General features: G+C 41.3%; 4 protein-coding genes across 9 annotated transcripts in view; all 4 read right to left on the bottom strand.

Annotated features, from left to right (window-relative positions):
- Positions 1 to 1850, bottom strand: part of ATF6 (activating transcription factor 6) — a 220362-nt gene extending 218512 nt beyond the window's left edge. Inside the window, exon 1 of one of the 2 annotated variants that reach the window (XM_027099238.1) lies at positions 1724 to 1850. In XM_027099238.1, coding sequence (XP_026955039.1) covers positions 1724 to 1775 — 52 coding nt within the window. In that variant the 5' untranslated portion in view covers positions 1776 to 1850. Of the gene's footprint in view, positions 1 to 1479; positions 1499 to 1723 lie in introns of those variants that run through there. The other variant, XM_027099237.1, reaches the window with a different exon arrangement.
- A 7444-nt stretch (positions 1851 to 9294) lies between these two features.
- On the bottom strand, positions 9295 to 15411 carry DUSP12 (dual specificity phosphatase 12). Its single transcript, XM_027099199.1, has 6 exons — positions 14922 to 15411; positions 13854 to 13967; positions 13645 to 13763; positions 13157 to 13253; positions 12659 to 12845; positions 9295 to 9690 (listed from the first exon to the last, which is right to left on the bottom strand). Exons 1-6 carry the CDS (start codon positions 15302 to 15304, stop codon positions 9529 to 9531), a joined length of 1062 nt encoding a protein of 353 aa, XP_026955000.1. The 5' UTR covers positions 15305 to 15411; the 3' UTR covers positions 9295 to 9528.
- Positions 15412 to 31577: 16166 nt separating this feature from the next.
- FCRLB (Fc receptor like B) lies at positions 31578 to 36043 on the bottom strand. Of its 4 annotated transcripts, none has more exons than XM_027099231.1 (6): positions 36013 to 36043; positions 35686 to 35706; positions 35094 to 35348; positions 33249 to 33515; positions 32301 to 32487; positions 31578 to 31995 (listed from the first exon to the last, which is right to left on the bottom strand). In XM_027099231.1, exons 1-6 carry the CDS (start codon positions 36041 to 36043, stop codon positions 31929 to 31931), a joined length of 828 nt encoding a protein of 275 aa, XP_026955032.1. In that variant the 3' UTR covers positions 31578 to 31928. The 4 variants fall into 4 exon arrangements, with proteins under 4 accessions (XP_026955032.1, XP_026955033.1, XP_026955030.1 ...); XM_027099229.1 differs by having other exon boundaries at positions 31677 to 31995; positions 32301 to 32446; XM_027099232.1 differs by lacking the exon at positions 35686 to 35706.
- A 5755-nt stretch (positions 36044 to 41798) lies between these two features.
- Positions 41799 to 51262, bottom strand: FCRLA (Fc receptor like A). 2 transcript variants are annotated; one of them, XM_027099233.1, is made up of 6 exons: positions 51142 to 51262; positions 47486 to 47500; positions 47063 to 47254; positions 46476 to 46742; positions 45718 to 46002; positions 41799 to 44878 (listed from the first exon to the last, which is right to left on the bottom strand). In XM_027099233.1, exons 1-6 carry the CDS (start codon positions 51218 to 51220, stop codon positions 44580 to 44582), a joined length of 1137 nt encoding a protein of 378 aa, XP_026955034.1. In that variant the 5' UTR covers positions 51221 to 51262; the 3' UTR covers positions 41799 to 44579. The 2 variants fall into 2 exon arrangements, with proteins under 2 accessions (XP_026955034.1, XP_026955035.1); XM_027099234.1 differs by having other exon boundaries at positions 47063 to 47215.
- Between the last annotated feature and the right edge of the window lie 20014 nt (positions 51263 to 71276).

Genomic DNA, 71276 nt, shown 5'->3' with positions numbered 1-71276 from the left:
AACCTACTACAAAGAACTGAATGCTCTGTTAAAGAACATTAAGACTAGGAGTCAACTGGTCAGATTAGTCAGGAAAATGCAGCCTGGGTATCAGAAGACATAATAATGCTATCAGGAAGTGCCTCACAGTTATAGTTTAAGAAACATCATGAAAATATAATAGTTGACTAGCTGAGAAAACAGATCATAACAACCGAGTATACTGAAGTAGATTTGTTAATAACTGGGGGGATCTTGGTAAAAATCAAATCTGTAGAAATAACTTAGGAAAGCAATATAGAATAGTGACTAAGTGCACAGGCTTTGGAGGTAGACAAACCTGGTACTGATCCTGTTTCTGACACTCACTAGCTATAAGACTCTGAGCGTTCGTTCTCTCTCAGCCTCAGCTTCCTCATCTGTAAAATAACAATACCTCACTGGACTGTTGGGAGGATTAAATAAGATAATGCATGTAAGAGCTAAGCAGGGCACCTGACACAAATAAAGTGCTTACCGGCAATTGTTCCTATTACTACGACTACACTTGGCTTGGGATGTAAGAGCTAAGCAGGGCACCTGACACAAATAAAGTGCTTACCGGCAATTGTTCCTATTACTACGACTACACTTGGCTTGGGATGTAAGAGCTAAGCAGGGCACCTGACACAAATAAAGTGCTTAACGGCAACTGTTCCTATTACTACGACTACATTTGGCTTGGGAAAATACATTTGGAAGAGATAGTCTAACGTTTTTCCTACAACTCATAGAAAACCTATCCAAGGACTGAAATAAATCTCTAACACTATATAATTTAAGAGAAGTTCTGCCCTTGGAAAATCAAATGAGGACTTCAGTTCAACAAAGAGAATTGAGATTACACTCTTGCTACTGAGAACGATGGTCCAAGGGGGAAAAAATGAAGGTCAGTCTGGGTTTCCCCCAAATTTTAAAGCTAGTGAAGGGTGTAGGTTCACCGCAGGACACATTCAGGGACGTATACAACCCCAAATTCATACTGAAGCCCAAGAAGAGTATTAGTACTATGTCTGGCAAACAAGGGAGGAATATAAGTTTCTTCTAAACACTTAGATGATAAAGCTTCTCCACTCTCATTTCCACTACATTCCATTCCACTCTTCCTGACCACAAAACCAAACAAAATATCCATAACAAGAAAATTCAGAGTTGTATTCGGAGAGCAATCAGGATTATATCCGTTTATAAGCGTTAGGTCTACGTAATCAGGGACCTGGGGTCAGGTGCTGGGGTGCTTTGCTTCTCTGCCAAGATGGGCATCAGCCTCGATCAATAGTGGAAGCTTCGAGATGAGGATTCACATTCTCTCACACAAACCAAACACGTACACGTACACTCCATGGCAAGCATCTCCCACATCCCGCACTCTGAGAAAATAGCTTGCAGCCTTTTTGATGGTCACAGCCGTCCTGCCCTAAGCTTCCTAATGACGTCGTTTTCACCCCACAAAATCATCACCTGGTACTTTCCCAGAGGAAGCGGTGAAACACGGTAGTAATTCCAATCAGGCAACATTTTACGCTCGCTGTCCCCAGGGCAGAAACCGACAGGTTCTGCTAGACTCTACTAGGACCACGAACGGAAGCAACGAGTGGCCCTCGCTCCCTCGGCAGGGTGCGTCCACACCTGTCACCACAAATGCGCAGAAGTAAGGGGGAAGAAACCTGGAGCCACCCCTGGTACAGTCTCATATCCCACTCACCCCACTCTTCATCCGGCCGGTGAGGGAGTCCCGGACTAAAAGGGGACTCCATGGTGCCGGCAACGCCAGCCGGCTCCCCCGAAACACACGTTCGCCTGCCCTGGAACTCGGCAACTAATATCTGGGACGGTGGCGGCAGATGGACAAAATACCCCGTAACGCTGACGCGACGGTGGCCGAATGAAGACAAATTACTTCTGCGCGAGTGACGTCAGAGACTAAGCTAATTTTAAGCAAATCTCTGAGTAAATATTTCCCTTTTGGAGGTTTCGGCATTTTCTGTCCCGCTGTTTTAGGGAAAAAAGAAAGAGACGTAATCACTACTTCGGTTAAATAAGATATATTGATAACATAAAAAATGGGGAAGAAAATCCTTTCTGAACATACTGGCTCGTCCCCTGAGTATCATTCTCAATACCACAGTGTAGATATATCAGAACAAAACTAGAGATTAAGAAAGTAAAGTTGGTTTAATTTTTACGAAAAACTCACTATCAATGTAAAAGTTCTCCGTATACACAAGTGTGTGGAAGGAAAACACACAACTATTTTTTCCAAATTCGTTGGAGCTGCCTCTCCACTGGCACAGTACCTGAGATAAGCAAAAATACTATGAATCGTACTTCTAGAAAGACTACGTTTATTTAAACAAATTTTAAAACGTAAATATAAAAGATAAACTCCCCCAAATCAAACTCACCTCCTCAAACATACATTTCTAAAGCATAGTACCTAGTAGTGAAAGTCCAAGCGACCCTACCCTAAGACCTACAATAAGGTAAATTCCCAGTCTTTTTATTACTAAAACTTAAGAAACGGTTTTGTTTAGAAAAATCCATCTACGTCACAAACTCTAACTGAAAATTTTAACTAAGTTTGACGAAGCAGTTTCAAGAATGCTACTTAATGGAATTTCTTTTTAAAGCATTTCAGCAGTTGAATATTTAAAATACTCTACCTTAAGAACACATATCCCCAATGGAGAAAAGACAGTCTCTTCAATAACTGGTGCTGGGAAAACTGGACAGCTACATGTAAAAGAATGAAATTAGAAAACTCCCTTACACCATACACAAAAATAAACTCAAAATGGATTAAAGACCTAAATGTAAGGCCAGACACTATCAAACTCTTAGAGGAAAACATAGGCAGAACACTCTATGACATAAATCACAGCAAGATCCTTTTTGACCCACCTCCTAGAGAAATGGAAATAAAAACAAAAATAAACAAATGGAACATAATGAAACTTAAAAGCTTTTGCACAGCAAAGGAAACCATAGACAAGATGAAAAGACAACCCTCAGAATGGAAGAAAATACTTGCAAACGAAGCAAATTTTAACAAAGGATCAATCTCCAAAATATACAAGCAGCTCACGCAGCTCAATATCAAAAAAACAACCCAATACAAAAATGGGCAGAAGACCTAAATAGACATTTCTCCAAAGAGGATATACTGATTTGCCACAAACACATGAAAGGATGCCCAACATCGCTAATCATTAGAGAAATGCAAATCAAAACTACAGTGAGGTATCACCTCACACTGGTCAGAATAGCCATCATCAAAAATCTACAAACAATAAATGCTGGAGAGAGTGTGGAGAAAAGGGTACCCTCTTGCACTGTTGGTGGGAATGTAAATTGATACAGCCACTATGGAGAACAGTATGGAGGTTCCTTAACAAACTAAAATAGAACTACCATATGACACAGCAATCCCACTACTGGGCATATACCTTGAGAAAACCATAATTCAAAGAGTCATGTACCACAATATTCATTGCAGCTCTGTTTACAATAGCCAGGACATGGAAGCAACCTAAGTGTCCATCGACAGATGAACAGATAAAGATGTGGCACTTATATACAATGGAATATTACTCAGCCATAAAAAGAAACGAAACTGAGTTATTTGTAGAGAGGTGGATGGACCTAGAGTCTGTCATACAGAGTGAAGTAAGTCAGAAAGAGAAAAACAAATACCATATGCTAACGCATATATATGGAATCTAAAAAAAAAAAATGGTTCTGAAGAACCTAAGGGCAGGACAGGAATAAAGACACTGAGGTAGAGAATGGATGTGAGGACACAGGGAGGGGGAAGGGTAATCTGGGACGAAGTGAGAGAGAGACATGGACATATATACACTACCAAATGTAAAATAGATAGCTAGTGGGAAGCAGCCGCATAGCACAGGGAGATCAGCTCAGTGCTTTGTGTCCAGCTAGAGGGGTGGGATAGGGAGGGTGGGAGGGAGACGCAAGAGGGAAGAGATATGGTGATATATGTATACATGTAGCTGATTCACTTTGTTATACGGCAGCAACTAGCACAACATTGTAAAGCAATTATACTCCAATAAAGATGTTAAAAAAAGAACACGTATCCCTCTAGGACTAAGTGGAATCTTTCCCTCGGTTACTAAACAAAACAAATGCTTCCCAGAATCCTCCAAACTCCTCGTGGCTGGATGATTACTACAGATTACACAATCCCCAATGTACAAAATAGCCCTGGGACCCAAACCCCGAAAAAAAATCACGAAATTCCCTTACGTTAAAGGTGATTCCTTCTGTCATCAGCTAACTAATCAGTTTTCATTTCAGGTGCAATTTATAAGATTTTTATTCTTACCCAACTGCAAATTCAAAAATTGGCATAAAACCTAAAATAAAACCAGCAAGTCTTCTGTATCCACCAGATAATTTAGCCTTTTTTTTAAGAAAATCACCATGACTGAACTCCAATAAATTTTCGATTTTTTAATTTTCAAAATTTTAATTTTTTATTCAAGTGCAGATAATTACAAAACAAGCACGTGTGTACTTATTGCCAAGAATTAACAAATATTAACTTTTCCATTTTCGTTTCAGATTTTTCATAAGAAATTAAACATCGTAGATAAAGTTGAGGTCTGCGTTTTCCTCTGCTTCATTTCCCTCCCTCCACATAGACAACTTCCATTATAAATTTTATGGTAATCATTCAAAGCCATTTTTTATTTTGATCATGTTTAAATATGTGTATAGATACATACATTTAGTGCTGTTTGGGGGTATTTTAATTTACATAAACTTATAGCACTAATGTTCTCCAAGTCACTTTTCTCATTCAACATTACTTTTTGATGATCTGTTTTAACTGTTCTATAGTATTTCCTTGAATATATACATTATTAATATACAATATAGACTTTTTTTCATTTCCCTACTGGTGAACATTTGGATTGTTTCAATTTTTTACTGTTACATAAAATATATCCTTCTATGGGTATCCTTGTGCATATATGCAAGAATGTCTTTAAGATATATGCTGGATCATGCAGTAGGAGTACTACTATTTGCCAAATTATACCAATTTACACTCTCGTTAGCAGTGATGAATTCTCACCAACACTAGATGTAGTCAGACTTTTATTTTTTGCCTGTGAAGGGTGTGACTATAATTTACATTTAAATTAAATGTAAATTAAAGAGGTGGTGCATCTTTTCATGTTCATTAAACCTTATTTCCTCTTCTGTGAATTGCCCATTCTTACCTTTTATAAAATTTCCTATTGGATTTTCTTTCTCTCAATGATGTGTACACCTTTAAATAGTCTATTCATTTAACCCGTATGTATATAGCAAATACCTTCTCTTAGGTTGACACTTGTCTTTGTTTATGGGGTTTTTGTCCTCTAGGTTTTAATTTTAACATAGTCAAGTGTATCAAATTTTGTTAATGATCTGTTATTTGTATATTGCATAAGAAATCCTTCCCCCTACTGAGGGAAGTTTTCTTTTCATAGTTTTAGTTTCATTTTACACATCCTTTTCTTTAAAAAAAATTTTTTTTTAATTCAGTTATTGCTGGGGTATAGTAACACTATTGACTTTTATAGAGCAATTTTGTATTCAAAAACCGTATTGAATTACATCATTCTAATATTTTGTCTGTAAATCCTCTAGAATTTTCTGTGTAGACTTACTGTACACAAACACTAGCATTTAAAAATCTATTTTATTTAACATCAACGTTTTAAAACTTAACCTTTAATATGGAAAATTTCAAACAAACAAGAGATAAGAATCTGTCACTTGCAGGAATTCCCTGGTGGTCCAGTGGTTAGGACTCTGCCCTTTCAGGGCTGAGCACTTTCACTGCCTCACTGCTGATGTCCGAGTTCAATCCCTGGTTAGGCAACTAAGATCCTGCTGTGCGGTGCGGCCAAAAAAAAAGAATTTTTCATTTGTCCTGTATAATTTCTCACTTTGTGATTCTGCTGATTGTAATATCTAGGGGCTTGATTGGTTTTGTTTTTTTGTTTCCTCATTTGTTTTTGCAAAATTTTTTTCTGGAGATTTTTTTTAAATACAAGGAAACATTTTCGATTATCATTAAGAAATGTGCTGTTTGTAGTTTTCTTTTTTTATATGCACATTAAGGAAGCTTCCTTCCATTCTAGTTACCTTTTTTTTTGTCATAAATGTTGAATGTTATCAAATACTTTTTCTTTCATTTATTCATTTGCTTTCAACTTAAACCCTTGGCAGAGAAATAAAATTTGAAAGAATTTTATGTCTAGATCCATACCTAGGACTTTACTCTGGCATCTGGTAATGTCTCTTCCCACAGGTTAAGAATCCACGATGCCAAAGTGATGTGCTCAGCCAGGACACGTGGTCCCTTTCTAGACACACTTCTGACAACCAACTAGCCCAAATAGCTCCAAGCCTTGCTCAGGCCTCTGACAGAACTGTGCCAATACTGTATGCCAGGAGTGTAGACAGAGCTTAGAAATGTGAGGTGGGGAGTCCACATATACATATACACCAGGGTCCGCATGAACAAATCCAGGGGTGGGAAAAGGGGGGCAGTCTGTAGGTCAGGGGCCAACTCTCAGTGCATTGCCACATTTTGTCATGAAACTCCATGAAGTCAGAGAATTCTAAATTCAAACCTTGTCTTCCAGGTCATTATGAAGATATATTTGTCAAGAGAACAAAACATTTTAATAGTTTGGTAGCTTTATTTATAACTTTGAAGAGAAATAGAATATAGGCCTCAATTTGTACCCTGCAAATGTTGGTGGGATGCCTGACTAGTGAATTTATAGCTTAGTTAAAAACTGCATTTCATCAGTACTATTAGATTTTACAATCTGATTGACATTTTTAGTATGACATCTTTAAGACAAATACCACCCTGAACAGTGAGCCCAAATATTAGAATATAGAGGTTAAAAGCTCAAATTTTGGAGTAAGCCAAATCTTGCTTCTAATCTAGGTTCATTTGCTATGTAACTTTGAGGAAGTGACTTAATCTTTCTGAGCCTCAATTTCACCTGTAAAATGGGAATAATAGGATCTATCTCATGGCTGTTTTGAGGATTAAATCAAATACACATTAAGTGTTTAGGATTGTGACTGGCAGGTAAGTGCTCAATAAACTGCAGCTATTTTAAGGGAAAGGTTTTTTCTTAAGAATGCTAATTTTTTAAAAATATTTATTTATTTGGCTGCGTCGGGTCTTAGGTGCAGCACGCAGGATCCTCTCTAGTTGTGGCGCACGGGCTCTAGAGTGCATGAGCTCAGTAGTTGTGGCATGTGGGCTCCAGGGCCTGCGGGCTTTGTTGCTCCGCAGCACGTGGGATCTTAGTTCCCCATTCAGAGACTGAACCCACACCCCCTGCATTGGAAGGTGGATTCTTAACCACTGGACCACCAGGGAAGTCCCTTTAAGGGAAAATGTTGACTGCTACTAGCTAGGCACTATACTAAGTTCTTTATCTGCAGTGTATCACAAAAATCCTTGTAATAACCCAGATACTACTGTTATCTCCATTTTATGTAAAAAGAAATTAAAGCTAATGCAAATGACCTTTCAAACAACCCTGTCAGGACAGCAGAACATATATTAATCCCATTTTGTGAAGATGAGAAATGACTCCCAATTTTCAAAAGACCTGCTCCCTTCCAGGAAGATGGTGATCAGTAGAGCCAGAATTATTAGAGCCGCTCTCTGACCTCTACTTCAGTACTGTTTTCACTGTACCACACTGCCTCTGAAGTAAGGTTAATATTGCTATTTTCAACAAATGTGTAAATTCAAATGTTTTACATTGATATTCCTAAATATTAAAAAGAAAGGATTCCTTTTTTATTTTGAGAACAAAGGCATAACGGATTTACCCCACCCCCAAAATAAAACATTAAAAGACTTCAAATCTGAAAATCTTGCTTAGTGGATGTTTCACAAAAGTTCAAAATTTACATAAAGAAAAGTCAGGTATCCCAAAATCATTCCTCATTGGCAAATACCAATTATCTTTCAAAAAAAGAGACTATTTTGTCAATGTCTCCTGGCTAGCATATAAATTACAAGGCAGAGATTTTATCTCGTTTGTTCAATATATCACCTAGAATCGCGTACATAAAAGGTGCTTAGTAAATATTTACTGAATTAACAATTATAAATTCAAATAAAATCTATGTCATTTTCTCTGTGATAGATGCCACAGTGTTATACATAGGTATTAGCTTGAACCATATACAAAACTGCTGCTACTCAATTACTTTTCACCTACAAAGAGGCAATTTCATATGGTTCAACCTAATTGTTTTTACAAAGCTTTCTGGAGTATAACATTACAAAGTAAAGAAGTAAACAGGTATTGTGAAAGCTAAGACAGAAGTGGAAAAATTTTTTCTCCTAAGAAAAATTTATTATACGAAAGCTGCCAAAGGCTTCAGGTCCTATGCTGAGATATTCTCAAGAATCACCTATAACACTCCCACACTTTTAAAGAGGATCATGATTCACATTTTTTTGCATTTAAAATAACTCCCATTTTGGTGTTTATGTACATATACACTCACATGTGTAAATATGAAAAACATATTAAGAACATGGACTATATTTCTCTTTATTAGCTAATTCTGATTTAATGTAAATGTTCAAGTAACTAATTAGGTATAATTCTAACTATTATCAATGAGTAAAATAAATTCCAGTCTCCAGAGATCACATTAAAAACCTAATCTGGGGGCTTCCCTGGTGGCGCAGTGGTTGAGAGTCTGCCTGCTGATGCAGGGGACACGGGTTCATGCCCCAAGAGGCCTGCGTACCGCAAAAAAAAAAAAAACTAATCCGGACATATTACCTTTTCCAATACACTAACACATCAGGCTAAAAAAGGTGATTGATATGTAGTTACTCCACATTTAATTTTCTTCATCATTAGAAATATACCTAACATTAATACCTTTCTTTAAGTAGATTACTTCAAAAAGTATCATAGGAAAACCACACTTTAGTCAGTGTTTTACTGATGTCCTTTTCTTCTACATTTCCAAGAAAAACCCAGACTAATGTAGCTTTACTAATGTCCCTTAAAAGAGAGAAAGAGAAATGTCAAAATATGTCCAAACAAATCTGCTTTACATTTCTAGAAATAAAAGAATGTCACTTAAACATGACAGTTTCTAATTTTTATACATAATTTTGTCCATCTAGACCTTAAGATTACATAACTAACATTCCAAAAATCACAACTTTTAAATATATATGAAATAAAGAAAGTATCTGGGTTATAAAAGATTTTAATATCAAATAAAGTATAATTTACATGATTAAAAGGTTTTGATTTCCATTCTACTTAGTGTAAGAAGCTGACAAAGTATAGTTTCTAAGTCAAATGATTTTTATCTTCTTATATTTCAAATGAAATGTTAATGGCCTAAAACTAAACAATCTGCCATGAATGACAATAAGCAAGGGTAGCACATATCATCAGCAAGTTATCAAATGTCACAAGTTCATATTTTTCTTGTTTGTGATCCCCAAACTGGCAGCATTTTCATTTCATCCACTCTGTTCTTATGTATTTGAAAAGCAGGTGTTATCCATCTACCACATGAGCACTGTTCACCATACCAGTTGAAAGAACCCAACTTGGCATTGCATTTGGGGCAAAGAAGCTGAAATAAAATAAATGTGTTACTTCATTCATTCACTTTTATACAAAACAAATAATTATCTTTGGTAATATATGATATAAAAACAGGTAAGACATGGCTCATACCTTCAAGGAGTTGATGGTCTAATCAGTGAGATGTAATGGCAATTTACTGTAATAGATAGTAGACTACAATAATTGTGTAAGAAGTATGTTGTACTCTGGGAGTTTAAAGGAGGAATAGATTAATTCCAGCATTAAGGGAGAAAGGTGAAGGTTGAGATGTGAAACAGAAGGTTTTGTGACTGTTTTGTGACTGTGGCACATGTGTTGACTTTTAAATCATCGACAAGCTATATAGAAAGTCTGGGCATAAAACTCAGAAACTAGAATTGATTACATAAATATCTTAAATTTTAGTTTGACAAAATATACCACATTCCTCAAAACAATTAAACATAGAGTTACTATATGATCCAGTAATTCCACTTCTAGGTATATACCCCAAAGAGATAAAAGCAGGAACTCAAACAGATATTTGTATACCCATGTTCATAGCAGCATTATTCACAATACTCAAAGGGAGGAAGCAACCCAAATGTCCATGGATAGATGAACGGATAAACAAAATGTGGGGCTTCCCTGGTGGTGCAGTGGTTGACAGTCCGCCTGCCGATGCAGGGAACATGGGTTTGTGCCCCGGTCCGGGAAGATCCCACATGCCGCGGAGCAGCTAGGCCCGTGAGCCATGTCCACTGAGCCTGCGCGTCCGGAGCCTGTGCTCCGCAACGGGAGAGGCCACAACAGTGAGAGGCCCGCGTACCGCAAAAAAAAAAAAAAAATGTGGTAGCCTATACATAAAATGGAATATTATTCAGCATTAAAAAGGAAGGAAACTCTGATACATGCTATAACATGGATGAACCTTGAGGACATTATGCCAAGTGCAATAAGCCAGTCACAAAAGGACAAATATATGTGTAATTCCACTTTATGAGGCACCTGGAGTACTCAAATTCATAAAGACAGAAAGTAGAATGGTGGTTGCCAGGGCCTGGTGGGGGTGGTATGGGGAATTAGTGTTTAATGGGTATGGCATTTCAGTTGGGGAAGATGGTGGTGACGGTTGCACAACAATGTGAATGTTCTCAAGGCTACTGTTAAAATGGTAAATTTATGTTATGAATATTTTACCACAATTTAAAAAACCCACATTCACAATATATGTATGTCATTTATGCTGTATACCTTCAACTTATACACTGCTGTATGTCAATTATATCTCAAAAAGCTGAAGAAAAAAATGTATCACAAAGCTGAGATAAAAGCAACAGACTGGAGAAAATATCTGCAACATATTACACGAAACATTAACTCTAGACTATATAAAGAACTCCTACAAATCCATTAGAAAAAGACAAAACCCACAGAAAAATGGGCCAAGGACCTGAAGGAAATTTACTGTAAAAGAAAATATAAATGGCTCATAAGTATATAAAGATGTTGGTCTCAGTAGTAGTCATGGAGATTCAAATTAAAACATTTTACGATTAACATTTTTCATCTCACAGACTGACAGACTGACAAAACCTTACCAATTTTACAATATCCATTATGTCAAGGGTATGGGGAAATGAGTATATGCATTCAACATTAGTGAAAGGCAAATTTGTATGGGCATTGTTAATGTCAGCCCAGACTATCAGTAATATTTAAAATGTACACACTCCTCAAGCCAGGATTTCCACTTTTAGGTATATATTCTATAAGAAAATTCAAATAAGTGTACAAAGAAGTATGCACAAATGTGATCTAGAATATTTCACAAAAACGCCTTTATCTTGTGTTTTCCGGGTTAAATAAAAGCAGCAAGGGAATTCCCTGGCAGTCCAGTGGTTAAGATTCCACACTGCCACTGCTGAGGGCCCAGGTTCAATCCCTGGTTGGGGAACTAAGATCCCACAAGCTGCAAGGCACGCCCCAAAAAACAATAAACAAAAGCAGCAAGGCAAAAGCACAAGCCACAAAAGAAAAAAACAGATAAAGTGGACTTCAACAAATAATATCATCAAGAATGGGAAGTGACTGCTGTACAAGGTTTATTTGGTAGCGATAAAAATGGTGATAGCTGCAAAAACCTCCGTGAATATACTAAAAACCACTGAACTGTACATTTTCAATGGGTACATTATATGGTAAGTGAATTATACCTCAATAAAGCAGCATTATCTGAAACCATGGGTTTGAATATAGGGTACCTCTTTCTAGGCAAGACACTAACTAATGCAAACTAAGTTTCCTCACATATAAAATGTGAATAGATATGTGCTCGATTTTATAAAGTTATTGTATTCTTCAAATGAAATAATACAGTGAAAAGGTTTCATAAAATACTCACCATACAAACTTATACAAACTTTAAACATCATTATATCTTAGATTTAGAATATCTTTAGATTAATATCATGTAAACCTAAAGGAGAATTGTGGCTGTCACAGGATGCTCATATGAGCTGCATTCTTTAGAATTAACAGGAAATGAAAAAAAATCTCACAACAAACATACAAAACTGAAAAACCAAGAAAACAAATATACAAAGCCAAAAGAGAAAAAAAGGAAGATTAAGAAGAAATCTAAAATCTAATTTTAAAATCCTTGATTTGCCCTACTTCTTACAAAGTTCAAGTTTTAAATATATTCTAATTAGTTTGTTAGTCTTAATTTGAAAAAATACAAACAATACCCTTAAAAGGAATTAATTAACTTAGACCAACAGCTTTCCACCAAAAGTCGTTCACTATTTTACATCAGCTCGTTTTTATTTGACTAATTTATCTTTGATAAAGTCTTATCTATATTAGAAAGATATTAAACTTTAGAAAGAAAGCAGTTAAGATGGAGTAAAATGCTAGTTAAAATATGGTTTAAAATGAAAGGAACAAAATATAGATGACATAATAAAACCGTAGAAAGTAAAACGTGTTCTCACCTGTCCATCCATCACTCCCAACAAACTGGATTCCATCCACTGCACAGGTTCAATGAAATAAGATGTACACTGAGCCTGACTCCCTGTAGTAAGCATGAAGGATGGTGTCATTCTCTTATGGGCAAAGGCTATAGGACCACTTCCTTCATTATGATCCAAAATGCTAGAACTTCGAAATATAGATCGCCTGCAACCCCCAAACAAACAAAAACATTAATGACTTGCAAAAGGATGAAAAAATAGATTAAATGTGCAGTTATTTCTTAGGGGGCAAATTAATATAACATTGATTATGCTACTTTAATTTTCAATAACTTCTACAAGTAACTGCATTACTTTTAAGAATTCATATTCTTCTTGAAACCAGATTTGAATATGAAATTTCTGTATTATTCAATTAAACAAATTCCTCCTACTAGATTTTAAGAAACTGAAACTTTCAGTACTTTTCAGCTACTGAGACAAAATAAAATCTCCAGAAGATACAAAATATTTTACCTGCACTTTCTACATTTGTAGAGAACCCCATCTTTCAATCCTTGTGTAATGGCGGATGGGTCAACAGCAAAGAGTTCTTGAGGTAAGTTCTGCAATTCTACATGACACAAAATGTATCCATTTGTCAAAATCAACTCTGCATTTTCAGACAAAATTCAGCTAATGTCAAATTGAGGCAAGTAGTGCTAACTTCAGAAATTAAAATATATATATATTCTCCATTGTTGAGAAATCAGGATGAGGTAGGAGGGCACAGTGATCAAGCCCTTGGGTTTCAGGTACAGACTGCCTGAGTTCAAATTCAAGCCAGCCACTTACAAACCTTGTGACCCTGAACAAGCTATTTCTTGCTAAACCATGGTTTCAAAAGGAAATAAATACCTATCTCAAGGGGTCGCTGGAAAAAGGGATAATGCACCTGAAACATTTGGTGTCAGAGTAAACAGCATCTAGAAAGGACCAAACACATACTACCAATTATTACTCACCTGGATACTTCTCTGTAACCTTTTGTAAACGATACTGTTTATAAATTGCACTAGAGGTATCTACTTCACATCCCATTGCCTGGTATAATTTCAGTTGCCACTCAAACCCCTCATTCACCCTGCAAGGACAAACAAACATAGTTAATTTTTCTTTAAATAAATAAAATCACATCACAAAAGCAGAATTATTACTACGACAAAGAACTCACTTAGCCTCTGGTTTGATAGTCTTAAGGTTTTCATAGGCTTTTTCAAAGGTAAGTTGGTCAGTCTTCATCATAAAAGCAGTCATTACAGCCACACTTCGACTGACCCCTGCGTGACTGAAAAAGAAACCTTTAAAATATCAAATAGCAACAATTAAAAAAACCCAGCCCCCCACTAATGGTAAAGTTCAGGTCCACTTCTTGTCTGCTTCTTCTACTCAAACGCTTTGCCTCTGAATTACTACTGCTGTACAAAAGAATTATTCCCTTATTTCCTTATTCATTTTGAATTCTGAACCATATGAAGGTATTACCTATTCAAAAATAATTACACTAATTTTTTTTAACATTTTATAATGGCTTCAGAAAAAATCTAAACTCCTTTGCTGGCTTTAAGAGCCCTGGAGATCTGATCCCAGACTTCTTTCCCTTTTATCACTTCCTTATGTCCTTTATGTAATATTTAGAACAAATGCTGGCAGTAAAAGTGCTGGCTCAATAAATGTAAACTATCGTTATTACACTCTTTTTGCCATTGCTATCACCTACTCCATCTTTCCCCTAGGAATGGCTTAGGGATCCTTTACATCCTAACCAATTTTTCTCTCCCCAAATTTCCCCTACATCAGCCACCCCGCCTCAAACAAAAGCAATGAAAATAATTTCCTCTGAAGTTTGAATAACCTTAACCTTTGTTAATCTCTTACTACACACCTCGCATCCTAGTCTGCATTACAATAATCTGGGTATGTGTGTGGCCTCTCGTGGACAGATTTAAACTCTGTAAGTGCAGGGACTTTGTCATTTACCTGAAGATTCCTCCTACCTCCGAAACAAAACTCAGCGGCTGCAGGATGAACCAACACAAACTGAATGAATGAAAGCCTGCACGCCATCAGGGGCCCGCCTCCTGCCCGATCCTCTCTCAGACACAAGCCTGTGCGAGAGGGAGGAGGAGAAGGTTCTAGTGGCCGACAGCCCCTTCGTCCTCTTCTGGGGCCTGGGAGAAGGGTGAGGGGGGCAGGCTGGAAGCGTGGCGGGGTTGCTCTCCCCACGGACCCGGCCACTCACCAATGCACCAGCACCGCGCGGCCCTCGGCGCGGGCCTGGCCGATGAAGGCCACGCACCGGTCCAGATGGCTAAGCAGGTCGGTCTCGGGTTTGTCCAGCGCTGGCACGAAGAGACTCCGTAGATCCTCGACCCCAGCCGCCGTGTTGAAGTCGGTCTCCTCCGAGTCGACCGTCAGCACGGCCGTGATGCCCGCCTCCCTCAGGTAGTCCGGCTCCGCGACTGCCGCAGCTCCACCCAGGAACAGCCCCGGCCGCACCTCCAGCATGTGCTCAGCGGAGCTGGCCCGGGTCCGGCTGCCGGCCGTGCGCTCGCACCCTTGGCTCCCGTACTGAGGCTCCAACATGGCGGCGCCCGGAGGCCGGACTGAGGAGGGCCCTACCATCGAGTAGGGGGTCGGCTAGAACGTCCCTCAACTAGGACCGGCCGGCCTGAGTTGCGCTGCCGCTCCCTCGTGGGACCACGTCGACCGCGGGAATGTGGATTTACTGGGGGAAGGTGACGTTACTGCGGCTGGGGCGGAGCTAAACCCCGTTCAAAACAGCTTCTGGAGCCTTGTCTCTACCCGGCTCCTCCAACTTGGTGGGATAGGATAAACTAACGCTAATACAGGGCTTCTCAGGCTCTTAGTGTTGAGATTTTCTGGATTTTCTGCAGGAGCAGAAAATGGACTCAAACTGAAATGATGGTCCCACCAACTGAATCAGCAGCATAATTGTATGCATTTGAAATAAAACATTTTTTCAATGCTTATGAAGCCATTTGTTTGTAGTTCTTCTCTTGGGACTATTTTTCCTTTTTCTTTTCCTTTTTGTCCCGTTTTTTATTGGTATGTGAATCCTTTTCTTGTTGATGTATACTGTTCTATATATTTGAAGATATTAATCCCATGGTTTTGTGTGTCAGTGCCCTCCAGCCAAAGACCACCAAGAATCCACCTGTAGTTAAGTAAATTGGGTTTATTACTCAACCATGAACTGGAGAATTTCGGGAAATCTAGGTAAGAGAGTGTTAGGAAGATCCTATTACAGGATTTGAGCTTGTATTAGATGAGTTTGGGCTAAGGGTCTAAGGGACTAAGCATCTAAAGAAGCAGGACTTTGCTCTGGATTGGATGCTGTCAGGAAGTGGGGGTGATTCTATCACTGGGTATCTTAATAAATCTTACCTAAGGGAGGAAAGGCTAGAGAGACACTAAAGCTGTAATTGGTCAAGAAGTAGCAGTCAGTCATGGTCCTGGCATAAAGACCAAAACATGTTTGGCATTTTGAAGTTGGACAATGTTCCTGTTTTATTTGTGTTCAGACATGATTACGGTGGTCTTGCTTTTGTTTTAAGGGCATAAAAAGATTTATTACTCACATAATGAGGCTTTCTGGAGATAGCAGGGTGACTCACCAGTAGGTCCAAAAATGAATTGAGAAAGCAGAGACAGAAAACTGGCTTGGGGTTTTTATTGCTGTTAGAGTATGGGCCCAGAGTGAGGATTCCCACATGAGCAGGGAATTTCATGGTGGTCTTGTTTTTGTCTTTCTTCATCATGAGCTCAGTGTTGCCTTGTCTGGGGTTGATGTCCTGTGAAATTGTTTATATTCAACAGGAGGGGAAAAACACCTAACTGTGAGTGCCCAGCCAGCTGTAGCAACACTAAGGAAGATCTACCTCGTAGTTCCAGGCCAGTTCCTGGATACCAGGGCTTGCTTTTGTCTTTCTCATATATAACTTTATAATTTTCAGAGAGATTGAGATTCGGGGCAGGGACACTTGAGCCCCATCCAAGTCAGATGGAGGAAGCAGCAAATGCTTCTGCTTGGGAACACTTAAGTGGGCAGCCTGCAGGGATAGAGGAAGAGTGCTAACTTCCCTTACTCCCACCACAGGCTGTGAACCTCTTCAGGGTTAGGACTTTGCTTTTTCATCTTTGTATCCCCCACAGAATTTAGGCTAATGGTGCTGGTTACTCCATCTTTTGAATGTTAGAAATGGAAGGGAAAGGAGTACCAGAAGAGACACTCCTTCCCTCTCAATGCCATTTCCTTCCCCATCCCAAAGGGTTTACCTCAAGGGCTCACTTAGCGTTTTTGCCTGGAGAGTCATGTTAGCGGTCTTCTGAGCCCCCAGTTGAATCAACTCAACCTTTCTCACTTTACAATCCTGGAAACATCTACTATGTGTCGGGCACTACAGTAGATGCTGAGGCTACAAAATGAATAAGAGTCTTTGCCCTCGAGGAACTTAGAGAAAAAGCTGGAATAAAAGATAAGTAAATAGCCCAATTATTGTTCTGATAGAAGTAAGGGCAAATTACTAAGGAAGCATGTGGGAGCTGGGCATCTAACCCTAATGGAAGGGGAGTAATCAAGGATAGCTTCCCAGAGGAAATGATGCTTGATCTAAGTCTTGTAGGATAAATGGGAATTTGTCGGGCAAAAAAGGAGGGAGGTGAGGCACTTGCTTAATTCTCCCAGCACATTCCAAAGAGAAGTCTGTCTTCAGGAGGACTGCCCTTGACCAGCTCCTGGGAGACAATCTCTGAGCCCTCAGAATAGCCTGCCTGATAAAATTGTTTTTGAATGCCTGAAGCCCTGGGCCATGCTGTATCAGTTTGACCTCTGGGAGGCTGGAGATGGAGTAGTTATGCTCAGTCGTGCAGGAGCTGCATGCCTATGTGACTGGCCCCCAATAAAAACCCCAGATACCAAGTTTGGGTAAGCTTCCTGTTTGGCCATACTTCAAGTGTGTTGTTACACGTCATCACTGGGAGAAAGAAGCAAGTGCCTCTGTGACTCCACTAGGAGGGGGTATCTGGAAGCTTTCACCTGGCTTCTCTTGGACTTCACCAATGCACCTTTTCTCTTTGCTGATCTGAATCTGTATTCTTTCACTGGAATAAGCCATAACTTTGTATAATTGCTCTTCTGAGTTCTGCAAATCCTTCCAGTGACTCAGCAAGCCTGAAGGAGCCTGGTGACCCCTGACACAGCATCCATTGTCTAGTATAGTGAAAACTAGAAACATCTAAATAAATGCAAGTAATGGAGTGGTTAAAGAAGTTGTTTTATCCATTCAATAAAATACTAGGCAACTATTTAAAAAGATAACAAAGGAAGTGGTTGATGCTAGCTATATTATAAAATTTTTAAAGATGGTTTACAAATAGAAAGCATGTCTGAGCATATATATGTGTGTATATATATATATGTATGTATGTATAGGAATATATACATATGAACTGTTAACAGTGGTTATTTCTGGGAGCTGGCATGAGGAGACTTACATGATAGGCTTTATACACTTCTTTCTATATAGTTTTAATCTTTTTTCAACAGGTATTATTAAAATTATTCACTGTTAACAATCATAGGTATTGACATTCTGGAAAAATGGGGGAAAAAAGAATTAAGGGTTAATTTCCTGGACATTTTATTAAGATATCCTAATCATTCCCTCAGCTTTATTAGTTTTCTGTTGGGAATGAGCTTTTCTTCCTCAACGCCCAAAAATGAATATAGTTTCCTTCAAGGATGGAAGTAAGAGACACTTCTGAATTGTTGTTGAATACCAACAAAGCCCGGCTCAGTGAATATCTGTATCTGGGGGAATAATAACGCCTCAATTCCTGAGGCTGAAGTGTATTTACCAGCTTCTGTATTTTTCTTCCTAGCCACTAGTTGGCACCATGTACCCTTTGGCAAGATACATTTTCTGTACCTCCCTTGAAAAAGGAGAAAATGAATATGGCGACATGCAAAAAAGCAGGATGTTAGGCCCAGGGAAGTAAATTCGTCTTTAGAGGGGCAGCTGGGTTGCTTCCTGTCAAGGAGAAGAGAAGAGGCTCTATGTCCTAGCACTGGTAGGTGCACGTGTGCGCGCACACACACATGCACGATGTATCTGTTCATTTTATTACGAGCAAGCCTACATCATTGATAAGCATGAATTAGGCAAGAATTCTAAGAGATAGTCTAGTATGCTGTGGTTTGCATTTTAAGAAGACACCCACGCATTCTATATAACATGGCCTAATCACACGAGAATACACATCACCCAGCCTTCCTGTTCTTTGGTTTTCTTCTAGAGCACAGTCACAAGTATGATTCATCACTTTCATCTTTAAAAATATTTGCTGTAAGTGCATATCTGTGCTGAGCAATGAGCAGGGAAACTTCCCCTCTTCTGCCCCATTGCCTCCCCATCATGGTCCAAAGACAAGTTCCTCTTTCTATCTCCAACATGTTGCCTAGGCCCTCCTACACCCAATGAATTATCAGTAAATGTTTGCCAATTATGTTCTTAATGGGGCTTAAGATCTGGGACAGTTATGAAGGTACACATGAAATGTACTTTAAGATCCCCAAATCAAAATGTTGACGAAAAATATAAATGGGTGATAATAACATAATTCTATTACTTTTTCTGTGTTCATGAGTAGGAGGTGTATACTTACAAAATGGTGAGTTCAGATTTGGTACTGTCTTTGAGGGGCACAGTCTGAAGACAGAGAAAACCCAAGTCTGAATCCCAAACTGCTTCTGACCCTATTACCTATTAATATGTGATTGTATGCCTGTAGAAAATTATATGATTTCTCTAAGCCTCAGTTTCTTCACCTGCAAAATAGGAGTAATTATAGCCATATTACAGAGTTCTAACACGAATTAACTTATCAACATGTATTATTAGTGGGAGAAAGAAATCCCAAGCTGAACCATTGCATCAGAAGCAGCTTGGAGAGGATTCCATGCAGGAGAGGCTGAGCTGTGGTGAGGGAGATATGGCTGCAGATGGCTTGTCTTGAGGAAGCTGTTGAGCAGAGATAAATTGCTGAGCGTGATCAGTCCAGGAATTCAATGGTCATGAGATTTAACAGAAAGTGAATCCTAACTACCCATCCAGCTACAACCACACCCTGAAGTCCACTTATTTTTTTTTTTTTGCGGTACACGGGCCTCTCACTGTTGTGGCCTCTCCCGCTGCGGAGCACAGGCTCTGGACGCGCAGGCTCAGCGGCCATGGCTCACGGGCCCAACCGCTCCGCAGCATGTGTGATCTCCCCGGACCGGGGCACGAACCTGTGTCCCCTGCATCGGCAGGCGGACTCTCAACCACTGTGCCACCAGGGAAGCCCCCTGAAGTCCACTTATTAATGTAGAGTCTGTGTCTTGGTAAAGATGTGTCCTCCTTCCCTAGAAGGGCGTCTATTGTCAAGATTCTGAGGGAATAATTTCAGCTCCACAAACCCTGGGACCAGAGATGACTGAATAAAGTTGAAGCCCCCTCGTTATGTAAGGACAACTTGGTCAGCTGATCCAACAACTCCTCCTGCCTTATTCCCAACTGCGTCCCCCACTCACCCCCAGTATTTACAAACTCATCACATTGTAGGACTATCCATTTGAGGAATACTAGGGCAGGAACTGGCTGATGATATCTGGGTCGTGCTCTCAGTTCCTTTTTTGACTCAAGGAGAAAGTGGTAAACAAAGAGTCAGATGAGTAGAGCAAAGGAGATCACAGATGTTCCCTGTTGCGTGTCAGAGGTTGGTTGGGTTACATTTTGCAGAACTCCTCTCCCTTCATTCTTCCCCAAACAAAATACAGAGAATGGCCACAGTTGCCCCTTCCCAACGTCACAACCTTTGGAGCTCTCTTGCAGTCTAAATGTAGTCAAGTGTGTTGTAATGGAAAGAGCTCTGGACTTGTATGCACAAGTCCTAGACTTAAGTTTTGGTTCCATCATGTATTAATTATATAACGTGGCCAAGCCAGTTAAGCCCTCTGAGTTTCAATGGCCCCACCCCAAAAAGGCAAGGCTAATAATGCCTGCTCTAACATTCCCTAAATGATTTTAAACTATAAAAATCGGAAATCCTATAAACTTTTGGTCAGTCCACAGAATATTTCTAAATCCTTTAAAATGTTGTTCCTTGCCCCCCCTTACTACCAAATATACTCTGCTGCTGCTTCTAAGTGTGTTTCATATGCACTGACTCATATCTTTCAAGATGTATTTCTTTGCCCACACCTTCCAATAATTACTCATCACCAGCCATGAGAACTGAAAACAGAGAGGCCATTTATAAATGTTCAAGCTGGCAGGAGGAAACTGCCCAAATAAAGGGAAAAAAACTAGATTTGGATGTTCAATAGAAGCATTTTTATATGATCCCAAAGTGGGAATAAGATGAAGCCCTTAGACTCACGTTTCCACTATGCAGACAGGGGTGCGAATACCCAAATCATGTGTTAAACTGACAGTACAAACAAAACGCTTGGGGGCTCAGACAGAAAAAAAAAATAGTAACTTATTTTGTCTGGAGGAAACTGGGAAAAATTCTCTGGGAAGGTGGCATTTGAGTTGGGTCTTTCCCACAGGTGAAGGAGAGAGAGACGAGGGAGAAAGGAATGGAAAGGTGCTGGAAAGACAGAGAGCACTGAGGGGGAAGGCGCAGGGATATGAGGGCTAAGACACTTGAGAATGTTTCATTAAGTATATGCCCAATATGTCTGAAAATGAACGATTTGTTTTGAGACTTCACAAGCGATCCTGGGACATGTGTTCAGTCCCACTGGCCACATCCAGTCCTAATAGCGGCCATGCAGAGTTGCAGCCCTTTTGGAGGGAAGGGGCTACTACATGTCCAGCATAGGCCTCATCTTTCCACAGCCCCTTTCACAAAGGGTCTCAGAATCCTTTAGTGGGGTCACTAAATGGAAAATGGATATTGGATGAGCCCCATCTGCTTCTATACCTTATACCTTTAGGCTATCAAAGCATTACTGGTTGCCTCTAATCCAAAATGATGCAGGTTAATGCAGGAATGTCTTGTAAGTACTTATAAAAAGAAGCAGCTATATTAGCTCTAATATTATCAACTATAGAAAGTATGGTGACTTAGTTAATAAAACTGTTTGAAAGTTGCTAAGAGAAATCTTAAAAGTTCTCATCACCAAAAATAAATTGTGTAACTATGTATGGCGAAGGATTTTAACTAGACTTATTGTGATGATCATTTTGCAACATATACAAATACTGAATCATTACTTACAGACCTGAAACTAGTGTAATGTTATATGTCAATTATCTTACCTCAACTGAAGAAGGAGAGGAGGGAGAGGGGAAAGGGAAGAAGAAGAGGAAGAAGGAGCGGGGGTGAAGGAGGAGGTGTGAGGAGGTGGAAGAGAAGAGAAGAAGCACCCACTAGGGGCCAGCATGAGCTTACCAAGAACAGTCTTGCCCTGACAGCCTGTTCTTTTTCTGACAATGACTAGACAGGCAGATTAGGGGAAATGCTCACCCACTGAATCTGTACTTCTCCAGTCTTTTAGACAGATCTCCTTGTAGATAAGGGTGAGATATATAGACTGAATATTAGAGCAATTGAATAGGTTGGTAATTGGTTAAACAATTGTACCCAAAGAGAGAAAAATGGATCCATGGCAATCATGAGAGAAATTTCTAGTGAGATAGAGCCATCATCTAAATTTCTTTAATCTGTTTGATTCAACTTTTTTTTTTATAGTGATTTGGATTACGGTGCAGAAGACATGCTTACTAATCTGCATGTGTTACAGCTGAGAGGGACTACATTGGGATCCAAAATTGTCTTATTAAGCTAACAAAGACAAAATTCAAAAAAAGATAAATGTAAGATTCTGTACTTTGGTCCCCCAAATGAACTACATAAATACAAATTGGGGGTTGAAGAGGTATGCCTTAGATGAAAACAGCATCTTGGGTGGGTTTGCAAGCAATAAGCTTAATGAGGCTGGACAATATCACTTGCCTCCTGGGAGAGAGGCTATCCTTTAGGTTACACTGAACTCCTTGTCAAAAGACCTGAGCTCTATTTCTACCCCCACCACTAACAAGTTATTTAGTCTCTGCGTCTCCATCACCTGATCTCTAAAATTAACAAGTTGGACTAAATCTCTAGGTCTTTTACAGCAGTAAAAGCCTAGGTAGGACTCAGCCCTTTATTGTCTGAGGAGGTGGGGTGAACATCCACTTCATTACCTTCTCAAGTGTCTTCCCGAACTGCAGAGCCTGGAAAGCTAAAAGGGACTGAGACTCCCTTGCAGCTAGGTACGGGGTGTAACTTAGGTCTGGCCACTCAGAAGCCCTTGGACAACATATGGAAGGTACAAGTGAGGCAGAGGCTATACTGGTGCAGCTTCTGTTGCTTCCGGAACCAGTTTGAGGAAGCTGTTGGTTTTTTCTGCAGTAGCAATAGCAGCGATCCCAGTGTTCAGGCACTAGCTCTGTGGTGCTGAGGTGAGAGGCAGGACCCTGAGCATCCATTCCTTGGACTATAGCAGACAGGATATGTTGAAAGCACAGTTCATGGCATGATCAAAATGCACCTTTTTTTTTTTAACATCTCTATTGGAGTATAACTGCTTTACAGTGTTGTGTTAGTTTCTGCTTTATAACAAAGTGAATCAGCTATACATATACATATATCCCCATATCCCCTCCCTCTTGCGTCTCCCTCCCTCCCACCCTCCCTATCCCACCCCTCTAGGTGGTCACAAAGCACCAAGCTGATCTCCCTGTGCTATGCAGCTGCTTCCCGCTAGCTATCTATTTTATGTTTGGTAGTGTATATATGTCAATGCCACTCTCTCACTTCGTCCCAGCTTCCCCTCCACACCTCCCCATGTCTTCAAGACCATTCTGTATGTCTGCATCTTTATTCCTTTCCTGCCCCTAGTTTCTTCAGAACCATTTATTTAAAAATTCCATATATATGTGTTAGCATACGGTATTTGTTTTTCTCTTTCTGACTTACTTCACTCTGTATGACAGACTCTAGGTACATCCACCTCTCTACAAATAACTCAATTTCGTTTCTTTTTATGGCTGAGTAACATTCCATTGTATATATGTGCCACATCTTCTTTATCCATTCATCTGTCGATGGACACTTAGGTTGTTTCCATGTCCTGGCTATTGTAAATAGTGCTGAAATGAACATTGAAAATGCACCTTTTTTAAAAAAAATTTTTGGCCTTGCCACGTGACACCTTAGTTCCCTGACCAGGGACTGAACATGGGCCCCCTGCAGTGGAAGTCCTAACCACTGGACCACCAGAGAATTCCCCCAAATGTAGCTTTTTTAATATTTTATAATCCATTTAAAATTCATTCAGTGGGGTAATCCCCTGCTCCCCTTGCTTCTCAAAGTGTGACCCAAAATGCCAGCACTGGCATCAGTTGGGAACTTGTTGGAAATGCAGATTCTCAGGCCCCACCCCAGACCCACTGAATCACAATCTGCATTTGCAGAAGAGCCCGGGGTGATTCATGTGTACATTAAATTCTGAGCCAGTCCCTGCTTGTTGTGCTTCTCTTGATAATGGATAGTCTTTTAACAACTTTAGGTCACAAGCATAGTTTCAATTTATGAATTAGAGTGCCCAGTCCTAGATGTTAATCAGCCCTTCAATCTTAATTCAGAGATAACTCTTTGTTCTCCTACTTACTCAGTTTAGGTCCTGACTTGGGAAAGGAACTTGACTGGTTTCTCTCTCTCTCTCTTTCTCTCTCCATACCTCCTCCCTCTCTCCTCAGTGTCTGTTTCCTTTTCACCTCACCTAGGCCAAAGTAGGAGAGAATAGGGAAGGGAGGGAGGATAGATAAAGAAGTAGAAAGTTCTTTGGCTGGGCAGCTTCCTGCTGTCTCAGCTTGGAAGTGACTGTCCAATTCTTTCTCCCATGGGCACTTCTGTGGACTTTTTAGAGGTGTTTGTTTGGGGGGACTGCTCTCCTCCATTCAAGGCAGATGCATCTTTCTTCCAGGAGAGCACTTGCACCTCCTTCCTCAACCCCTAAGAATCTAGATTCATCTCCAGCTTTTTAGTGCTTTATTCAACCCCTCCTTATTGTACCGGAACCCATGCCAGCTCTCTGTCTTTCATGGACTATGGAAATACATACACACATGGCTTTGCCCCAGCAACTTCTGTAGTGCAGAATCCCAAAACAGGCTCTTCCATCCTACAGCCACAATTCACCTTAGCTTTCTCACGTGTGAGTCAGGCCTAGTTCCCTGTGTCTCCCTACTGTGGGCAACACATTTCAGACCTCTCTGGGTGAGTTCATGGGCATCTCCCTTATTAGGCTTGAGGAGGAGAGGGTAAACTTTCCAAAACTCCCCACTGTAAGTAAGAATTGTGATGGCGACTATTCACATGGCAAAGAAACCTTCACAGACCTTCTCTCTTCTCCATACTCTGACCCCTTTTTATCTCCTTGATGTGATTTCAGAGTCCAAAAGTCAGGGAGCAGATCCTTAACCATTTCCTTTGTAAATTCTGGGTATGATGATCCGGCTTCAGAATTCCATGTCTCTTGTATCATGAAATATCACTCCTGACATCCTGTCACAAGTGCAATTGCTTAATTGTAAAAAATAAAAATAAAATTCTGCCTTCCTGCCTCATTCTCCCTGGACACACCCACCTGAGAAACGGCATTCTGTTGTGGGTCCCACATTTTAATCCTAATATAGAGCAATTGGAGATGTGCTCAGAAAAGCTAGGATGGAGACTTCCTGGTGGCACAGTGGTTGGGAATCTGCCCGCCAATGCATGGAACACGGGTTCGAGCCCTGGTCTGGGAAGATCCCACATGCCGCGGAGCAACTAAGCCCATGCGCCACAACTACTGAGCCTGTGTGCCTAGAGCCCGTGTTCCACAACAAGAGAAGCCACTGCAATGAGAATCCCACGCACCCACGCACCGCAACGAAGAGCAGCCCCCACTCGCCACAACTAGAGAAAGCCGCGCAGCAACGAAGACCCAACGCAGCCAAAAATAAATAAACAAATAAATGTTAAAAGAAAAAAAAGAACTCTGAATATTAAAAAAAAGAAAGGGCTTCCCTGGTGGTGCAGTGGTTGCGAGTCCGCCTGCCGATGCAGGGGACATGGGTTCGTGTCCCGGTCCGGGAAGATCCCACATGCCGCGGAGCGGCTGGGCCCATGAGCCATGGCCGCTGAGCCTGTGCGTCCGGAGCCTGTGCTCCGCAACGGGAGAGGCCACAACAGTGAGAGGCCCGCGTACTGCCAAAAAAAGAAAGAAAGAAAGAAAAGTCAGGATGGAGAAGGAACCCAAAATTAGGAACAGTTGAAAACACTGAAACAAAGCTTATCTTTAAGAAAACTAAGCATAACCTAAGCAATGTCTTTAAACATCTAAAGCCCTGACAAGAGGACCAGGAATTAGATCTGCTCTGTGTAACCCTAGGAGGCACAGTGAGTAGAAGCTATAGCAAAATCATTTTGCTCATTAACCATAGGAAGAATTTTCTAATTACCAGAGCTATCCTGAGAGAGTGGGCTGTCCTTGGGAGGTAATAAGGACCACATCCTCACAAAAAGTCAAGCGTGGCCACATGGCAGGAGAAGTTTAGAAGGTCTCAATAAGTGGTTTCTTGGTTGAACTAAACAGGCTTTAAATTCCTTTCAGATTTTTGAGAACCTCCACTTCAACTCAAAAGAAGTCCACCTTTAGTCTCAGGCTACATGTAGTGTCATATGTAACTTTTTTTCTAGACATTTTAAAATTTGCTTTCCTAGATTTGCTTTTAGGGTGCATTTTGTATTTTATTAATCCTAAGAAATAATTTTTTTCAAACTACATTTAACATCTTTGAAACCACGATGCATCTTATAATTGTTGTCTTGTCATCATTTTCATTGCTTAAAGCAAGCATGTACATTGAAGTACTGGCATCAAAATTTAAGAATGGGTGGGAGCATATTGGGAGAAATTTCTAGAGATGAAGGTGAAATATTCATAGGTTGTGAGGAGAAGTGGAGTGAGTGGTGAAGCAGACATGTTTAGCAACATTCCTGAAGTAGAAGTCAAAAGTAAGCTAACTCCAGATAATTGCAAAGCCAGCCTAAAAGTCTGGCAACGATAACTGTTACTCTTGTTATGGCTTCTTTTAAGAAATGCTGCGTTACTAATGCTCTTCACAGGAAAGGGTATGTTACAAGAATGGGAAAACACAGACTTGGCTAAATCTGAGTGGAAAAGTGTTTCAGAAAAGTCAGACTCTGAAAGTGAAATAGTTTTAGGAATACCTTACCCAATTTATTTCCCTTATAGTGTCCTTTTTTATGAATATTTAGAGTGATTCTGATTTTTTAATTTTCTGTTTCTAATTAAGCCTAAAAGACATCGTGTGGCTGCTTGGCCACAATTTTCTTTCTTACTCTTCTCTTTAATGGTGCAACCTACAGTCAACGTCATTTTAGATTCAGTGAATTACAGTCATAATAACAATTTACTGCTTCTACCAAGTATGTTACTTGCATAATCTCTTTTAATCCTTCTAGCAGTTCTGTAAGGAAGATACTATTATAATTATGTCTTGCAGATGAGGAAACCCAACTTCAGAGACAGAGTATCTCGTCCAAGGCTACACAGCTGGTAAGTAGTAAAAGTGATGTTTGAACCCAAGTCTATTAACTGCTTAGCCAGGGTTCTTAATTTCTATACTCTGTCACCACTAGGTCCAAAGCTAATTAGCTTGGCTATTACAACTTAACACGCTACATTAAGAGCATATTAACTGTAAAGAAACGGGGGAGAGGTCATTTCCCACATCACTGTAATGAGATTGGCTCCTTTGAACTGAAAAAGACTAACATGTACTATACCAATTCTTCAGCCTCAGATGTTAGCTGAATCAGGGATGTACAGTTACATGAGTCCTCATTATAATTAGAATGTCAAGCATTGAAACAAATTACCTTTGCAGGTGTAATGACTGGGGAATAAACTAAACCAATATGGGCAAACTGTAGTACATGTTGGGAATTTGGTGAAGAACCAGGATGACCTGGCTGGGAATAAGAGCTCTACTTGGCAGAAAGTTCTCATTTAATAAGGAAATATAGACAGGAGTACATTTCTCTTAGTTAATTGCAGACCAGCTAACAAGAATTCAGAAGAGGGATGGATTAGGATTACAAGCAGGGATATTGACTCTGGAAGGACTGTACTGCTGGGCTGTTGCACAACACAAGGTTAGTAACGTTACCAAGATCCAACTGGGGGAATTCAATAGCAGATAAAGAGTCAAGAGGTTCTCTGGGTCTAATTAAGAAATATATAAGTATGATGATATGCTATCCTGACTAGGGTAAGAGAAACAAGCTCTCTCATGCATAATCTGAAAATATCTGTTAAAATTTAAAAAGACTCACATTCTTTGATTCAGCAACTCTACTTAAGTCTAGGAGTTTATCCCACAGATATGTTCAAATATGTGCATAAAGATATAGGTGTAGGGCTTCCCTGGTGGCGCAGTGGTTGAGAGTCCGCCTGCCGACTGGGGACACGGGTTCGTGCCCCGGTCCGAGAAGATCCCACATGCCACGGAGCGGCTGGGCCCGTGAGCCATGGCCGCTGAACCTGCGCATCCGGAGCCTGTGCTCCGCAACGGGAGAGGCCACAACAGTGAGAGGCCCGCGTACTGCAAAAAAAAAAAAAAAAAAAAAAGATACAGTGTAAGAACATTAATTGCAACATAATTTAAAACAGCAAAAGTTTAAAAATAATCTAAGAGCTCATCACTAGGGACTGGCAAATGTCATCTCTCTGGTAAGTGATTTGTGAACCTCCACACCGAGCTTAGTGCTCCTCCTCTGTGCTTTTAAGCACCTTAGCATCCCATGTCTTAAAACCTCTAGTAATGAAAAAGTCTGTTTATTTGTCTGTCTCTCTCTGTAAGGGTACTCTTATTTCCCTCTTTAGACAATGAGAGATCTTGAGCTCAGAAGGCGTGTGCAGTCCACTCCCCACCAATAAAGGTTGAGGACAAAGTATACGTAAAGGCACAGAGGTGTGAAAGAGGCTGGTGTGCTGGGGAAAGAGCAAGTGGTCAGTGTGACCTCTATATATGTCATGATAGGGAGTTTGGACTTTAACCTAGAGGATTTGATTCACTCTTTTACGGAAAAAGTCATAAGTGTAGAACCCAAAGAGTTGAGTTCTTTCTTTCTATAGAGTGAAGTCCAGATAAGAAACTTAGACTCAGGGAGGACAGAATGAGAGAGTAAAGCTGAGATCCAAATGAAACTTGCCAGAACCCTTTCTGCTCTCTGGTGGAGGACATTTGGGTTCCTTGCCTGGTATCTGGTATGGACTCCCACAGGTTTAGGGTCAAGGTCTGAGTCTGAGACACAGAAGTGATCAGGGAACCAGAGAGAAGCAGCTTCCTCCCCAGGCTTCTCCAGCATTTTGTTGCTACACTTGCTGCTTGGGAATGAGCCTGAGATTCTCCTTAGGTGGCCTGGGCTAGCCCAAAGTTTCCCTAAATGCATGCTGGAACCTTAAACAGAAGCTGGATGAGGACTTTTTTTTTCCCCAGAGGAGCATGGCCAGTAAGCTGCCTGTCTGATATCTCTTGATATTTCCTTAGTGCAGGTCTTCCCGGGAGATCATTAACAGGTATTGTAGGGGAAGATCAACGAGAGCTGGGGAGCTTAAAGACAGTGGAGACTAGAGGGCATAAAACTCACTCTTTCCCCCCCCCCCCCCCCCCCGCCACACACACATCATTCTAACCCATAAGTTCTTGTTCTTCCCCACTCCCCATATCCCTAACCCTAAATGGAGGTATGTGTCAGGACAGGAAGAAAGATATTGTAGCTGCTAACAAGGTGTGAATGAGGAGATACTGAAGAGATAAAACTCCCTTTTGAATGGCTATTTCACCCTTTTGCTCTCTTAAAAAGTGATCAGCTGAGTTTTTAAATTAATTTTTATTGGAGTATAGTTCCTTTACAATGTTGTGTTAATTTCTGCCGTGCAGCAAAGTGAATCAGTTATACGTATCAACTGATTTTTTTTAATGACTCGATTCTTTGATTACCTAGACTCTTGATACTAATGCTAGTCACTTCCTGTCTAGATCAGGGATGGCAGAAACTTCAGGCGACACGGGAGTAGAGTGGGGTTAGCCAGGGAAGGCTTGCTGGGGGAGAGTTCTGAGAAGTGAGCTAAGCCTGCATTAGAAAGGTGGAAATCAGAACCACAAAGACCCTTGTAAACCAGAACCCCAGTACTGGATCATAGGGCCTGGACATAACTCCTCAGGGTTAAGCAAGTGTCCACTGAGGTCAGTTTATTTGATTGCTCTTTTGTAATTTCAAATTAGCTTCTCCTCCAGTAAGGCTTACTGATGCCCTCAGTAAGGAATGCTTCCAAATATCCAACAGGTTAAAGAACCTCTTAACAAGACTTCCATGTTCTGATCCCTTCCTACTTCCCCATGTTCATCTCCTGCCACCTTCTCCCTAAAACACCCCCCCCACACACACACACATGCATAAATACGCATAATTCTCCAACCACTTTCAATTATTTGCAGCTCTACAAACACACCACGGTCTTTTATGTCTCTTTGCCTTTGCACCCTCAGCCTGCATGCCCTACCCCTCAATCTTTTCACATCTCTTCTTGGTGAAATCTTGCTCTTCCTTCAAGATTCAATTTCCTCCTCTGAATTCCCAGTGTTTCATAGAGCACTTATCACATTGCACTGTAATTTGTGTGTGTACCCACCTGCCTCTCTCATTTTTATAATTTCAGTGACTTTGCAGTAATAACACAGTGAAGATAATACTAAGAAGAAAAGGATGAAGTATGTTGATGTTATTCTGGTTAATTGTTCAAAAAGAAATGGGAAATTGCATTGTGACTGAATATGTGTCAAGTAGAAGGATGGGAGGGTAGAGTTGTTATCAGTTCTAAGCCTTAGCAGTAAACGTTAACTGATGAAGGATAAGGACCCAATGAGAAATAAACCTCCTGGGAATAATTCACACCAGACTTGCAGAAAACCAATAGTTTTAGTAGGCAGATGAGGGACTTATAAAAATTGAATTGTATGTTAGTGTTGGAATGGCTCTTCGGGAGGTAAGAACATGGTAAAAACTAGAATTCAGCAATTTTGAGAATTTGTCTTAATCTTTCTTCAAAGAGATTTCTTGATGCTAATAGTACCACTTGTTTAGTTAGGCTAAAGTGAGCATGGCCTGCCTGCTGCCACCAGAGCCCATCAGCCTGTCTAGCTATGTTGGTGCAGGAGGTGCATCTGGGTGAGTCTAACAGTATGCTGACCCTTCTAACCTGGAATGGAGGCCCACACAAGTCCCTTTCCCTCTCTAAAACTAGCCCAGGACTTTGAGGGTATACACTCATCAGAAACAGAACTGAAAGTCTTTTAAAATTTAACATTAAAGTCATGATGAATAATTACAACTTGACCCTTAAATGCTCCAAAGAGCTTAGTACCAAATAACCTTAAGTACCAAAAAACTGCCTGTGCTGAAATACATGTTGGGTGGATTTATATGAAAAGCTAAGGATGACTAAATTCAACTTCCAAACGTATACCTCAAAGTAGTAAATAACAGGTTTCTCCTTCCTTACTGAAATCTGTGAGGGGAAGGGAGCCATCAGAGGGAAGGCCTTGTGGTTACGAGGATGTGCTGTGTTAGACTGACATGGCAGCCACGACACTTGATAAGCCACAGTAAGACAGGGATGCAGAGATGGCTTTGTAGCGTCTCCACGTGACGGGAAGCAGGAGAGACCAGGGATGGATACGCCTGGAGAGGGGGCAGTAACCATCCCCTCCCTCAGCTCTCCACAGCAGTGGTCTCAGGGGTTCCCTGACTCACAGCAAAGTGGGAAGCGGGGGTCTCGAGTGTGTCCCTGTGCTCTGGGAAGGCCTGTGCCTCCTTTAATTCCAGGACCACCCGGCTGAGAAGGTCTTTGAGCAGCTGCATTTCTCGGAGCAGAAGGTCCATGTCGGGTTTTAGGGCTCCAGTGGTTTGTTCCAAGGGGGTCAGCGGAGCGCAGGCCGGTGGCCCAGCAGTGGGGGCTCCGCCCGCGGGGAACAGCAGCCCGGCTGAGGTGGTGTTAGGGACGGAGGTGACCGACGGGACCGATATGGACAGCGGGGGCTTTCTGAAGGAAAGCGGCTTGTTACCGGGCGCCAAAGCCGCAGCCTGTGGGACCGGGACGGTGGTGGACGCCACGTCCAGGGGAGAACCTGTGAACGCAACACACAGAGAACCGCACGGCTGAAATCCTTCTCGCAAGGGCTGCGGAGTAAGAAGGGGGCAAGGGATGGGGGTGGTGGGGGTGGGAGAGAAGCGCCGGGCCGGGGAGGAGAGTAAGGGGAGTGAGGAGGGTGGGAACAGAGGTGGAGAGGAGGGAAGGAAGGGGGAGGCGGGCGGAGATGGGGGATGGAGATGGAAGCGCGGGGAGAAGAGGGGGGCCGGCGAGACAGGCATTCCAGAGGGGCGGACGCAGGGCTCCCCGCCCGGGTGGGCTTCCCGAAGGACAGTCACTCACCCCGCCCCGGAAGCTGCAGCCAAGGGCTGCGTTTCCGGACGCTGCGGCTGGCGGTAGCAACCTCGCACCAGTGCGATTCCAGCTCCTCGACCTCGGGCTCGGGGACGGTGTACTCGGCGCCCCAGTCGAAGCGGCGCACGGCGCGACTGTACTTGTAGAAGGCGAACTGCAGCGGCGTGTCGCGCTTCTGAGGGTGCAGGAGCGTCTCGCACCGCAAGACCACTCCGCCGAGGGCCGCGCCGCGAGCCTCCACCCGGCCCTTCACCTTCAGCACCGGCGCCTGGAACAGCTCTGCGGAGAGGAGGCCCAGTGGCTAAGGATGCACTTTAGGCCGGCGCAAGGGTCCCAGGGAACCAGGTCCGGCTGGTTCACGGTCCCACGACCCCTCTCCCGGTTTCCCACAAGGGCCCGTAGCCGACCAGGGAGGAGGCTCTGTGTACACGTGGAGGGAGGAAAGTCTTTTGAAATGTGGGGAACGAGTCCACGAGGGAGGGGAGATCTTGAAAGGAGGCGGGACCAGGTATGAAGCTTCGTGTCACCTCCCGACTGACACCCAGCTCGGGTTCTCCAGCCTAGAAGGGAGTCGCTGCGCCTGCTTCACAAGACGCTCAGGAGCAGTTCCCTCGCCCCAGTCCCACAGTGATCCCATCTACTGCCGCTGTCTTTCTGGCTGGGGCTGCGGAGAGAGCTGCCCCCAATATGGGGGTCTCTACCCGGAGTAAGAAGCTGGATGTGTATCGGGGAGAAGGGACACCTGCCCCCACGCAGGCTACAGATCAAGGACGACTTCACTGAGGAGGAGGAGAGGAGAACGTGTACTTGGTCCCGCAGAGAAATCCGCCATGTGCCAGCTAATGTAACCTCCGCCCCTCCTTTCCCCGCCTGGTTTCTGTCCCAGAATTTCCCAGGGCTCGTTTGCCTCCCTCCCTGGCCCCTAGTCTCCCCCACCTTGCACGGTCACGGCCACCTTGGCGGAGAACATGGGCGCGCTCTCCACCGGGATGCGCATGGTGCCGGAGCACTGGTAGCGCCCGCTATCGCTGGCGCGCGCCTGGGGCACCGTGTAGTTGGCGCTGGAGTGGAAGTAGCGCACGGGTTGGCCATCGTGGTAGTAGTGAAGTTTGTAGACGACCTTGTCATACCAACCGCGGCAGCGCATGACCAGCGGCTCGCCCTCGAACACCGCAGCATAGGGTACTTGCAGGATCAGCCAGTCTACGACAGTCAGCACAAACAGACTCCAAGAGAAAGTCCAGCCCTGGGTCTCCCATACTTCTCCGCCTCCCTGCTCCCCCGTCCTCCCCCTTTCTCCTCACCAACTCCCTCCCCCCTTACTGGGCACCCCAGGAGCCTCAGAACAAGAAGCATCAGAAGGTGAGTGGGAAGGAAAGGGGAAGACCAGCCTTTTATTAGGTACTGAGAAGACAAAGATGCCTGAGACTTGGTTCCAGCCTCAAAGAGCCATGCCCATCAGAATCCAGTTTAAACTCCTTAGGATGGTATCAGGGCCTTCCTGACCTGGCCTCTGCCTACCTTTTCAGCACCATCTCAGGATTCTCCCCTGCCCCATGTCTCCTTTTCTCTCTCCACCTTCCATTCCTAATGCAGGCTAAGTCCATGCATACTGGACTGCTGGGAGAACTGGCCCTGCTCTGAGCCCAGAGGCTTTGTACCTGCCAAGAAGACCCCTTCACCTGCTGTAGTTGAGGCCTGCTTATCCTGCAGATCTGGGCTTAGATCCTGTCTCCTTGAGAAAACTTACCTGACCCCACCCCCAGACTTAGGCACCTCCCCCAGCACCCTTATGTACCTGATCACCATCATCATCATAGCCAACACTTACATAGCCCTAGTGTCTGCTAGATGCCACTTTAGGTGTTTTCCATCGAGAAAGAATTCCGCAAGTGATAGCCACAATCTCTGTGCTACTCACAGTTCCGCAAGCAGTGACTACCGTCTATCATATTCAATATCTTATCTGTACTCGCTATCAATTTCCAAACAAGAAACCACAGAGTATGGATGTGAAGTATAAGTGCTAATCTGAGCACTGAGTGATGATCTTTAAATTCTGAATACAAAATATAGCCTACCAGGCTAAAATGACATAACATTCCCTACAAAGTAGCCAATCCTGTGCCCTAATGAACAAATTACTGTTATTTCTCTTATCCTGTTTGGAAATCCTTTATCCCCCAGGGAATTGGTTTCTTAATTGACTCTTATGTACGCATGTGTACGTGTCTATAATAAAATTTTGCTGAAGTGCTTTCTTCATCTGCTTTTTTCTTTGAAAACCTATCAATTCATTTTTAATCTTCACAACAACCAAAGAAATAGATGCTATCATTGGCCGTATTTTAGTGATGGGAGGCACAGAGAAGCGTCACACTGTTCAAGCGGGAGTAATTCCCCCAGCTGCACGCAGCCTGCCCAGGGACCCTCACTTTTCCTGCTTTGCTTTGCCCTTTCTCTCCCTACCCAACCCCCCTCCTCAGAAGTTCTCTATTCAGTATACCAGGTCCTTGGAGTCTCTTCTCTTCTGAGCTACTAAATGAACAGAAATGTTTATTTAGTGTCCATTGTGGCAGGATGGTAAGGGGACCTTTGGGGCCACACAAGGCTTACTGCATCTCTCACATAGTGCCAAGCAGGTCCCTGCCTGCCCCCATAGACTCAATATAAACCCCTCCTTACTGCCCCAATGGGAGTGGCCCAGTGTCCTCCCCCACAGGAGGGCCATCACTACCAGAGGACATGTGTGCTACCCCTCCCCCGTGCTCGAACACTCACCATTGGATACAGAGAGGTGGATGGGGTCACTGACAGGTGCTCCCCGTGTCTGGCATCGATACACCCCTGGTGTCTGCACCTCGATGCTCTTCTTGTGAGAGGGCAGGAGTAGGTGGCCCAAATACCAGAGAGTGCTGATGGGTCGGAGCTCCAGGAGCAGAGGGTGGTACCCATCACACCGCAAGGTTACCCTTTCCCCCTTGAAGATTGTGGTCCAGGGTGGGTGTAGAGACAATATGGGCTTCTCCAGAGTAGCTGGGAGGGTGGGGTATGGGAGGGTGCAATGTGAAAAAGAGAGTCAAGGTGAGGTGGCCAAAGATGAGGTCTGAGGTTGGGAAATCTCAGAAAATGCTAGCTTCCAGGACCCATCCCTGCGAGAGGAGAGACCACATTGGGCTACAAACTAGTCTCCTGCTCAGCACCATTTCTAAGTGCCAGTGCCTACAGGCAAACTGAGTCACTGGGATTGAGGAGCCATGAGAAGAGTCACTACCCCAGAACAGCTAAGAAGTGGGGAGTACCCAAGCAGGTCACTTAGGATGGTTGGAGTGGAAGTTGTAGAAAATCTGGATGAGGGATGTGTAAGACTCACCAGCTTGCCCACTGCTTGGAACTGCAAAACAAGAAATAAAGAAGCAAGAAGAAGGAGAATGTTGGAGATGAGAGGAAAGAAAGGGACTCACTTGACCATAGGAAGGATTCAACAAGTCTCAAGACCTGTTTTTCTTCTGCCTTTATTTCTCTCAGCTCTCAGAAATCCCCTTCCTCTTTTCCTCTCCAAAGATAGATAACGAATCGAGGATTGAATATTCCCGCAACACACACACACACACACACACACACACACAGAAATACCCTGGCCCCCACTCTTCCCCACACCCAAAGTCCTTATGCCGCTGTTACCTCATTGAGGACTCACCCAGGAGCAGGAGGGCTGTCAGTTCCCACATGATGGATGGAGATGCACTGGCATGGGATGGGGGAAGGGAGAGAGAGAAGATGGCCAGTGCTGACCACTGAGTACTCGGAGACACTGCTGCTTCTCCCACCCATTTCTAATTCCTGAAGACGGTGGACTGGAGAGAGCAGGAGACAGGCTGGGTACGTGTCAACTCTCAGGTGTCCCAAGCACCAAACATTGTCCCACCTACACCCCCTGAAGCCACCTCACATCTCAGGCCAGCCCCAGCTCCTCCTGAGCAGAGTCTGTGCCCTTTTCAGCCCACGAAAGCCACACAGAACCCCAGACTCTGGCAGGTGACCCTGCCACCTTCAGGCTCCCAAAAACAGCCCACTCCCATCCCACCTCCTCCCCATCCTCCAGCAGGCTCCATAAGCCTCAATTGAGAAAGACATCTTCATGTGCTTGAGGTCCACCCAGGATGTTTATTCTGCTCACTTCCTGCTGACAGACATTGGTGTGAGGCCTAGTGAGGTTGACACTGCATTGCGTTCACCTAGGGTTCACATCCTCCCATGGGTGAATAGAAAAGCATGACTCACCAACCACCTTCTCTGTCACTGTCTTACAGTGTCACAGTCAAGAATAGAAATGTTATGTTTCCCCTTTCTCCCTTCCTGAAACCTTAAACCTTCAGAAATTAGAAAACACTTCTTTCCTACCCATCCCAATGCTCTCACCCTATAGCATCTCCACTCACTTGTGCCTTCCTTCCTTTCATCTGTCCCCAACCATGCCCCAGTTCTAATAGTCCTTACCTGTGTTAGAGAAGTCACTGCATCAGCCCCTTAGAAGCTTCTCAGAACTGTCCTCCCAACTCTACTGCTTGTGCTTTCCAAGCCATGTGATCATACCCTGAGCAATGGGGAACCTGAATTCTCCTGTAAATACTTAATGAATTTTCCAACCTGATAGTATGTCTCCTTGGGCCATCTTCTGTCCTCACCCGTGGCTGTTTAATACTGGGGCATCTCCTTCCCTTGGAGCTCTGGCAGGGAGGAGATCCATTATCAGACCCTGTCAACTCTCTTAAAGACAGCCCCTTCCCCTCTTCCTTGCTGATGCCCAAAACTTCCATCGGAGAATTCCCTCATAGTTTCTCTTAATGTGCTAGTCCTTGTTAAAATGCAGGTGGCCCTTAGGGAAATGTGATTGGTCCTTTAAATTAAGCTGGTCACTTCAGATCCTGTTTTGAGAGCATGTGTTGATAAAAGAGAGATAGAGTCATATGGGTCTGAACAGTAGGGAGGTAATTGATAAGGTGCTCAGGAGTGGGGGAGGGAGGGAACTAGATACCAGGAACAGAGATTATAACTTGCCTGCTTTGGGAGGGGCCAGGTTAGGCAGTGCCCCCAGCTTCCCCACCTCCCGCCTGATGCCTCATCTGGGGCCTGTGTGGGCCTTCCCACATCATTCACAACCTGCCCCCAAGGTCTAACCTCTGCACCAGGTCACCACCTCTATGATATGAATGTAATGCACCCATCAGCTGTGCCTTAGTCTACACAAGCCGACACCATTTTGGCTTCTTATCACTCAGAAGATGGATCTCAGCCTCTTCACCTGATTCCATAAGAAACTTTTTTGTTTTTAAAGTCATTGGAGGTGATTCATGTATTTAGGCAGTTGAGTTGTTTTTTTTTTTTTTTAATATTTATTTGGCTGAGCCGGGTCTTAGTTGCAGCACGCAGGATCTTTTTTTTTTTGAGTTGCAGTTTGCAGGATCTTTTTAGTTGCAGCATGTGGGATCTAGTTCCCTGACCAGGGATCAACCCGGGCCCTCAGCATTGGGAGCACAGAGTCCTAACCACTGGACCACCAGGGAAGTCCCTCCATAAGAAACTTGTTTGCACTCAAAATTCGTGAGGTGTCCGATCTTCCCTGCAAATCTCTAGCATCACCCATAGGGTTCATATCATACAGTGCTCAAATTTTGGCTTGAAGAATGTCCCACCCACACTTCTTTATTCTAGGCTTTCTTCTGAATTCTTCCCAAATTGTATCTTTTTCTCCATTCAGGACTTTTCCCTGCAGAATTTCTAATTCTTCACGCCTTTACTATGCAAGAAATTTAACAGTTATCATTTGTTACCTGAGCAATTGTTTGAAGCCTATCACGACATAATTTCTGGACAAGATATGCCGTCATCTGATAAGAATTCTGAGGAACAAGACGTTTTCAGTGATGATAATGGAATATTGCTGCTGTTGCTATTGATGATGACGCCAGCTTACTTTCAGTGAGTACTGCAGCCGTGAGCATGTCACCTGCACCAGGCCAAGTGCTTCACAGATGTTACTTTATTTAATCCCCTCGAGAGCCCTTTAAGGAAGGATTATTATTATCTCCATTTTACATGTGTGGAAACTGTGGTGATAGAACTGGAATTTGAATAGAAATCTGTCTCACTCTAAAATCTGCTCTCTCATGCTCACGGCAGACTGTCATCACTAGTCTTTTCAAGTCTCCTCTCTTGTTTTATTATTTTTTACCTTCATTCACATTACCATTCTCTCCCCCACATGAGTACCCACTATATAATGTTTACAATCCTTTATACATGCACATACTTTCGCTTGAGAAATATTTTGTATTATTAATTTACATAAATGGTATTGTGTTTTAGATATTATTTTCTCTTTTAGAACAAAAGCCAGGGTTTAGAGGAATTTGCCTCTTTTTTTTTTTTTTTTTCCTCCCTCAATGATTGAGCTGAGACATCTCACCTCATCTTCTCCGGCCCTTGAACTGGGATTTACATCATTGACTCCCCTGGTTCTCAGGCCTTTGGATTCAGACTAAATTATCCTCTCCCCTGATCTGCAGACGGCAGATCATGGGACTTCTCAGCTTCCATAATCTCGTGAGCCAATTCCTCATACTCAACTTTCTCTCTCTCTCTCTCTCTCCCCCAGCCCCTGACAACCACCATTCTACTCTTTGCTTCTACAAGTTTGGCTATTTCAGATCCCACACATAAATGAGATCATGCAATATTTGTCTTTCTGTGTCTGGCTTATTTCACTTGGCATAATGTCTTCCAAGTTCATCCATATTGTTGTGAATGGCAGGATTGTCTTTTTTTTAATGGCTGAATAATATTCCATTGTGTGTATAATATATATATAATACATACAATATATAGTGTATATAATATAGTATATATACACATATATCACATTTTCTTTATCCATTCATTTGTTGACATTTAGGTTGTGTTCGCATCTTGGCTGTTGTAAATAATGCTGCAATGAACATGGGAATGCAGATGTCTCTTTGAGATACTGACTTCACATCCTTTAGATATATATCCAGAAGTGGGATTACTGTTCATTAGGCAGTTCTATTTTTAATTTTTTGAGTAATCTCCATACTGTTTTCCATAGTGGCTGCACCAATTTGCATTCCCACCAACAGTGCACAAGTGTTCCGTTTTCTCCACAGCCTTGCCAACACTTGCTATCTTTTGTATTTTTGATAAGAGCCATTTTGACAGGTGTGGGGTGATATCCTATTGTGGTTTTAATTTGCATTTCCCTGATGATTAGTGACATAGAGCACCTTTTTATAATATCTACCCATTGGCAATCTGTATGTCATTTTTTGAGAAATGTCTATTCAGATTCTTTGCCCATTTTTTAATCCAGTTATTGGTTTTTTTGCTATTAAGTTGTTTGAGTTTCTCATATATTTTGGATGTTAACCCCTTATCAGATACAGGGTTTGCAAATATTTTCTCCCATTTCACTCTGTTGATTATTTCCATTGCTGTGCAGAAGCTGTCGCTTCTTCTCATAGATGTACAAAGGAATAAAGAAACATGTAATATAGCCAACTTAGACTTTTAAAAAGCATCCAATTAAAAGCATTAAAATGGTTGACCTGAAGTTGAGGTCAAAATTATTTTATTATACCTAGAGAACTGACTTAGGAATAGAAAAGTAAATGGGTTCTTCTCTTCAGAAATGCATAAATATTGGGATCTCTGAGAGTAGTGTCAGGCTGGACTTTAAGAATGATCTAGTTCAATAATTCTCACTTTGGTCTGTAGATACCTGGGGGTTCTAATGACCCTTTAAGGGGCCTGCAAAGTCAAAACTATGTTTATAATAATACTAAGAGGTTACTTGCCTTTTTCACTAGGTTGACACTTGCACTGATGGCATAAAGCAACAGGGGATAAAACTGCTAACTCCAAAGCACAATTTAAGGCAGTGGCACCAAACTGTATGTTTCACCGTTATGTTATGCACTCGCAGTAAGAAATCAAAACCAAAACAAAACCTTGATGAAATAATTTAAAAAATTAATTTTATTAAATTTTGAGCTCAAAATATACATATTTTTAATATTCTGTGTGATGAAATAGGAAGTATGCACTTCTGTACTGAAGTACAAAGGCTGTCTTCATTGAAAGCTGTTACACAATTGAGTTCTGAGCTGAACCAGAACAAGCTACTCTTTTTCTCGGAATACCATTTTTAATTGAAAGAATGACTAAAACATTGGTCATTCAGACTTGGGTATTTCTCAGACATTTTCTCAAGAGTGAACAAAATGAGTCTGTCACTTCAAGGAAAACATCTGACAGTAATTATTGCCAATGATGAAACTCAAGCTTTCAAATGAAAATTAGAATTTTGGGAAAATTTGTATTCATGATCATGATCTTGACAGCTTCCCAGTAAGTGAAGACTTTTCTGAAGATATCGGTGGTGATATTACATTCGATTTTTAAAATATTGTATATACTGAGATGGTATCAACGTTTGAAAGATCTGTATAACTTTGTGAACAAATATTTTCAACCGACCAATGCATGGGTGAAAGATCTGTTTAAAGTACAAGAAGGACCAATGAATTTTAATGTAACAGAGTAAGAAACACTTGTTGCTATGGTTTCAGATTCCATAATGCAACTCCTGTTTAAGAAACTACCCCTTGTCGAGTTTTCAGGAAGCATCAAAGAAGAATATCTACAATTATATAAAAAGGCTCTTAAAATGCAACTACAAATCTATGAGGCGGGGTTTTCTTCATAAGCTTCCATTGAACTCTCCTTGGAGAGCAGAGATCATGTTAAATTTGTCTTCTTTTTTTCTTATAGAACCTTGCACAGTACTTTGCACATAAATGTCAAATTAAATGAAGGTGCTTCTGTACTGACAAAAATTAGCTGTCTTGTCTGGCTGGGAAAATGTGTGAAACATCTACAGTCATGTCTTTAAGGTTAACAAAAAAATGTTCACCAAATCCAAAAATAGTAAGGGTATACTGGGGGCAATCTTTAGTAAGTTAGGGTTACTTGGGGATCAGTAAAGGAAAGAACTACTTCATACTGTAGGTAATAAACTTGGCTTCTTATTACCGCTAAGAAAAGACAATGGCAGAAAACAAAAAGGAATTTGAAGATGATTTAGAGAAATATATATATATATATATATTTAAGGAGGCCTAAATTCCTACTCTGAGAAGATTTTAAAAATTAATAATTTAGGGCTTCCCTGGTGGGGCAGTGGTTAAGAATCCGCCTGACAATTCAGGGAACACGGGTTCGAGCCCGGGTCCGGGAAGATCTCACATGCCACAGAGCAACTAAGCCCGTGAGCCACAACTACGCTCTGAGCCTACATACCACAACTACTGCAGCCCACACGCCTAAAGCCCATGCTCCACAACAAGAGAAGCCCGTGCACTGCAATGAAGAGTAGCCTCCTGCTCGCCGCAACTTAAAAAACCCGCGCGCAGCAACGAAAACCCAATGCAGCCAAAAATAAATAAATAAAATACATTTTTAAAATTAAAAAAAGTAATAATTATATCTACCTGTGTGCTCCTCCCCGATGGTTTCTCCCATTAGCCCCTCAGAGGTAACTACTATCCTGACCTTGGTGTTTCCATTTTTGTGCCTTTTTAAAAAGGTTTATCGTAGGTATGAGTGAATGGTTAAGCAATATATTCCTTTGTATAAAGGGCATCACACCATATGGTATCTTCTGGGACTTGCTTTTTTCACTGAATGTTAATATTCCTGATATTCTTTTATGTTGCTGCATTGTAGCTAGGGTTCATTTATTCTACTGTGGTATAGTATTCTGTTCTGTGAAGCTAGCACAACTTATCCATTTTTTCATTGGACAACTGAATTGACTCCAAAGTTTTGATTTTACAAATAGTGCTATTATGAACATTATTGTATTTGTCTTCTGGTGTACATGTACTCGGCATATATATCCGGGCATGGAATTCTGGGTTATAGGGTATGCAAGTATTCGCCTTTACAAGATAATAGATGTGCTTTGTATCTAATGTTTATTTCAGAGATAACATCCAGTGTAGCTGCATTAGGACCTCTGTGGGTTACAGAATCCTAAACTGCACAGGTCATAAACCCAATCTAGTATAACAATTCCTCTTTCCCACCCCCTCTCCAACTTCCCCAGGACAGGTAGAGACAGATAAAAGCTCTCTCTCTCTGCCTCTCTGTCTCTCTCTCTTCATTCTTTCAGTTATGTTCTTGCCTTCCTCATCCCTGATGATAACAGATTCTCTCCCTGAGGCTTCCAAGCTCCTGGCCAAATCTGGGCCCCCTGGGGAGAATCTGGAGATTTTGCTGATGCCAGACATACCACTCGTCCTTTAAGGTTCAGCTTAATTCCCATCTTCTTCAGGATGCCTTCCCTTATTATGCTGACCCAATTCAATTCAATGAAACAAAATTTACAAGAGTTTAAATATGCCTCATTAAACTAGACACCAATGAGTCAATGTAGATCAGAGAGCTCAAGGAGCTCTCAAAGTGTTCACCCTCTAGTGAACAGAAATAAGATAGTAAAAAATTAAAATGCAGTGTGACGATAGAGGTCCACACAGACACATGGATGACGAGTACAGAAGTGAGACACTTAGTCAGCTGCACCCACTTCTTCCTTTCTTGATCTAGGTTAGCTTTTATTGTCTGGACATGACTTCCTTATTTAGCATGAGCTTGCAGGATGCATTCATGAACATGGTACCATTAGCTGAAATCAATTCCATGTAGAATGGTTATAACATAGTATCTTTGGAGATCCAACATAGTCCACTGGCAGTTAAGCTTCCACTTTGGTCACCCACCAAATGACGTATCTCTGGTCATCATTTCTTGCAACTCCCATTCATACAGTTGTTAATCGATCCTCTCACGCTGCAGTGATATTTGTGGACTTTTACCAATTTCCAGTTTCTTTCTCATCTTTCCACTTGAAGGTGTTAGGAGCCACCATAAAACTGGCATTTTAGAGGGAGCATTTAGAGGAACCACCATAAAACTCAAGTTTTAACATCCAGCATGATTCTGTTCCTTTATTTCTTTGTGGCATGTCTGGACCGATCACAGGTACATATTTTGTAAATAACTGTGGGTCCAAACTATACACAGAATAAATGGCACAAAGAAAAAGTACACTGGATAACCTCATACCACATGATTTAGGAGAAACGTGGTAGAACGCTCTTTGGCTGAGGTCATGAAATGGTGTGCTAATTCACTGACCAAAACTTCCTGTAGAATCTGGCAGGCTCGCTCTCATTGGCTGAGAATATACAATAGCAGTCCAAGCATAGAAAATAAAGTATTACTATGGTACCAAAATAGATTTATGTATATTTTTAAAGAAAACTATTTCAGAGATGGATTAAAACAAATAATTGCTGCTCTGGCATTGTTCTACTCGATCACATGTTTCTGAGTCCACTAGGATCCTATGGGAAATTTTTCTATACCCTGCTTTAATTGTTTAATGGGTAGGAGTATTACTGCCCCTCCATCCCAAATTGTAAACTTTCTATAGACAGAGACACTGTCTTATGGGTATACTTAACATAGCATCAACTTGGGCATGTAGCAGAGGCCAACAAAATACCAGCACGTAATTAATATTTGCTGAATAAGGCTAGGAGGAGAGAATAAGTAGAAGAAGCAAAGGTCCACCCCAGAGTCCAACACCTCCATTAGGCTGGGGTTTCCCAACCTCAGCACTATTGACATTTTGGACCAGATAATCCTTTGTTGTGGAAGGCTGTTCTGTGTATTATAGGATGTTTAGCAGCATCCCCAGCTTCTACTCACTAGACACCAGGAGCACACGCTCCCTGCAATGTAACAATCAAAAATTTCTCCAGACATTGCCAAATGTCCCCTAGGGTGGGGAGGGATTGCCCTTGGTTGAGATTGCTGCATTAAATCTATCATCTCATTGCTTCTCTTTCAATCACCAGATTCTGGTCTGGGCAACAGAAGGCAACTCCTGGTCTAGATAGAGCAGGAATATGTTGTCATGTTCAGGGAGAATATACAATTATAGCTAAACTCTAATTACCACTTTGTACACGTTTATTTATACTCACCTATCCCTGTTAACTCTAGCGAAACACTGGGCAGCTTGTAAAACTACTTATGCTTAAGTATGGAACAGAAAGAGGACAACTAGAAAGAGTTGGATTTATTGGGGGTAGTTGAGCAACACGGCAGGTGAATTATTTACTAATATTTGGCAGGATCCTTTGTGGCCTGAAGCTTCAGGTGGCTGGACAAGTCCCTCAGCTCCATGACCAGGTGACCAAGGATGACCCTCATATCCTGTATTTGTTTGAGGAGAACACGCATCTGGTGATGCAGATGGGGATCTGGGAAGTGCAGAGGAGAAGAGGAGCCCAGATCCTTAGAAGAAGGGGTGGGCAGTGGAGGCAGAGGCCCAGGGGGCTCCGTAGAAGTAGTTTCTGGAGCAGCTGATTTCTGAGGAGCTGGATTCAAGGTGGGGGGTGCAGCAGAGCTGGAGGGACCTGGATTATGGGATAGGAGACACAGACAAGAGTGAAGTCTGACTCTGGCCCTACCCTCATATTCCTGGTCAGTCTTTCTTATTCTCTGAAAATAGCTGTGGGGCCCAATGGCAACAAAATCTTGAGGACTCTGGTCCAAATTTGAATGTGAAGCATAGTTACTTCTGCTTGAAAATCTTGCACAATGAAGCCTCATCATTAGAGGACTATGGATATTAGCCAGTTCTTCCCCTTTCAGTCTAATTCCTTACAACATGCATGTGGTAACTGGTCCTAGGTCAACCTCTTATTGTATATGCCATTAGTGTAATTCCTTACCCTTGTGCCAGCCTTCAGTGTTTTGAGGACACCTCTGCTGGCCCCTCGAGTCACCTCCTCTTCAGAATGAGCATCTCCCATTCCTCCCATTATTTTCCTTCTGACATGACCCAAGCGCCCTCACTACCCTGGACACCTCCTCTGGGTATATTTCAGGTCAAATGCAGCCTTCTTAATGGGGACTCCCAGAATTGAATAAGAACTCCAGACTACTTCGTCCTCACAGTAGATACTATATTCCTACAAATGCCCAGAGGTCGTGTAGGGAGTGTAAAGTCTATGGGGAAGCAGCTGTGGAGTTGGCTCAGGTCTTCGTTTGATGAGGTATACGCCACAGTCTGAGGGAGAAGTTTCCTATTTGTGCTTTCTTCCATCACTAGGGACTCTGGCTTATGGTTCCTGCCTCCCATGTGTCCTTTCTTAACCTGCTTACAGTGAACCTTAGCTCAAAAACCCAGTTGTCCTATTCCCCCCCTACCCCTGCCTTTTCACACACACCAGACATATACACACTAACTCACCCTGCACCCTGATCTCCAGCTTGGGGCTCTGTTTCCAAACTTGGTTGTCCTCAGTGGCTGCTTCACACCAGTAGGACCCAGAGTGTGCCTCTGAAGCAGTAGGGATCTGGAATTCTGAGGAAGGGCCCCTGCTACGCACTGTCCTGCTGTCCTTGTAGAAGGAGAAGAGGAGGTGGGCAGCTGACCTCTGCAGGGGCAGCTTTGTCTGACAGCTCAGGGTTACCGGGCTTCCCTCTTGGGGCTCAGCTGAAGGTGTGGCTCTGAGAACCGGGGCTCGAAACAGTTCTGGGGGAGAGATAGGTGAGGAAGAAGAGCTCAGCCATCCTACATTCAGGTGGACCCATGACAGGCAAAGACCCCCAGTCACACTTTCCTTCCCCTATTTCTATCGGGAAGGAGTTCTCTTAGAGAAGTTCCCATTTGAAACTTTCAAGTCCTATCTCTCTTCAATAGACAGGACTAGAAAAGATCTAGAGATGGGCACATCTGACCGTAATCCAGACGCCTAGTCAGTGAACATTGGGAAGCATAGAACTGTAGGACAAAGCAGCAGGAAACATGCTGAACTTGGAGTTGGGCTAAATGACTTGAAAAGGCGATGCTAAGATGCTGCCCCTTTTGAAGCCCAACTTGGACATTTGTCAGCAACCTACTCCTTAACCCTTCAGTGACCTTACCATCTCCAGTGAAAGACATTTCTGGTCCCTCTGTCTCTCCCCACCTGCCTCTGCCACAATGACACGGCCTCTAGCTCTTACCTTGAACTGTGATAGCCACGGGAGATGCCGTTTCTGGGCTCCCAGGACCAGGGCTCCTGAAGATAGCACTGCAGTGGTAGTGCCCGCTGTCTGCCTTTCGCGCCACGGCGATGGAGAATTCCTTGTTAGGTCCAGGGGGACCCAGGGCTGAGCCATCTTGGTAAAAGGTGACCTGGGTCAGTGGCCAGTCTTGCCAGGCCTGGCAGCGCAGAACCAGAGGGTCTCCCTCAAATATAGGCCAGGTTGGACTTTGGAGGATCAGCCAGTCTGCGGTCCAAAGCAAGAGCTGAGTGTGACCCACTGCCTTCCTTGGGAGCTCCCTCAGTGCTGCCCACAACAGACCACTCTAATCTTTCTCTGAGGGGCCAGGTAACTTTCACCACTGGTTGGGAGTATGGAACAATTTCTCTAGGGCCTAGCACAGAGGGCACCCTGGCTTCTTGGGCTGAAGATGGGGCAGATGATATCTCATCCCCTGGCCAGTTTCAGGGGGCACCTTCCTGAGTGGGCTGTGGGGCTGAAAGGAGAACTTTGGCAAATGGGAGAAAGACCTGGCCTGCACTGGTCAGTCCTTCCTGGGACCTCACCGTAGGACACAATCAGATGGAAGGGTTCACTGAAAGTGTAGCCCTTGACCTGGAAGTCGACTTCCCTTGGGTCCGTCAAGTCATCCTCAGTGTGGCAGCTGCCCTCCTGGGTGCTGACAGGTCCTTCGCACTGGAGCGCCTCAAAACCGGCAGCTGGGGAGGGCATGGTCCGAGAAGAACCAGAAAATGATGCTGTGATTGGAGAAAGAGGACAGGAAATTGCTTTCCGCAAGAGTTCCTCCCTCTCCTCAGGGAATTATATTTTTTAGAGTGGAATAGGAAGACATCAAAACATTTTTTCCAAGAGACCCATATGGATCTCTCGGAGGGGTACAGCTGACTTGATTCACTGGCTTCCAGGTGCTGTCAGTGAACGGACTGTGGTTTGAAGAAGGGGTGCGGGGGAGAGAATGGTGAACTCACCAGCATGACATCCAGCTGCAGGGCAGGAAGCCAGAGGCCAAAGACAACGAGGACCCCAGAGCCGGCAGACACAGGACAGGAGGGAAAGGGAGATGATCAGATTCTAACATTTGTTGGGTGTTTACCACATACCAGACACTGCCAGCCATGTTCACACCTTATCACACAAATCTTGCAAGATTTCTAGGTATGTGATTTCACTCCCATTTTATAAATCTTAAATGAAACAGGTTTAGAAAAGTCAATTCGTTGACCCCCAGTTTAAAAAGAGAGTAGGGAGTGGAGCAAGAAACTCAGGTATGTCTGAGTCCAAAATCAGTGTTCTTTTTACTTCATTGTTCAGACATGATCTACTTTAGTCTTCAGACCTTCCTTGGGGACTTTCTTCCAAATTTTCAATTCCCCAAATTCACTTGGTTCTTCATCCTTGAACATGTTATCTACAAACTAGCTTTTAGTATCTTCTTCCTTGCTCCCCCTTTCAGGTCTTCCTTTTTCAGCCATCTCTAACTTAATGTCCTCTGTCCCTTGAACTTTCCCTGGCAACAGTAGAGTCCATCCCGTGTCTTTCTCTCTACACCTGAACCTCTACTCTCAGTCTGTACTGGTAACTATGGAACAATTCTTTCTTTGCTTGGGGTTGAATAGAGTTACAGATTTCTCACCACATGTCTCCTCAACCTATCTCTTAGTTCCATGGTTGACCAAGGCAAGGTAAATTTCTCCCATCTCCACGACTGCTTCTTGTCCCTTATAATGCCTCTCTTCCTCTTCTGGCTCCATGGTCATTAACATGTACTCAGTTATTCACTCTGTCCTTTCCTATCCTACTTGCTTTTGTTCCCTTCCACTTCCAAAGGCCCAGGACTCTTCTTTGACCTTGTAACCTCCCTTAGCAAGGCCCCTCTCTACTTCCTAATTCTCATTAAATAGTACCAAGTACTTTCTTTAGATCCTCTCTCAGCTCCCTTCACCACTCTGCTACCCATTTTCAGTTCCTCCACTGTCACTCAACTAGACTCAGCCTCCTGTCTTTTTCTAAAATAAAATACTGTTGGGCTATCAGGCACTTTCACTCAATAAACTATGTAGTAGTTGTTATTATTCTCATTTTATGGATAGGAAAACCAAATTCAGAAATATGAAAAGTGACTTTTTCAAAGTGGCATAGAGCTGGTAACTAAAAGAAGAGGGGCTTGAAAACAGAGCATCTGATTCCATGTCTAGAGTTCTCACAACAATACCACTGCTGTATCTTAATACAGTCACCCAGTCCTGTCTCTATGAGTTCAATAAAACAACTCTTGTGCAGGGATAAAGCAGGTGCTGAGAATTCAAAGATAAATAAGAGAAAGTTAAAAAACAAACAAAAAGGCATTGTCCCTGCCTACAAATAACTCTCAGTTCAGTGGATGCACAGGCATGGGAAGAGATTGTTTCAGCACAAGGAAGAAAGTAATATGAAAGAATTATCACAGGTAGCCATCAAAGCAGAGAGGAGGGTTCAAGGAAGATTTCCCGGTAAAGATGCCACCTAAGCTGAGTCTTTAGGGATGCCAAGAGTCTGTAAGTGAGAGAGGAATAGGGAGCGATGGGGAGAGCTCATTTCAGGCAGAGGTAGCAGTATGAGCAAAACTTTGGAGATAGGTAAGGGTCTGGTGTGTGAATATAAGCAAGTTGGGATTTATTAGAGAATAAATTGCAAGGCTCAAAGGGTGAGAGAAGAAGCTGAAAGGTTTTAAAAGATGCCAAGTTACGGTGGACCCTTAATGCCATGATAAGTATCTTAGGCTAGCAGACTTGGATTTTAGAAATCACTCTGGCTGCAGAGTGCAGAATGTATTTCAAGGACACAAGGCTGAGATATGAAGATTAGTTAGGAAGCTGTTGGTCTAGCCCAAGACAGAAATGATGAGGGCTTGTCCTAGGATACCGTTAGTTATGTTTCAGGGAAGAGACGGGCTCTAAGACCAACTTAGAAGGTAGACATTGCCAAACTTGATAATTGATCATGTGTAGAGGATGAAGGAGAAGGAGGAATCTAGGTTGTCTCCCAAGTTTTTGACCAGGATATCAGGGTGGATACCATTAACTGAGATCAGAAATAGTGAAAGATGAAATTAGGAGAATTCCCTTGTGGCCTAGTGGTTAGGATTCTGGGCTTTCACTGCCATGGCCTGGAGTTCAATCCCTGGTCAGGGAACTGAGATCCCACAAGCCCGCAAGCAGTGTGGCACAGCCAAAAAGAAGATGAAATTAGGAGAGGGAGGGACCAAGAGGACAGAGCTCTGGTCATATTGTGCTGAGATACCTTGAAACATACAGGTAGCTATGTCTTGTGCAAAGCTTGATGTTTGAATGTGAAACTCAAAAGCATGATTAGGGTTGGAGATATGACTTAGACCTCTTAATTATAGAGTTGTAGTGGTAAAAATTATACAGACAAATAGCTTACTAAGGAGACTGTAAATTAAAAAGTAGGGAGGCAAGGATACAACTGTAGAAAACACCAGTCTTTAAGAGAAAGAGGGACTTCCCTGGTGGCGCAGCAGTTAAGAATCCGCCTGCCAATTCAGGCGACATGTGTTCAAGCCCTGGTCCGGGAAGATCCCACATGCCGCGGAGCAACGAAGCCTGTGCGCCACAACTACTGAGCCTGCATGCCACAACTACTGAAGCCCATGCACCTAGAGCCCACACTTCACAACAAGAGAAACCACCGCAATGAGAAGCCCGTGCGCCAGAATGAGGAGTAGCCCTCGCTCGCCACAACTAGAGAAAGCCCATGCACAACAACGAAGACCCAATGCAGCCAAAAAAAAAAAAAATTTAATTAATTAATTAATTAAAATAAATAAATAAAATAAAAATTTTTTTAAAAAAAGAGAAAGAGAAGCCACCAAAGGGACCAAGCGAGATACATGGAGTACAGGGAGAAGCCAGGGGAGTAGAGATTGCCGAGGAAGAATAACTGATCAACAGTGCCCAATACAGAGAAGCCCAGCAGGATAAGATTTTAAAAATGTGCAGTGTTGGGCTTCCCTGGTGGCGCAGTGGTTGAGAGTCTGCCTGCCAATGCAGGGGACACAGGTTTGTGCCCCGGCCCGGGAAGATCCCACATGCTGTGGAGCAGCTGGGCCCGTGAGCCATGGCCACTGAGCCTGAGCGTCCAGAGCCTGTGCTCCACAATGGGAGAGGCCACAACAGTGAGAGGCCCGCGTACCGCAAAAAAAAAAAAAAAAAGTGCAGTGTCAGTATAAAGGTCATAGCACCCTGACCAAAACTTCCAGTGGAAGTTTCCAGTGGAAGCCAGACTGCAAGCATTGAGGAGTGAGTGAAAAGTGGGGAAGTGGAGAAAGCAAGTTCAGACTACTCTTTCAAGAAATTTATCTGAGAAAAGGAAGAAAAGAACTGAGATAGTAGCTAAAGAAGACATCATAGTCAAGGGGACTTTTAGGATGGAAAAACTTTGAAGATTTTTATATTCAGAAAGAGCCATTCAGTCCTGCACACCAAACTTGCTTATACTATCCTTCTTATCCCACCTGAACACGGCTTCTTTGGAGGGCTGAAGTTAGTCCCTGCTTCTTTCCTTTGGGTCTTTTCCCCAAAGTCAGGAATATCTCCATTTCCACACATTCAAAGATTTTACTTACCCAGTAGCATCTGGGCTGCCCAGAGCATAGCAGGAGAAAAGTAGAAGACCCCAGCCATGAGGACACAGCCCAGCTTCATGGTGACTGTGTTTAGGTCCCCTGCAGCTTCTAACACACTGATTTTCTTCAACACGATACCTCTCAAATTAGAAAAGAGGAAGTAAATCTAACTGTCTGATCTCCTTTCATATGGGACCTATTTTAAAATTTTATTTATTTATTTGTTTATTTATTTATTTATTTTTGGCTCTGCCAGGTCTTAGTTGTGGTGCGCGGGCTTCTCTCTAGTTGTAGCGCGCAGTCTCCAGAGTGCGTGGGCTCGATAGTTGCGACGCACGGGCTTAGTTGCCCCGAGGCATGGGGGATCTTAGTTCCCCAACCAGGGAACAGACCCTGCATCCCCTGCATTAGAAGGTGGATTCTTAACCACTGGACCACCAGGGAAGTCCCTGCGGCCTATTTTCAACTTTGCAATCAGCTTTCATCCTTCAGATTAACCAGGTGGGTTCCAGCATCAATAGCACACTTAGGGTTGTGGATGAAATGATAGCCCTCTCAATTGTTCAAAAATTCCCCCATAGAGTTCAGAGACCTTCCAAAGCACACAATTGTCTGATACCCACCAGCCTTCACAAACTCTGGAAAAGGTCAGTACAACAATCATCCATTTCACTGATGAAATAACTGGGGACAGGAGGCAGGAAATTGCTTGAAAGCTACCCAGAAAGTCACAGGGAGAGCAATGGTGAGAATTCAAGTGTCCTACCCTGTCCTGCTCCAAGCCTTACATGTTTCTAGTAACCAGACTACAGCAGGACAGAACAGGGAGGAAGATTGGTAATGGCACCAAATTAGATATCAGATTAGTCCCCTGGTATGATCCTACCATCCAAAGCCCACACAAATTTGTACATAAATTTTTCTAGACTCATACCTCAACTCTCTGTTTCTACAGTATGACTAAGGCTATTCAGTCTCAGTGGAAATCTGAGTACAAGGCAGAGAGAGTCCCCTGGGAAAGAGCAGAGGGAAAAAGAAAGTCGATTTCCAGAGGACCTAGCAGTAAGCCCAGGCCTCAGGCGCATGACCAAAGTACAAACCACTGATCCTGAAGAAATTAGAGACAGAAGGCATCCGATAGCTTGAGAAACCTGAGGAGGGTCAGGAATAGGGGCAATATGGAGGCCACAGCATCTCTCTTCAGTTCCAGGGTGCCTTATGGGAATCATTGTCCCTGCCTCCGAACGTTTGCTGTTTGACTGAGGTCTCCTCAACGGCAGGGCCCATGCATTTTTTCACAGGGACCACACTCCTCTCCCCTCCCCATCATAATACCCACCAGGCCCTCAGATGGTTACTTGGGGATGAAATGAGCCATCATAAATGGGGGAAGGCAGTCCTGCCTGAAGGCAGAAGGAGGGCCAGCGTGACCCTTCAACCGTGCAAAAACCACACGTCAGAACAGACATATTAGCAACGGAGGCATCAGAGAGTGGATACTTCTCGATCTAAAATAAGAATTTAGAATAAATTTTCCATTATCTGAGAGACAAATGTTTTTTTGCAGGTGGCCCCGGGGAATCTGGTGAGAGTAGGGGTTGAATATGGGTGTGAGGGAAGGCAGTGAGGCAGTAAGCCTTGCAGGTGATGTGATGTGATGTGAAAGAACCAGCAGCCTCAGAAGAGGAAGAGAAGTCTGGGCCAGACCTAATGAAAATGAAGAAAATGAAATGTGTTTAGATGGACCTCCACCCCCAGCACTCCCTAAAATATAGACTCTCAGAATTAGGTCTTTAAGGGGCTTGCAAACTAACCCCAGAAATCTTTTCCTTCTCATGCCACCCCTTCTCCTTAGCTGTCCCTACCATTGAGTCGTACCTGAATAGAGGCTCTCATGTCTACATACTGTCCTGCATCAACTCTCACAGGATCCTACTCTCAAAATGGAAAGCAAGAAGGTCTCTGAACATACGGAATGAAACTCTCATGTTCTTTACACTGCAATTTCTCCTAAGCTTCTAGAAAATTTTACTCACTTGAAGCTTGATCCATGAGCTATTTAGAACAGATGTGATTCACTTGGAAAAGAGCAACACTGGGTCTGTTACATGCTTATGGAGTCCAACCTCAGTTTCTTGAGTTAGTTCTGGCATCAAGATCACCCCAGAATTTTCACAGGGCAATGGGGCAAGTCCCCGTCCTCATCCCATCCCAATACCAATTAGACCTTTGATATCATCCCCAACTGCTCCTGGCTTGTCACAAGTGGGCTGATGTTTATTTTTTCTTTATTTTTTTTTTTTAATTTTTTATTTTTTTTGCGGTACACTGGCCTCACTGCTGTGGCCTCTCCCGTTGCGGAGCACAGGCTCCAGACACGCAGGCTCAGCGGCCATGGCTCACGGGCCCAGCCGCTCCGCGGCATGTGGGATCTTCCCAGACGGGGGCACGAACCCGTGTCCCCTGCATCGGCAGGCGGACTCTCAACCACTGCGCCACCAGGGAAGCCCTATTTTTTCTTTATTTTTAATTGGGTAGATAAAAGATATTTATAAAAGATGTGAAGGTGTAAAGAATAATGATGCAAGGCAGACTTTTGCACCCTCGCCCAGTTGAGGAAATAGAGTATTACCATTATCCTTGAAGTACTGTGTGGGTCTCTTCTGATTTCATCCTCTTCCTTCCCTGTGACAATCAACCACAATCCTGATCTTGCATTTACCACTCCCTTTATTGTATTTATTTTTGCTTTTTAAATTTTATTTATTTTTAAAATTGAAGTATAGTTGATTTACAATGTTATGGTCATTTTCTGATGTACAGCAAAGTATCACTCCCTTTATTTTACAGTTGTAATAAATATAATTTTGCACTATAAACTTTAGTAAATTGAATAATATTGTATTTATTGTTCTGAACCTTCCTTTCTTCTCTCTTTTCTGTGAATTTCTTTATTAGCCTTTTGGTGGGGACAAAAAGTTCTTAATTCCTTTTCTGGCACACTTTAGGTCAGATGTGTGTGTGTGCATGTGTGTGGGTGTTTCATGTTTGAAAACTGTTTTTTAAGAGTAGTTTTAGATTCACCCCAAAACTGAGGGGAAGGGACAGAGAGTTCCCACATCCCTCCTGCCCGCACACATGCACAGCCTCCCTCTTTATTGCCAGCTCCCACCAGAATTGGTACCTTTGTTAAAACTGATAAAGCTAGTACATCATAATCACCCAAAGTCCACAGTTTACATTAGGGTGCATTCTTGGGGTTGTACATTCTATGGGTTTAGACAAATGTATCCCTAATTATAGTATCATATAGACTATTTTCACTGCCCTACAAATCCTCTGTGCTCTGCCTATTCATCCATCTACTTCCCCAACCCCTGGAAACCACTAATCTTTTTACTATCTCCATAGTTTTGCCTCTTCCAGAATGCCATATAGTTGAAATCATACACTGTGTAGCCCTTTCAGATTGACTTCTTTCACTTAGCAATATGCACTTGTTTCCTCCATTTCTTTTCATGGCTTGATAGCTGATTTCTTTTTAGCCCGAAATAAGATTCCAGGGACTTCCCTGGTGGTCCAGTGGTAAAGAATCCGCCTTACAATGCAGGGGACACAGGTCCGATCCCTGGTCAGGGAACTAAGATCCCGCATGCTGCAGGGAAATTAAGCCCGCGTGCCACAACCACTGAGCTCACTCCCCTCAACTAGAGCCTGTGTGTAGCAAACTACAGAGCCCACCCGCTCTGGAGCCTGCACGTCACAACCAGAGAAGAGAAAACCCGCACGACACAACTAGAGAGAAACCCACGCGCCACAACGAAGAGCCCACGCGCCTCAATGAAAGATCCTGCGTGCCTCCCTTCCATGTGCCACAACTAAGACCGTACATAGCCAAAAATAAATTTAAAAATTAATTTTAATAAATAAAGCTTAAAGAAAAAGATTCCACTGTCTAGATATACCACAGTTTTTTTCCATTCACCTACTGAAGGACATCTTGGTTGCTCCCAAGGATTGGCAATTATTAATAAAGCTGATATAAACAGCCATGTACTAATGATGCAGAGCATCTTTTCATGTATTTATTTACTAACTGTATATATTCTCTTTTTTTCCCTGTCTAACTGTATATATTCTTTAATGAAGCATTCATTCAAATCTTTTGCCCATGTTTTAAAGTTGGGTTGTTTGTTTTCTTATTATTGAGTTGTAACAGTTTGGGCTTTTTTTCTTCTAGGTATATGTCCTTCATCAGGCAATAAGTTTTAGAAATATTTTCTCCCAATCTGACTTGTCATTTTATTTTATCATTGTCTTTCTTTTTGGAGGGGTATCATCCAAATAATTTGTGTATGTGTGTTTGTGGGGTTTGTGTGTGTGAGGTCCAGTATTTCTTTTCTTTTTCTTTTCTTAAAATTTATTATTGAAGTATAATTGACCTACAACACTATGTTAGTTCCAGGTGCACAACACAGTGAGTTGATATTTCTATGTGCTACCAAATGATCACCACTCATTGTCTTTTGAAAAGCAGACATTTAAAATTTTTATAAAGTCCAATTTATCAGTTTCTCTTTTACAGAATAATTTTTTTCTTTTATATACAGTTTTTTAATCATATTTAATAAATCTCTGCCAAACCTAAGGTCATTAAGATTTTTTGCTGTTTTCTTCTAGTTTTATAGGCTTAGTGCTTACATTTAAATATAGGATCCATTTTAAGTAAATTTTTTATTTATAGTGTGAAATGAGGGTTGAGGTTTAATTTTTACACATGGCTATCAATTGTTCCAGCACCATTGTTGAAAAGATTATACTTTCCTCATTGAATTGCCTTGGCATCTTTATCAAAAATAAATCGGCCAAATGTTTGTGATCGTACGTCTGCACTCTCTTTAACTTTGTTCTTTTTTCAAACTTTCAAAAGCTATTGCATATAAATTTTGCATTTCCATACAAACATTGTTGCACTTCCATATAAAATTTAAAAACAGCATGTCAACTTAAAAAAAAAGGGGGGGACTTCCCTGGTGGTGCAGTGGTTAAGAATCCGCCTGCCAACTCAGGGAACGCGGGTTCGAGCCCTGGTCCAGGAATCCCACATGCCGCAGAGCAACTAAGCCCATGAGCCACAACTACTGGGCCCACGAGCCACAACTACTGAAGCCCACGCACCCAGAGTCCATGCTCTGCAACAAGAGAAGCCACCGCAATGAAGAGTAGCCCCTGCTCGCGGCAACTACAGAAAGCCCACGTGCAGCAACGAAGACCCAACGTAGCCAAAAATAAATAAACTTATTTCTTAAAAAAAGCCTGCTGGGACTTTGATTTCATAGATCAACTTGGAGAGGATTGACATCTTAACAATTCCAAGTCTTCTGATCCACGAACACAGCATGCTCCCCATTTAAGTCTTCCTAAATTTCTCTTAGCAGTTTTTAGTGTATATATATATATATCTTGCACATCTTTTGTCAAATGTATCCCTAAATATGGCATATTCTTCATGCTATTGTAAATGGTACTTCAAAAAATAAATTTCTGATTGTTCATTGTTGTTATATAGAAATACTAAACGGTTTTGTATACTGACTTTGTAACCTTGCCGAACTCACTCATTAGTTATAGGAGTTTTAAAATATAGATCCTTTGGGATTTTCTACATAGATCATTGGGTCATTTTCAAATATGGAAAATTTTATTTCTTCCTTTCCACCTGTGCATTTAAATTTTTTCTTTTATTGCCTTATTTCACTAGCTAGAACTTCCAGGACTATGCTGAATCAGAGTAGTAAGAGCAGACATCTTCACCTTGTTTCTGATCTTGGGGAGAAAGGATGCAGTCTTTCACTATTAATGACGATAGATGTAAGTTTTTTATATATGCCCTTTATCAGGTTAAGGAAATTTCCTTCTGTTCCCACTTATTATTTTTATTTTTTTAATTTATTATTATTATTTTTTTTTTTTTGCGGTACGCGGGCCTCTCACTGTTGTGGCCTCTCCCGTTGCGGAGCACAGGCTCCGGACGCGCAGGCTCAGCGGCCATGGCTCACGGGCCCAGCCACTCCGCGGCATGTGGGATCTTCCCGATCCGGGGCACGAACCCGTGTCCCCTGCATCGGCGGGAGGACTCTCAACCACTGCGCCACCAGGGAAGCCCCCCCACTTATTATTTTTAAAAAACAATTAATGGGTGTTGAATTCTATCAAATGCTTTTTCTGCATCTATTGAAATGATTTTTTTTTTTGCTCTATTAATATAGTGAATTACATTAACTGCTTTTCAAATATAAAACCAACCTTGCATTGATCAAGATAGACTGTCCTTTTTTATACTGTTGGGCTTGCTAAAATTTGGTTTAAACTTTTTTGCATCTATGATCATGAGAAATATTGGTCTCTAGGTTTCTTTTCTTATAATGTCTTTGCCTGGTTCTTTCCTCTTATTTTCTGGAAGACTTTGTGTAAAATTAGTATTATTTATTCCTTAAATGTTTGTGAGAATTCACCAGTGAAGCCATCTGAAACTCGAGGTTTTTATGTGGGAAAGTTTTGATAATAATTTCAATTTCTTTAATAGATATAGGGCTATTGAGGTTATCTATTTCTCCTTGAATAAACTTGGATAGTTTTTGTACATCCAGGAATTTGTCCATTTTGTCTAAGTTATCAAATTTATTGGCATAAAGTTTTATTGTCCTTTTACTGTCTGTAGCAACACTGTAGCTACTGAGTGTTTGGATGACTATTTGCAAAGCTATAGGATCTATAATGGTGCCACCCGTCTTATTCCTAAGATATGAAAAGGTGTTGCAGTATACTAAGTTACTCCTCACGTCTTGACTTAGCTTGCTTTTATATTTCTTCCAAGAGAAAGAAGGAACAAAGGAAGGGAGGGGAGAAATGAGAGAGAGAGGGAGGGAGGGAAAAAGGGAGGAAAGGGGAGGAAAAAAGAAAGAATACACTCAGGTCCAGTTTCAGGTTGCTCAGGCAGAAGCTGGACATCTCCAGACATGCCAGATATGAATTGACATACCCCTCTTTGGATGCGTGTTTCACCTACAATTAGAGGGTTTTTTTTTTTAATCATTTATTTATTTATTTTTGGCTGCGTTGGGTCTTCATTGCTGCACACGGGCTTTCTGTAGTTGCGGTGAGCAGGGGCTACTCTTCGTTGCAGTAGGCAGGCTTCTCATTGCAGTGGCTTCTCTTGTTGCGGAGCACGGGCTCTAGGCATGCGAGCTTCAGTAGTTGTGGCACGTGGGCTCTGTAGTTGTGGCTCGTGGGCTCTAGAGCACAGGCTCAGTAGTTGTGGTGCATGAGCTTAGTTGCTCCATGGCACGTGGGATCTTCCTGGACCAGGAATCGAACCCGTGTCTCCTGCATTGGGAGGTGGATTCTTAACCACCGCACAACCAGGGAAGTCCACAATTAGAGTTTTAGAACACACATTCAGAAAGCATGTACAAAGGTGCTCTGAGCTTCCCAATGCACGAGACCTCTCACGCTATTGTTTCTCTTCCAGGAAGCAGTTCCCTGTTCCCAAATAAAGCCAATTCCTTACCTCCAGGAGACCAGAAGTATGAGGAAACTCACCCTGCTGCCAGATGGACCTCATTTTCATAAAGAAAACTCACATATTCCTGGAAGATAGTGCTCGGAACTATTCCTTTAACCTGATTGCTGGCAGCAAATAAATGAATTAAGAGTATTTCAGAGGATAGTGCCCTGGGCTCTTTCTCCTTGAGAAAGTGAAACTGCTTGAGGTTCTTGGACCACAGAGGATTAAACAATATATTTGTGTGCATTTTTTCTTACTCTCTTTGTTATTTATTTATTTTTGGCTGCGTTGTGTCCTTGTTGCTGCGCGTGGGCTTTCTCTAGTTGTGGCGAGCGGGAGCTACTCTTTGTTGCGGTGCACAGGCTTCTCTTGTTGCAGAACATGGGTTCTAGGCACACAGGCTTCAATAGTTGTGGCTCACTGGCTCTAGAGCGCAGGCTCAGTAGTTGTGGCGCACAGGCTTAGTTGCTCCACAGCATGTGGGGTCTTCCCGGACCAGGGCTTGAACCCGGGTCTTCTGAACTGGCAGGCGGATTCTTAACCACTGCACCACCAGGGAAGTCCCTTACTCTCTATGTGATAGCTCTGCAGATTGATTCAGCAAAACAGAGTTATTCTGAGCCGGCAAGAGGTACATCACAGAAGTAAGCAGGCTCTTGCTGGTGCCCAAAATGATGGTCTATCTGCCTTCTCTTGGCTGCTTTATTGGGGCCTGTCAGCACAGACCACAGCCTTCAGCTTTCAGCTCCACATGGACTTATTAATGTAATTTGTTAATTAATTGAAATAAGTCTCTCAATGTCTTCGTTGAAGGAGACTATCTAGCAGAACCATAGGCTTCTTTCTCCCGACTCATGACTGAGAAAGTGCAAGTGTCAATAACTGTCTCTTCTTTGACAGAGCAATTTTATAAGTATTGATTCTGTGCAGGAATACAGAGATGTCAATTACATCATTGCCCAAGTAACAAATTATGAAATAAGATAACCAAATAGAATTATGCATTTCAGATCTTCTGATATTCTTATCAAAGTCTTCAGTTTAACAATATATCAAATTGGATTCTTTGAGCCAGCTTTATTAGGCAGAAGGATAATGCTCCCTGTTGATCCAGGAGAGAGGGGACATCTCTTTCTGAGACTTCTTTGATTAGTTACGAAGATGCATTTTTCAGATTAGAACCTGCAGTTTTAATTGTTTAGCACTATAAGCAAAAAGAAGGCCTATAAAATTCTATTTTGTGGTAGAAGTGTTGTAGAAATGGATAGGGTTTTACTTCACGATAATAACATAGGGCACATAGAACATCAAGCTTCCAAATATAATTTATAATGATACATGCCAATTGTAGAAAGTGTAGAAAACACAGAAAAAGGAAATAAAGGGAAAATCACACATAATTCCCCCACCTAGAGACTTTTCCTGTGGAGAGTTTGGTTGGGAGTTTTTCCCCACAACAAGATCAGGAGGAAAATATCGCCTATGATTAACTCTATATATTGATAGAAAATATAAGTTTAAGTATGCATATAAAAAATATAACGCTTCAGACATCTTCTGGGAATGTGGGTAAAAGGCACTTTTCCCTATTCTTCCTACTAAGCACAAATAAAAGTCCTGGAGATTACATATAATGTAATAAGATTCTTAAAAATTGGGGAGAAGAAAGTAGAACAGCTAGAGACTTCAGGACCTGAAGAATGACACAGTGGTATGTTCCCTGGGTTTTCTCTTTGCTTTATATCTCAAATTTGGAGTTGAAAACCAGAGACCCAGAAATACCAATGGCACAGCCAAAAAAAGAAGCCCCAGCAGAAGTATGTTCTCTCTAGCCAAATGACTAGAAAAGGACCAGCTTAACATTATCAAAAACATTCAGACAATGAATGCTCCACTCCAGCAATATCGCAGGGGAAAATGTGGCCCCACCTTACCCACAAAAGCATCAGATAAAGTAAACTTCAGAGCAGAGGATATTACCAGAGACAGAGAGGGACATTATATAATGATAAAAGGATCAATCCACCACAAAGACCCTACATTAATATGTAACAAATAGTACAGCTGTAAAATATGTGAAGAAAAAGTGATAGAATGGAAGGAGGACTTGACAAATCTACAATTAGAGTTGGAGGCTTCAATGTCTCTCTTTCAACAATTGATAAACGAACTAGACAGAAAATCAACAAGGTTATGGAAGAACTCAACACCATCAACCCACAGGATCTAATATTTGTAGAACACTTCACCCGGTAACAGTGGAACACTCATTTCTTTTCAAGTGTCCATGGAATATACACCAAGTTGGATCACATCCTGGGCAAAAACAAAACAAAAACAAACAAAAAAACAACTCAACAAATTTGAAAGAATTGAAATCATAAAGAGCATGGTTTCCAGACACAATGAAGTCAAACAGAAAAAGAACAGAAAAATCTCTAAACACTTGGAAAGTAAACAACATACTTCCAAATAATACATGGGTCAAAGAGGAGTCTCAAAGGAAATTAAAAAATACACTGAACTGAATGAAAATGAAAATACAACATATCAAAATTTGTAAGACACAGTTAAAGTACTGCTGAGAGGGAAATTTAGAGCATGAACCACTACATTAAAAAAATAGAAAAATCTAAAAAAGAAAAATCTCAAATCAATCATCTAAACTCCCACCTCAAAACCTAGAGAAAGAAGAGCAAAATAAGTCCAAAGTAAACAGAAGAAATGAAATAATGAGAAGAGCAGAAAACAATGAACATAGAGAAAAGATAGAGAAAATCAGTGAAACAAATAAATACAGAAAGTTGATGTTTATTGAAAAGATTAAAAAGAAATGGACAAACGTCTAGCAAGACTGACCAAAAAAAAAAAAAAGGAAAGAAGACACCAATATCTGGGTGAAACAGGGGCTATCACTACAGAACTTGCATATATCAGAAGGAAAATTTTTAAATACTACAAATAATTTTATAAACATAAATTTGACAACTTAGATAAAATGGAACAATTCCTTGCAATGTACAAGCTACCACAATTCACCCAAAATGAAATAGATAATTGAATAGCTCTATAATTATAAAGGAAATTGAATTTGTAACTTTAAAATTCCCCCAAAAGAAATCTCCAGGCCCAGATGGTTTCACTGGAGAATTCTGCCAAACATTTAAAGAAGAATTAACACCAATTTTTTACAGTCCCTTCCAGAATATAGAAGATGAGGGAACACATCCCAATTCAGTTTAAGAAGTTACCTGATACCAAAGCCAGACAAAGAATACACACTATTTCTAAGTGCCCATGGAACATGTACCAAGATAGACCATATCCTTGGCCCGAAACAAATACAGGTTTAACACACATATAAAAAGAAAATTACAGACTAATAACTCTCATGAATATAAATACAAAAATTCTTAACAAAATATTAGCAAATAGATTTAGCAACATATAAAAAAGAATTACACACCATGACAAAGTGGGATTTATTCCTGGGGTGTAAGGATGCTTAAATATTTAAAAAATTTTTCAGTGTAATTCACTATATTAACAGGCCAAAGAAGAAAAATCAGATGATTATCAATTTTTTAAATTCTATTTATTTATTTTCTTTATTCTTTTGGCTGCATCGGGTCTTAGTTGCTGCACGTGGGGTCTTCGTTGAGGCATGCCGGATCTTTTGTTGTGGCGCAGGCTTCTCTCTAGTTGTGGCATGTAGGCTCCAGGGCACATGGGCTCCGTAGTTTGCAGCACACAGGCTCTCTCACTGAAGCGTGCAAGCTCAGTAGTTGTGGTGCACGGGCTTAGTTGCCCCTTGGCATGTGGGATCTTAGTTCCCCGACCAGGATTGAACCCATGTCCCCTTCATTGGAAGGTGATTCTTTACCACTGGACCACCAGGAAGTCCCAGATGATCATCAATTAATGCAAAAAAAAGCACTTGACGAAATCAACACCCATTGAGATAAAAGGTCTCAGGAAAAAAAAAAAGAGGAATAGAAAAGAACTTCCTCATCTTGACAAAGAGCATCTATAAAAGGCTTACAGCTAACATCATACTTAACAGTGAAACACTGCTTGATTTCCCGCTAAGATAGGAAACAAGTCAAAGATGTCTGCTCTCACCACTCTTACTCAGCATAATGCTAAAAGTTCTAGCCAGTTTAATAAAGTAAGAAAATAAAATAAAAAGGCTTTCAGATTGGGAAGAGAGAAATAAAAATATCCCTACTTGTACATGATGATTGTCTATGTAGAAAATCTGAAGAATTCATAAAAAACTCCTAGAACTAATAAGTGAATATATATCAAGTTTGCAAAACACAGGTAAAGAGTAAAAATTTAATTGTATTTCTATATATTTAGCAATGAACACGTGGACTCTGGAATTTTAAATGCAATACCATTTATAATCACTGAAAAGAAATAACAGGTGTAAATCTAACAAAACATGTACAGGATTTGTATGATGGAAACTACATACTACTGATGAAAAAATTTTAATATAAATAAATGGAGAGACATACCATGTTTTATGGATAAGAAAATTTAACATAGTAAAGAGGCCATTCCTCCCCAAACTAATATATTGGTTTAACACAATTCCTGTCAAAATCCTAACAAGGTAATTTTGTAGTTATAGACAATATTATTCTAAAATGTACATGGAAAGACAAAGGGACAAGAATAGTTCAAAATAATGTTGAAAAAGAATAAAGTGAGAGAAATAAATCTACAATAATAAATTTACAGTAATCAAGACTTGATTGGCAGAGGAACATATAAACATATAAACTAATGGAACAGAACATAGACCCACACAAATATGCCCAACAGACTTTTGACAAAAGTGCAAAAGTAATTCAATGGGGAAAGCCTTTTTAAATAGACGGTTGCTTGAGTAGTTGGTAATTCATAGCAAAAAAAAAAAGAGCCTCAATTTAAGTCTCACACCTCATAAAAAAATGAACTCAAAATGGATGATGGACTTAAATATAAAATGTAAAACAATAAAATTTTACAAAAATACAGGAGAAATGTCTTTGGGATCTAATACTAAGCAAAGAGTTCTTAGACTTGATACCAAAAGCACGCACAATTAAAAGACAGAGATTTTCATTGGATATGTGGAAATAATAAATTGAAGAGTTTATTTGACTAATAGTTAAGTCTTAAGTAATCTCGTTGATATAAATACTTGTATAATTTAAATACTCTGATGAAATTGTGTTTTTCAACAAAAATAAAAAAGAAATTAAGGAATATTTAATTCCAGTGGACACGGGAATACAATAAACAAGAGACTAGTGGAGCAAACATCATAGATGGCTTTATACATATTCTTTGGTATTAAAAAAATGTAAAATTAGAAATAAGAAAGGAGATATTATTCAAGAGTAAAAATCATTACAAATATGGAAGAGATTTCAATGTACAAAATAAAAAGCAAACAAAAGACTTGATCAAACAATCAAAAGTTAATTCTGTGAAAAGACCAAAGAAATAGACCTTTGACAAGTCTGATTAAGATAAACAGGGGTATAAAGCTGTCTCTTTAGTATTCAACCATTTAACAATAATATTTTATTTAATATCTGTGAAGCAATGTTGGGGTGACCACAAATCTTGGTCATACTGTTATAGAAAATTGAGTCATAGGGAATTGACTTTATTTCCCTAATGAGGGGAATGGTATTGAAAAGCAAAACAATTTTCCTGGAATTTCCCAGAAAAGTTCAGGAATTAGAGGAATTAGGTACAACACAAGATGTGGATCAGGAATGATTTTGAAAATAGGGGATAGCTGGAAAATCTATAAAAGGAGAAGCTAGACACTTAGGGCCTCTCTCATATCCAGGGGGAGTAGGTGTTTCCAGGTGACTAATTTTCCTTTACCTTAGTTTAATTCTCAGGAGAAATTGAACCAGCCAGCAAGTGCAGGTGAACTCAGGTGAGTTGAGTGAATGAGGTTGGGCATCAACGGCATCTGTTATATCACCCACACACCCTTTCTCAGGACACATGGCAAACTTGCTCCAACCAAGTAAATCAAGAAATGGGAATACATAAAATTCAGGAAAAAGGGGTTTAATACAAAAAACAGAGGAAGGGAAGTCCCAGGACAACAGCTGTGCAGGGGGCCTAGAGATCAAACAATCCAAATTAGTGTCAAAGAGATTTCCAGGAGAAACTTCTTGCTGATGGTAAAAGAAGAAAAAGAAGAAGAAAGAAAAAGAAGATGAAAAACTATTTGGTGCATTTGCCCACATGAGAAATAGCATTAATCTGCTTCAAAAACTTTTTGAAAAATTTGGAAAAAGCTAATAATAGGCACATAGAAAACTAAGCACATGACAAAAATGAAGCAGTAATTATCTCTAGATGGAAAAAAAAAGATTATTCAGGAGAAGAAACGTAATCAGAAAATACTATTTGTCTCAGGAATGAACAGTAGCCATAAAATGGTGATAAAACTATATTGGAGCACTGGGTAAGGAAAGTGGGAACTGAGTAACCATGGTATAATAAGAACAGTCTTCATATTCTATAGTAGGAAATCAAATGAATAATATCTAACATTTAAAATCAAGAAATCGTAGCATATTGTATCATTTGGAAATACGGAGATAAATTAACAGACTACATATCTGAACTTGTTGAAAATGATTGCCTCTGGGCAACAGGACTGAGGAGATGTGAGGGAAGGGACAAGAATCAGTTATTTCTTGTTATATGCCTTGTATTCTGTTATATAATTCAAATTATGTGTGTATTACTTTAACAGAAAAATTGTAATTTATTTAAAAATGAAAGAAAGCATTGTCTCCACATGCACATTTAAAACATTCACATGCAGAAAAATCATACAGACCACATCACTGTGCAATAAAAGTGGAAAATAACAACAAAAAAGATAGTGCTCATTCCCCTTGGAAAGAAAACAAACAAACAGAATGAAACACTCATTTAATAAACCTTGAGTTAAGAAGGAAATAAAACAAAAGTTATAGATTATTTAGAGACAAATAGCAATGACAGAAATACATACCAAAATTTAACAGATGTGGCCCAGCAATCAGAGAACAAAAGAAATAAAAGGAATCCAAATCAGAAAAGAAGAAGTAAATCTGTCACTGTTTGCAGATAACATGATACTCTACATAGAGAATCCTAAAGATGCTACCAGAGAACTACTAGAGCTAATCAATGAATTTGGTAAAGTAGCAGGATACAAAATTAATGCACAGAAATCTCTGGCATTCCTATACACTAATGATGAAAAATCTGAAAGTGAAATTAAGAAAACACTCCCATTTACCATTCCAACAAAAAAGAATAAAATATCTAGGAATAAACCTACCTAAGGAGACAAAAGACCTGTATGCAGAAAATTATAAGACACTGATGAAAGAAATTAAAGATGATACAAATAGATGGAGAGATATACCATGTTCCTGAATTGGAAGAATCAACATTGTGAAAATGGCTCTACTACCCAAAGCAATCTACAGATTCAATGCAATCCCTATCAAACTACCACTGGCATTTTTCACAGAACTAGAACAAAAAATTTCACAATTTGTATGGAAACAGAAAAGACCCCGAATAGCCAAAGGAATCGTGAGAACGAAAAATAGAGCTGGAGGAATCAGGCTCCCTGACTTCAGACTGTACTACAAAGCTACAGTAATCAAGACAGTATGGTACTGGCACAAAAACAGAAAGATAGATCAATGGAACAGGATAGAAAGCCCAGAGATAAACCCACGCACATATGGTCACCTTATCTTTGATAAAGGAGGCAAGAATATACAGTGGAGAAAAGATAGCCTCTTCAATAAGTGGTGCTGGGAAAACTGGACAGGTACATGTAAAAGTATGAGATTAGATCACTCCCTAACACCATACACAAAAATAAGCTCAAAATGGATTAAAGACCTAAATGTAAGGCCAGACACTATCAAACTCTTAGAGGAAAACATAGGCAGAACACTCTATGACATAAATCACAGCAAGATTCTTTTTGACCCACCTCCTAGAAAAATGGAAATAAAAACAAAAATAAACCAATGGGACCTAATGAAACTTCAAAGCTTTTGCACAGCAAAGGAAACCATAAACAAGATGAAAAGACAACCCTCAGAATGGGAGAAAATATTTGCAAATGAAGCAACTGACAAAGGATTAATCTCCAAAATTTACAAGCAGCTCATGCAGCTCAATAACAAACAAACAACCCAATGCAAAAATGGGCAGAAGACCTAAATAGACATTTCTCCAAAGAAGATATACAGACTGCCAACAAACACATGAAAGAATGCTCAACATCATTAATCATTAGAGAAATGCAAATCAAAACTACAATGAGATATCATCTCACACCGGTCAGAATAGCCATTATCAAAAAATCTAGAAACAATAAATGCTGGAGAAGGTGTGGAGAAAAGGGAACACTCTTGCACTGCTGGTGGGAATGTAAATTGATAAGCCACTATGGAGAACAGTATGGAGGTTCCTTAAAAAACTACAAATAGAACTACCATACGACCCAGCAATCCCACTACTGGGCATATACCCTGAGAAAACCATAATTCAAAAAGAGTCATGTACCAAAATGTTCATTGCAGCTCTATTTACAAAAGCCAGGAGATGGAAGCAACCTAAGTGTCCATCATCAGATGAATGGATAAAGAAAATGTGGCACATATACACAATGGAATATTACTCAGCCATAAAAAGAAACGAAATTGAGCTATTTGTAGTGAGGTGGATGGACCTAGAGTCTGTCATACAGAGTAAGGTAAGTCAGAAAGGGAAAAACAAATACCGTATGCTAACACATATATGTGGAATCTAAGGGAAAAAAAAAGTCATGAAGAACCTAGGGGTAAGATGGGAATAAAGACACAGACCTACTAGAGAATGGACTTGAGGATATGGGGAGGGGGAAGGTCAAGCTGTAACAAAGTGAGAGTGGCATGGGCATATATACACTACCAAACATAAAATAGATAGCTAGTGGGAAGCAGCCACATAGCACAGGGAGATCAGCTCAGTGCTTTGTGACCACCTAGAGGGGTGGGATAAGGAGGGTGGGAGGGAGGAAGACGCAAGAGGGAAGAGATATGGGAACATATGTATATGTATAACTGACTCACTTTGATATAAAGCAGAAACTAACACACCATTGTAAAGCAATTATACTGCAATAAAGATGTTAAAAAAAAAAATCTAACAGATGTGGCCAAAATAGCAATAAGGGGAAAAGTTATAGCCTTTTGTGAATTTGTTTAAAAATAGAAGTTTAGAAATAAATGAATTATACAGTAAATCCAAATAAAGTAGAAGAGGGACTTCCCTGGTGGCCCAGTGGTAAAGAATCCTCCTTCCAATTCAGGGCATGCCGGTTCAATCCCTGGTCGAGGAACTAAGATCCCACATACTGTGGGGCAACTAAGCCCATGCGCCACAACCACTGAGCTCGCACACCTCAGCAAGAGAGCCTGCATGACACAAAGTACAGAGCCCACACGCCCTGGAGCCTGCACACCACAACTAGAGTGAGAAAACCTGCACACCACAACTAGAGAGAAGCCCGCACACTGCAACGAGGAGCCTACGCGCCACAAGGAAAGATCTTGCATACCATGTATATCTAAGACTGGACGCAGCCAAAAGGATTAAAATAAAATAGATAAAGAAAATAAATAAATATTTTAAAAATAAAGAAAGAAAGTAGAAGAAAGAAATACTACATTAGAAAACAAACAAAAAGGGGATTTCCCTGGTGGTCCAGTGGTTAAGACTCCACCTTCCACTGCAGGGGGCGCCTTCCACTGCAGGGGACTCCACCTTCCCCTGGTTGGGAAAGTGAGATCCTGCATGCCACACAGTGTGGCCAAAAAAAAAAAAGAAATAAAGAAAAAGAAAAGAAAACAAACAAAAGGCAAAGACTTGATCATTAAGTCCAAAGCTGTGACAAGACCAAAAAAGACAGACAAACATTTGGCAAGCCTGATTAAGGTAAACAGATATAATGGTCAAGGTGGTTGACTCTTCAAAAAATTATTCCACCTCAAAATGATTAAGCTAAAGTAGGTTATTCCCCCTCTAGTGATTGATTTAGAAATGGACACGTGACCCATTCCTGACCAATATGATGTGATGGGAAGATTGCTGGAGAAAGGTTTTCTCACTCTTAAGAAAGAGACACATAGAAGAGAGAGTTAGTCCCTGCTTCCTATAGATCTTTGGGAGTGAGGCCTGGAACTGCTATAATCATCGTGCTGCTAGGCCAAGGGCAATGCCCAAAGGATTGTAGAAAAGCGGATCCAGAGTCCTGATGCACTAGAGACACCCTGTCTCTGAACTTTTTGTTGTGTGAGATAATACATTTCCTATTGTTTAAGCCAAGTTGAATCAGATTTCCTGTTATTTCCAGCGGAAGTCATCTGACAAAAAAGCAAGCAAGCCCAAAAGCTAGGTACGAGAGGGGGGATGTAAGTACAGACACAAATTATTACCAAAAAATAGAAGAAAATACAGTGTACAGCTGCATACCAATAAAATGGATGATTTTCTAGGAAAGTAACATTTTTCAAAATTGACTCCAAAAGAGATAGAAAAGTCTGATCAGACAAATAATGACAGGAAAAAAAGTTTGTCAAAGGTCTATCCTAAAAAAGGTATCAAGCCCGTAGGATATTATAGGAGAATTCTATCAAATTTAAATTAACTGATATAAAAGGAAGTTGAAGGATCTTAGAAACTAAGAAACAGGGCCAATTCAGGGCTGTAGGAAGTTAGTCCCATCTGGGCAGTGCTATTGGGATGAGTGAACTTCACTTGTTTTCAGTCATACTGTCACTCTGCTCAAGATTTAAATTCCAGGGAAACAGCTCCTGATTGACCCAGTTTGGGGCGCACGTTCTTCTCTAAAATCAGGCATGAAGTCAGCCCACCTACCCACTTGGACTGAGGGGAGGTAGAGCTATTTAGTCAAAGGGAAATCATGTTCTGTTACTGGAATCAGGGGAAATTCACGCTGGACAGGAACACTGTCCATTATAATTGGATTGGCAAAAATTAAAAACACTCAACATTGACAAGGGGGTCAGGAAATGGGTACCCTAATATGTCCTTCTTTGGGAGGACATGTAAACTGCTTTCTTAAAGATAATATGAGAGTATCCTTTGAGCCAATGATTCTACTGCTAGGAATTTATCCTGCAGAAATACACGTGTAGTCAAAATAATCATCCAAGAATGTTGGTCATTGAAGTATTGTGTATAACAATGAAAAAGTGCTAATACTTAAAATGTTGGTTAAATTAAATATGGCATAGAAATTGTTCTATAGAATACTATATAAACCTTAAAAAAATACTTCCATGGAAGAGCTCCATAATAAACTATTAATCAAAATAAACCAAATGCATAAGCATATGTAAAGTGTGATCCCATTTATGGCCTTAAAAAAACTATAAATATGTATTAGACGCATATCAAAAAAATATATATATATACTCCACATGTTCGACAGTGGTTACCCACCAAAGGGAGAACAGAATGGGGATGGGGGGCAAGGACAAAATGGAACTCTCAATTTTCCTCTTTATATTTCTGTATTATTTGAGTTTTCATGCTCACAATGAGTATGAGTTTTTGCCTATGTGTAAAAATCTAATGTGATCCATATGTTTATACATATTGCTATAGACAGGAATGTGGATTGACATCTTTTAAACCTTAGCATTAGATGCAAGCTTTTATATACAGAATGGATGAAAAACAAGGTCCTACTGTGTAGCACAGAGACCGATATTCAATATCCTATGATAATCCATAATGGAAACAAATATTTAAAAAAGAATGTATATATATGTATAACAGAATCACTTTGCTGTACAGCAGAAATTAACACAATATTGTAAATCAACTATACTTCAATAAAAAAGTATTAAAACCAAAAAAAACACTTAGTATTGATTCTTTCTGATTTGTGAATTTATAGGTAATCTTAGTTATCTTTTTTGCTTATCTGTATTTTAATTTTATTTTAAAAATTAGCAGAGTAAAATAATTTACTTATAAATAAGTTGCTACCATGTAATATATAAATAAAGGGACATACATGGTTACTATAAAAATGGGCATGAGCATGTGAACAAGAAAATCGCAAAAGAAGAACTATGAATGGCTAATACTCTTAAACGCTCTAATTCTAAAGCATGTAGTTTGGCATAAAGTAAGCTCCTCAATAACCCAGTAATTGCAATTACTATTCCTTATTATTATAATGATATGTGAGTATGAAATACAATATGTGAGTATTATAGAAAGCTATGGAAACTACCCAACAAAGGAAGCTGCTAAATCCTGATTGCAAGAATGTTGCACAGTGAAGCTCTTAGAGTCCCGGGAAAAGGAGCCCTCTCCAAGGGCACCAACCAAACTCCCAACGAAGCTGTCAGTCACGTTTCTAACCTACCGGGAACTTCTCTGAGAAGTTCACATCCTTCTGTTAACTATAATAGGAGAACAGCAGGGCAGAGTCAGCAGTCTCCACTGA

Source organism: Aethalodelphis obliquidens, unplaced genomic scaffold (assembly GCF_003676395.1).
Source record: "Aethalodelphis obliquidens isolate GAN/ISIS:26980383/991018 unplaced genomic scaffold, ASM367639v1 scaffold130, whole genome shotgun sequence".
In the NCBI taxonomy this organism is placed as follows: domain Eukaryota; kingdom Metazoa; phylum Chordata; class Mammalia; order Artiodactyla; family Delphinidae; genus Aethalodelphis; species Aethalodelphis obliquidens.
Note: the sequence above shows the minus strand (reverse complement) of the source record. Positions and strands in the feature narration are given on the sequence as shown.

What these genes read in the sequence shown, in the direction of transcription:
- DUSP12 (XM_027099199.1), bottom strand. Translation starts at nt 15,304, where the DNA reads ATGGTAGGGCCCTCCTCAGTCCGGCCTCCGGGCGCCGCCATGTTGGAG. An exon ending in GGTTACAGAGAAGTATCCAG is followed by an intron (nt 13,254 to 13,644) that starts GTGAGTAATAAT and finishes TGTGTCATGTAG; the next exon opens with AATTGCAGAACTTACCTCAA. An exon ending in TACAAATGTAGAAAGTGCAG is followed by an intron (nt 12,846 to 13,156) that starts GTAAAATATTTT and finishes TGGGGGTTGCAG; the next exon opens with GCGATCTATATTTCGAAGTT.
- FCRLB (XM_027099229.1), bottom strand. Translation starts at nt 36,043, where the DNA reads ATGTGGGAACTGACAGCCCTCCTGCTCCTGG. An exon ending in GACAGCCCTCCTGCTCCTGG is followed by an intron (nt 35,707 to 36,012) that starts GTGAGTCCTCAA and finishes CTTGTTTTGCAG; the next exon opens with TTCCAAGCAGTGGGCAAGCT. An exon ending in GGTGGCCGTGACCGTGCAAG is followed by an intron (nt 32,447 to 33,248) that starts GTGGGGGAGACT and finishes CTACAAGTACAG; the next exon opens with TCGCGCCGTGCGCCGCTTCG.
- FCRLA (XM_027099233.1), bottom strand. Translation starts at nt 51,220, where the DNA reads ATGAAGCTGGGCTGTGTCCTCATGGCTGGGGTCTTCTACTTTTCTCCT. An exon ending in CCATCTGATTGTGTCCTACG is followed by an intron (nt 46,743 to 47,062) that starts GTGAGGTCCCAG and finishes TTTGGACCGCAG; the next exon opens with ACTGGCTGATCCTCCAAAGT. An exon ending in GCTGGAGATCAGGGTGCAGG is followed by an intron (nt 44,879 to 45,717) that starts GTGAGTTAGTGT and finishes CCCATAATCCAG; the next exon opens with GTCCCTCCAGCTCTGCTGCA.